At 31.4% G+C, this 72089-nt stretch overlaps 4 protein-coding genes and 1 non-coding gene across 6 annotated transcripts; 2 read left to right on the forward strand and 3 right to left on the reverse strand.

Annotated features, from left to right (window-relative positions):
- Window positions 1–19887: 19887 nt before the first annotated feature.
- LOC131173374 (proline-rich receptor-like protein kinase PERK10) lies at window positions 19888–20774 on the reverse strand. Its single transcript, XM_058135675.1, has 2 exons — window positions 20416–20774; window positions 19888–20125 (listed from the first exon to the last, which is right to left on the reverse strand). Exons 1-2 carry the CDS (start codon window positions 20772–20774, stop codon window positions 19888–19890), a joined length of 597 nt encoding a protein of 198 aa, XP_057991658.1.
- Window positions 20775–21978: 1204 nt separating this feature from the next.
- LOC131173375 (uncharacterized) lies at window positions 21979–23283 on the reverse strand. Its single transcript, XM_058135676.1, has one exon. It carries the CDS (start codon window positions 23281–23283, stop codon window positions 21979–21981), a length of 1305 nt encoding a protein of 434 aa, XP_057991659.1.
- A 739-nt stretch (window positions 23284–24022) lies between these two features.
- Window positions 24023–24129, forward strand: LOC131173728 (small nucleolar RNA R71). The gene has a single exon (XR_009144041.1). It is a non-coding gene; the product is annotated as a small nucleolar RNA R71 (small nucleolar RNA).
- Window positions 24130–43788: 19659 nt separating this feature from the next.
- On the forward strand, window positions 43789–46416 carry LOC131173302 (uncharacterized). Of its 2 annotated transcripts, none has more exons than XM_058135418.1 (3): window positions 43789–44306; window positions 45231–45504; window positions 45609–46416. In XM_058135418.1, the coding sequence occupies exons 1-3, from the start codon at window positions 44260–44262 to the stop codon at window positions 46227–46229; spliced, it is 942 nt and encodes a 313-aa protein (XP_057991401.1). In that variant the 5' UTR covers window positions 43789–44259; the 3' UTR covers window positions 46230–46416. The 2 variants fall into 2 exon arrangements, with proteins under 2 accessions (XP_057991401.1, XP_057991402.1); XM_058135419.1 differs by having other exon boundaries at window positions 43797–44306; window positions 45263–45504.
- Window positions 46417–66280: 19864 nt separating this feature from the next.
- LOC131173157 (peroxidase 16-like) lies at window positions 66281–69655 on the reverse strand. Its single transcript, XM_058135057.1, has 4 exons — window positions 69425–69655; window positions 69025–69222; window positions 67713–67878; window positions 66281–66866 (listed from the first exon to the last, which is right to left on the reverse strand). The coding sequence occupies exons 1-4, from the start codon at window positions 69635–69637 to the stop codon at window positions 66460–66462; spliced, it is 984 nt and encodes a 327-aa protein (XP_057991040.1). The 5' UTR covers window positions 69638–69655; the 3' UTR covers window positions 66281–66459.
- Between the last annotated feature and the right edge of the window lie 2434 nt (window positions 69656–72089).

Consider the following 72089-nt stretch of genomic DNA (forward strand, 5'->3'; position numbering starts at 1 on the left):
CCATCAAGCGATTTGCCCAATTTTTGTCCGGGAAGTTTTAGCCCATTTCGACTTTTGGACTAAATTTCTCACAAACCGTGAATCCCACGAGAAAACCTAGAGTACCGAAGTGCTCCACTCGTCGAGAGCTTCGCGGTAATACCAATTTCAAAATTTTTCGACACTGTTTTTCGATGGGTCCCGCGAAACTTCGTAGTATTTTTTCGAGCACTAAACGAGCTTAGAAAATTTTGTAAAAATTATATACTAACCCCCGTGCTATGGGTTTTGTGTAGGTACTTTCAACTCGCGAAAATTCAATGGTTTCCCAGGTCTGTAAATTTTGGGCCAGGTAGATAGGCTACCGAAAAAGTCTTGGAATTGGATCGAGATTTTAGCTACCCCACTGTTGTCAGATGTCCCAAGCACGTTCCCAGGGTTGGAATCGGCATAGGTAAACTTGAACCTTACTTTTTCTTAATTATCTATTGCTTGAATTAGATTAAAAATCCATAGAATATTCGTGGTAGCTTAGAAAATTATAATTCCTTTTGCATTAGCTTAGTAATATTGCTAAGGACCACGGGGCAAAGTTTTAGAATTTTTAGAGCTCATTTGGATAGTTTTTGCAAAAGGGTTAATTATAAGGACTAAACTGTAATTTTTCATATTATGATTGTTGACTGTTTGGATGGCCCAGGAGAGGCTATGTGATGTAATTGAGTTGTGGATGTGTGATTTGTGGATACAAAATGCATTTTGAGTTCTTTTGCAGGTTGGGTAGGTCCTAGGTATAGGGGAGACTCTGCCGGATTTTCGGTACGACTTAGGATATCTTTGGTCTTTTCTTAGTTTGTATTGAGTCAAATGTATTAAATAATTATAATAAAATTGTCAGGTGAGCCGGGATAGCCTTCCTCCCCCGCCCAGCCATCACAGTGACTTCGGTTAAGTCTGTGAGTAAAATATTAATTTTAATTATAATTTTGATATTATTATATGTTCAAGCATGCCCATGCATCACTTATAAATATGTATCAATGTAGTTAAACACTAGGCACGTTTTATATTGCATTCATAATTGTTGAAGTGTCATGGATATTGTTTGTGGTAATTTGGAGCAGTGTGTGTGCGTGGCGTGTGTGTGGTATGGTATTGGATATGGACAGAACGGGTAGACACGGCTTGAGAGACACTCGCTGGGACTCACTCCTTCGGGCTAGACACAGCTTGAGAGATTGGTTTATTAAGCGAAAGTCCGGCTTGAGAGACACTCGCTGGCAGAGGTTGGATTAAGAGGGCTGTATAGGGGATCAGCTCCCATATATGTATTGTTTGACATTGTTGGGTGTGTGAGTGCTCCAAATTGCCTTTTTACTGTTATGATATGAATTGTATGAAACTTATGAGGATGTTGCATATCACTCCACAAGATGCATTAGCTTTAGATAGCTATAGAGATTATGATTAAAATTGGTATTTTACTCTCTGAGTCGAACGCTCACTCTTGTTCATCTATTTTTCTAGGCTACAGGAGGATTATTTATTGTGGCTAACTTGCTCTTCTTCTTCGCAGGTCCATTAATAGTATTTAATATATTTTGTATAATTGAGTTAAATTTTAGACTCCGCATGTGTTAGAAGCACTTATTTTTATTTTGGCCTGTATTATAAAAGTTATGTTGGACCTGTAAAATTATTAACTATATGCATGATGGGATTGGATGAGGGAGTTGAGCTCTCATTTGAGTTATAACATTTTGATTATGAGGAGGGTGAGCTGAGCTCCCAAATTTATTATATATTGTGTTTACAGGTCGGGCGAGTCAAAAACTTCCCGTTGAATCTTCCATTTTATGGCCGGACTCTGTCTAGTTGAATTCTTGAAATTGAGCCCAAATGGGCCTTAGAGTTGGGCTGAGGAATAGTTAGGTTTACTACGGGCCTCGGGGGCTTTAGGCTGGCCCAAGTCCTAGTGCCGGTCTAGCTCATAGGTTGGGTGGTGACAATTTGAAGGGCTTAAGCTCAAGCATGGAGATTTGATGATTTGATGACACCCAAGAATTTGAGGTATGCAATGGTTGATGGATTTTGAATCAAGGTGGAGATTGTTAGAATTATGACTCAAAATCCTAATGGGATTTGGAGAGAGATCTTTTTCTAATTTGAGTGGGAGAAATATTCCTCAATAGGATAGAGGAATATTTCTTTTATAGAGTAGAACTCTTATTTTAGTGTTAATCCTAAATTGAGTAGGACTCCTAATCATATTAGGATTGAGGAAATTAACACTATAAATAGGAGAATGGTGGAAAAGATTATTTGGCTTTCAGCCCATAGAGTGAGGCTGCCACCCATTGTAGAGAGGGGCTTTACCAATTGATGAGGATTTGGCTCTGCCCATTGATGAGGGGCACTTGCCCATTGTAGTGTAGAGAAGCTTCTGCCTAAAGTGGAGTAAGGATGTAGAATTCAAGAGAAAGGGATTCTTGTCAATTGGTGAGAGGGCTCTTGCCCATATAGTTGAAAACACCCTTTTATGGTGTAGTGTTGTAATAGTAAATATATTGAGTTATGTCTAGAGGAGACTGAGAGGGACTAACTAATATATTTGCTATGAGCAGTTTGATGTTGTATGGGTTCTCTTGGGTGTAATTGTATTGATGGGTAGTATAGTTTGAGCTTGTAATTGATGATTTATTTATTGATGGTAGTGGAAGATGGCATGCCTGTGGATATAGCCCTATGTTGAGCGAGTGAACCACCTAAATATTTGTGTTTTGTGTGTTTACTTTATTTCTTTGCAGTTTACACGCTTCCGCGTTGCATAACAATATATATATATATATATATATATATATATATATATATATATATATATATATATATATATAAGAGAAGTAATGGAGAGTACTGTGATATAATTAAATGCAACAATATAGGTTAATTGGATAAAAAATGGCAAATGTTTATATCAATTCATAATTATATTTATAATTTTTAATTTTCACTGAAATAACCAAACTTTTGAGGTTTGTTTCGATTGTATCCAATTGAGTTAAGTTGAATTTAATGGTAAATTACAAAACAATACTTAAAATTTTGCTTGATTAATAAATAAAAGTTCTAGATATAATCGTGATTTAATATTAATGTTTGACATTTTTAGTTCATTGATTAAATTTTATATTTAAAAATAAATTTTGTTTTATATTTATTTTTAATTGAAATTTTATAAAAAAATATTTTTATTAATTTTAATTAACATAATTATTTTTTAATCAAGTTAAATAAATTTATGTATCCGAATATAAAATATAAAATTAAATTTATACAATTTTATAAAGCAATTTTGAAAAGAATATATAATTGAAAAGAATATATCCCATATGAATTGTAAGATCTATTAATAAAATGTGTGCTTTATATATAGTTTACTTTAATTAACATGTGTATTTTATATAATGGATGTTATAATTCATGATAAATTGATTTTAAATATAAATTTTTAACACTGATTTTTTTTCTTGTTCTTTCTTTTTCTTCATGAAGAGAAGAGTAGAATCATGAATATTATTGTAAAGAGTTTTTTTTTTTTCCTTGAATAAGAATTTAAACTCATTGGCGAGTTTTTCAAAAAATTAGTAAGTAATAATTAAAAAAAAATCACATGCAGACCTAATTTATCGTGTGAATTAAAATATATGATATATAATATTAATACATATATATCATATAATTTATATAAGTTTTTCACATTATAAATTTTGTGAAAATAAAAAAGTAAAATATATGAGTTTTTCAGAAATTTTCATAAAACTGTTTTTTCTTTTTTTGTGAAAAGAAGAATAAAATTGTAGAATTATATATATATTTTTGCATTGAGTTTTTTTTTTTTTATTTCTCTTCAATTAAAATTTAATATCATTAATGGGATTTTTAAAAATTTAGTAAAAAAATCAATGAAAAAAATTTATGTTTAAATCAGTTTATCATGAAATGTAGAATAAATTAAATAAAATATACATATTAATTATAGTAAATTATACATAAAATATACATTTTATTTAATGAATGCTACAATTCATGTAGGATATATTATTTTTAATTATATATTTTTTTCAAAATTATTTTGTAAAAATATTTAAATTTCTTTTTACATTTTATATTCGGCTACATAAATTTATTTACTTTGATTCAAAAGATAATTACATAAATTGAAATTAATAAAAATATTCTTTAGTGTAAAGTTTCAATTAAAAAAAAATGAAATAAAATTTATTTTTACATATAGAGTTTAATCAATAGAGTAAAAATACCAAACGTTTATATTAAATCACGATTATATTCAAATGTTTTATTTAGTGATCAAATAAAACTTTTGGTATTATATTGTAAGTTATCATTAACATTTTAAATTCAATTTCACTCCATTGAATATAATTGTAATAAATTTTAAAGATATAACTATTTTAACCAAAAGTAAAAGTTATGAATATAAACATGAATTGATATAAACTTTTGTTATTTTTTGTCCAGTTGGACCAACCATATAAGAGATCTCAGCTATAATTTCTGTAGAGAGTGCCACATAATACACACATTTTTTTTTATACAAATTGAAACATTACAATTTTAAATATAACCCTAGTACCACTAAGTAGTGGGATCATTTCCCTTGTCCTCGCCTCATAGGAGTTCGAAGGAGGGGGTGGAGACTTTCCAATTGGGAAGCGGAGCGAGATGGATTTCTCACGGGACTTTTTATTTTTTATTTTTTAATTTTAATTATTAATATATAATATAAATTTATTTATTAAAAAATAAATATAGATTAGAAATATAAATTTTAAATATAATTTTTAATAATATATTTATTTTTTTTTAAATTATAATATTTAAACTTATAAATATATATAAATAAAATATTTTTTAATAAAAATAATAATATATTATTGTGTGAAACGATTTATAGAATTCCAGGCAGGAGAAGGCCTCCCCATCTGTGCCCCACACAAAGATAGAGTCGAAAAAAAATTCATCAGATCCTACGGGCATATTGAGTTGAGAAACTTTTGCCATGTTTCTTCAATTCTCATGCCATCAACGGTGTTCCACTTGGAAAGTTGTGAATCATTGAATGAACAAATATCTTTTGGGATGCTGATCCAGAATGCATATTTCTTTCTTCCTTTCGCCTCGAAAATGCCTGCATTTTAGGAATATCAATAGCCTTAGAATCATTTCTTGAGCGTGGAAAACACTTCCAACATTGCTGGACACATAGAAGAGCTACTTGCATGGATGTCATCAGTTTACAAGGTGAAGATGAATCATCTCATCCAGTGATTGAATCAATAAATCCCATGCCTTATTCTTCTTTCCACAAGACATACGGTCACTGATCTTTGCATAACTGTTGATGTGTTGATCAAAGAAAATTTTTTATCAAAGAAAATTGACTTGCATATTCTACAAGATTCAGATTGTTATCTGAACGATAGTGCAATTTTGCAGAACTCGGAAGCTACAAACATCTTACTTCATGGAATATATGCCAATTCGTGCATATTCTGGAGGAATGGCCACTGAATAGAAGGCATCTCAGTGTCTAATAGAGCTTATACTTACTGGGTTCTGACAATTCTGCTGGTGTTTGACTCATTTATGTATGTATTTCCTGAAGGGTGTTCGCCATTCCAGAATCTGACATCTCAGGTTTCATCTCCTCTTCCATTAAAATGTTGCTGGGCCTGGGCTTTAGATCTCTGTGTATTACTGTAAAATTTGAGTAAATTTTGAAGGTAGGTCTAGGCGTGGTCCGGTTACGGAATTGGATCGGCAATCAGGGGTGAAACTAGAATTTCAATTTTGAGGGCCAAAAATATATTAAAAAAAATATTGATAAAAATATAAAATATTAAAATATCAAAATTAAATAATATAAAAAAATGAATTAATTTACCCAGATAAAAGTATTGGAGGGCAAATTATAGTTTTTTTTAAATATAGTAAATCTTACAGTAAAATTTTAATTTTAAAAATTTTAGGGGCAAACAGTAATTTTCAGAAAAAATATATTAAATTATGGGTCAAATTTTAATTTCAATCTTAATTTGAAGACTGAGGGATTTGAAACAGGACCGAAGAGTACTCTTGATTCAGTCTGTGATTTTGATTTTGGTTCAATTCATCGAGTTTAATCATATTTGATAGTCAAAATATTTTGAAACTTTTTTTAAAGAGAAAATTGAATTTTAATATAAAATTAAACAGAATCAGTCAAAATAGTCTTCAATGAATTTTAAGCAAAACCGGATCGGGCCATGTTTGCTTGAAGTTACAGAAGCCCTTGTGTAAAACCTTCAATGATGTGAACACTCTTACTCCAATCCAACAAATACCTTCTCACTGGATCTGCTAGAAATAGCATACCAGTGAAACATTTACAAAAGCTAGCAAGCACAGGAGGAAAATTGTATATATATGTGATCAGAAATTGGACAAATGGTTCTGTTTTTATGAATGTTCTCAGACTGATTTAAGATTGTGAATGACAAAACTACAAAACTACTAAACTAGAGATGTTAATCAAGTGTGAGCTCATTAGCCATAATTGCAAAAGGTATAGAAAACATTAATTGCAGACCAAAGATGTAGAGGTCTAGGCTTCTCTTTGGCATGTACTCGTATACAAGCGTCTTTTATTAAAAAAAGTTAGACCCGGTTCATTAAGAATTTAAGATACAAATGCGTAAGTTTTATCTATTTTATATATAAATTTCATCGTACATGTTATGTTTTAAATTTATGATAAATCAGGTTTAAACAAGAAATTTTCAATTTTTTTTTCACTCTCAGTGCAAAGTTCCAAGTCATTGAGTAGATGAATCTGAAAGCCACTTCACTACTTTTTCCTACTTCTGTAAGACAAACCCTCTTCTTTTTCACAATCTCAATGACAATCCTCTTTCTTTCCAAGAGTAACTCCAATGATAAAAAATCAATTATTTAACAATTAATTTAGTAATAATTTTTGGATAATTATTAAATTCAGGAGTTTAATAGTTACAACTTTTAAAAATTTTATTAACCAATTTGTTATTTAAAAATTAACTTATTCTCTTTAATGGATTGATTCTGGATAGCCCATTTCTTTAAGAATTTTTTAAAATTTATTTTTTAAACCTAACTGTCACTTTAAAAGTCACTTTGACACTCCCACCTTTAACTATAACTCATTTAATACCCAAACTTTATAAAAGTGCAATTATTTAATCCTGTAATCGGTACACATATAGACTTGACTTACACATTCTTTGACTTTTCACTACACTTTTATAAGTTAAGGGTTTAATAGCTATACTTTTATAAAATTTAGGTATTAAATATGATGTAATTAACACTAATTTTTGAGATAAGGTATCAAGACCTCTAATGAAGTTTTTGAATGTTTTGAAATTTCTAAAAGTCTTAACTTCTTTAATAAAAACCTTCCTCTCAAAACTATTTTAAAATCCTATACTATATCTCTAAGACCTCCATCCAAACAGACCGTAAGAATAAAGGTGTCAAATGATTTTTCGTACAAACATCAAATGCTAGGAAAATGCTTTCATCTTTTTAAAAAATATTTCTAATACATGCCAAAAGAAAATTTTGTGAGTGGGTAGCATGATGTAAGAAAATGGTGTGCGGTTGAAGAAGAAGACCTCCAAATATCCATCAGATTAACATGTGGGCTAACTAAGAGATCCACCTTATAGAGGGCAATGAGATCAAGGTCAAGATTCTTGTCTGCTGCCTTGTTTATTTCTTAATTCAGAGTTGTTCAAACTAATATCTCTTACATGTGATCCAAATTAGGTGAAGCATACACTTTCATTAAACAAACTAAAGGTGTACTCTTATTCTATCAACAGGATTAACTCTCATATACTATAGCGATTGACAGGTGGAATTGATCAGGGTTGGTTCAGAATTGAAATCATATCAAAATTGAATCAGTCTGTTCTAAAATTGAAATCAAATTGAAACTGATTAAAATTGATTTAAATACCCAAATCAAAATTATTTAGTTTGATTTGATTCAAAATTAAAATTTTTTATTTAAAAAGTAAAAATTTAAAAAAAAATTCAACTATTGAATTTAATCAAATTGGAATGAAATTTAAGTCAGAACTGAAGACATCATTCAATTCTAGTCCCCTGACCCTCTGGAAGGAAGTTTTTAAAGGTAGTGTATGAGTTTTTAGAGGGTGTTTGATTTGACTACTTATTTTAAATATTTGATTTAATATATATTTTTTAATTTATGAGTTAAATTAAAAAGTAAGTAATTAATTATTTAGTAAAATTATTTAAAAATAACTTTTAAATAGTTTAAATGTTTGATTAAAATGTGTTTGAAAGTAATTTAATTTATTAAAATTACAAAAAATGATATGTAATTAAGTGTTATAGTTATTAAAATGAAAATAATGTTGATATTTTTAAAAATTATTATAATAATATCATTTTTATATGATTAAAGAGTACTTTTAAAATAAGTAGATAAATCATAAGGATACTTTATTTATAACTTTTTACTTATTTTAAATATTTTTTTAATTTATAAATCAAATCGAACGGGAATCTACTTACAACTTCCTACTTATAAATATGTTTGACTAATTTATAAGTCAAACCTAATACTCTCTTAAAATATTGAGTTCATTTAAGAGGATTTTTTTTAAGCTAAAGAAGATTTTTAAAGATTTTAAAATCTTTATAGACTCACTTTTTCAACCCACTAAATTAGTAAGCTAGGCCAGTTTTAATATCTTATATTATATTACCTTACTTTAAAAAAAAAGCTCCCTTGATCCATCCAAACAAATGGTAAGTGAATTTATTTTTTTTTAATTTTATAAAATGAAATTATTAATATTTAAAATCCCAAGGATTTATAAAGTAAGATTGTCAAGCAAGAAATTGTTAATATTTAGTGTCTTAACTTCCTAAATTGTCACTCTATTTTTTAACTAATTTCCAAGTGAAATCATAATTCACCAACAATTTGCTTTATTCATTATAATAAAAAGAAAGATTAAACTGTAAAAAATTTATAATAAAGAGTAAAATAAACACTTATGTTATTGCTTTTTCAAAATACTCAATAGTTCTTGGCTTTGGGATTTTTTTTTTATATGTGTTTTAACCTCACCTCTTAATTAAATTAAGTATTTTTACTCTATCTTTCGAATGAAACAACTTTTCACCTTTTTTTTTTTTACTTTTTGTTTAAGACCAATAATTTTAATTTAATTCAATTTTAATTTCAATTTCAATCAATTAAAAGTGTGTTTAGTATTATTATTAGAATTACTATTAAAAAAAGTAACTTTTTGAATATATAAGTTACAAAATATTAAAAAATAATTTAAAATTAAATTTAATAAATTTTAGCTACAAGAACATAAAATAATAAAATAGTTTTTTACTAATATTTTTTTAATTATATCTAAAATAGTGTCATTTCTTAAAAAGCAGTTCTAACATTTCAACTATAAAGAGTCTGTTTGGTATTGCTGCTAAAACTGTTATTGAGAAAATTATTTTTTTAAATATATTAGTTAGAGAGTGTTAAAAAATAATTAAAAATTAAATTTAATCAATTTTAGTTATAAAAATACTAAAATAACAAAATAATTTTTTTTCAAATTATTTTTCTCAATAATATCTAAAATATTATTTTTATTCAGAAAAGTAATTTTAGACTATAAAACTCAATACTAAACAGAGTTAAAGTAAGATATATATTAAAATTTAACTAATTTTAGTTCCACATTAAATAGATTCGGCCAGTAACTTTAGCCATGAGCTTTGAAATTGAAAGGTTTGAAATTGAAGTCAAGGCCAATTTGTTGTTGATGCTCTTTGCTTTCCAACACGTACATCACTTTGTACTTGGAATCAAATGACAAAGGAATACTTTAAAAAATATATTTATTATTGTTATTGTAATAATTTTTGAAAACAATAATTGAAGGACCAAAAATTAAAAATAGAAAAATGGAAACGTGGGATGAGAAGATATTATTGAAAAATAAGAGGGAGGTCTTGGATCCAGAGAAGATAAAGCTCTCCTTCTAAAATAGTGAGATTCCTTTTAGGTCCTCTAAAACCATATCCCTTTCCTTATTTTAATTTTTTTTTTCTTTATTGACGAGTCACACCTCCGAGTCAGAATCAACAATTCTGCTTTTTAGCTAAAGTAAACAATTCTGCTAAGCCCACTATTTTGTTTGTTAGTGCCATTTACTTTTATCGGGACTTGAATTGAGATTTTATTCGTGATTTTATAATTTTAAAGACGGCTTTAATAAATTCAGTAATCCACTAACCCACTATATGGCAAATGAAGCTTTTGCTTTAATAGGTCAACAAGAAGTGTGAATGGAGGATGTTACTCCACACCTCTCTATTGTGTTTGTAAATGATGCTACGCATATTTCTTTTTGTGAGACTCGTCAGAGGCTGTTATCTCTGCTTATTAGACCGTACATGATGATTTAAGGGACCCAAAAATAGCATAAGTTTTGGCTTTCTGTGCTTTGTTAAGCTGAATGTGAAATGGACTCAACATGTGACATTTGAGGTGGATTTTCTTCTTCTAGTTCATGTAGTTCAGTCTAGCAAGGAGGACATTTCTTATTTTGGGGCCTTAGTGAATGAATGTAAATCATTGTTGAGAAACTTTATGCACGTTTATATTATGTTTGTCAAAAGGTTAGCAAATCGTGTGGCTCATTTGCGTGCTGTAGCTGTAAATTCTATGTCTGGCCTTAAGGAGTGGAACACCATTCCTCAATTCATTGGTAATGTTGTTGCTGATGATTTGTTTTAGTAATGACTAACTCCGTTTGATTTAAAATAATAATAAATTTTTTTGAAGATTCTAGAAAATATTCCCCACATTTGATCACGGTAAATTCCCTTCGTTGAATCCTGTTATGTTCATCCCCTCTCCCTTATTGTTTTCTTTCTCCAGCAACTATCCCTCATTATCGACTAGCTCATCTAGCTCCAGCGCTTCCAATGAGACAGGAACAGTGGCATGCGGTGGCTGTCAGATGGCGTGATACAAGGAGGAGAGGGAGAAAAATACAACAACTTTTGATCCATTTTCTTATGTTCTCAACATTGGATGGTTGCGAAACAAGTGGCGCGAGAAGTAAAATTTTTTGAGGCCCATTTTGCCCGAATAGTGACCGAAATGAACTATCAGACTTAGGGATCATGATCTACATCCCTTAAGCTTCGATTTGGCACCAACCTTGCCTAGATTGGATTGGATGAAGGATATGCCAATTAAAGGATCCAGATTAAATCAAACAATCATCAAAGTGGAGTTTCAATGAACTATCCTCAGATCCGTGACTAGTGGTCTTCGAGCATCCCAAAAGGTTTGATTGGATCAGTGGTATCTCATTAGAATTCGAGAATGAGTTTACGACCAGATCAGAGCGCTCAACGAATCGTCCTAGAACATAGTCAAGCTTACAATCATTCCTAGCATTTTGGGATGCTCCAAATGTGCTCCTGGTAGCAGAATTAGTATTGGTAAGCCCAAAATCAACTTGTGCACTTTGACTTAGAGCAAGGGCTACTAATTAAATTAATAAAATAATATTGGCTTAGTAAAAAATTGTAACACCCTTATTTGCATAACCTGATATATTTCACTATTCCGGTAACTGGTGTCAGTCTAGATAATTAATGGGATTAGAACCACATCTAAGACAACTAGATAAGCCATGAACACAAATACTTAGTAATTATCAATTAGTTAAGTATAAATAAGAAAAATAGGACACAAGAAGTTAATGAGCTGAAAGTCACAGCAATGGGTGACCTTCTCGGGAAGGACTGCGAGATCGATTTAAACTCAAATTTTGAACCGTAAAATATGACGCCGCGGTCCTTAGGACTATTGCGAACACAGTGAAAAAGAGAAAATCACGAAAAAGAGTTGTTAAGTAGGTCAAATAATTAGGTCAGGGATCCGAAAGAAATATTGAATTATTTGCAAACCGAGTCGAACTGGCGAGGGGCAATTTGGTCAATTGGCAATTTGTTCAATTGATCCCTAGAGCTGACTCCTAACCTAACTGTCAAATAAAATCGGAGAAAAGAAAATTTTGGAATCAAGAATTAAATTAAAAGAGCCAAAGAAAAATAAATAAAAAAGAAAAAAAAGGGGAAAAAGAAAAAGTTGAAAAAAGTGAAAATGTTTATTACATCATGCATGACATCATGCATGATGTAATAAATTTAATAACTAAAAATTTGAAATTTTCATTAGATAATTGTGGATGAAGTTAGATTAAAAATGCAAAAAAGAAAAGAAAAAAAAAACGAAAGTTAAAACAATTGATGACATCGTCATGATGATGCAACTATGACTTCATAATTAATTTTAATTTAATTAACTAATTGACTAAGTCAAATTAAAGAATAAAAACAAAATTAAAAAGCCAAATTTTTATCTTCTTCTTCTTCCATTTGCCGTGGCCTCTCATCTCTCTCCCTTCTCTCACTAAATCCTCCATAGCTACTTAATTTCAAGCTTTTAAAGCTTGAATCAACCTCATAAATCCCACAATTTTCCTAAACAAAACTTGTTCTTGGATCTTGGCAAGCCTATTGAGAAGGAAATTTGAAGAAAAATAAAGGGAAATTGAAGCTTTGGAAAACTTCACAAGAGGTTAGTGACAAATTTTCCACTTATCTATTTGAATTCTTGTTTAAGTAATTGATGTAAGTTAGAAATTGTTGTAAATGAAACAAAAACACTATGTTAGGGATATAGAGGAAATTTTGGCCAAGATGTGGGGACTAGGGTTTGATGAGTTCCATTAAATTAAATATGTTAGTAAGCTTGTATGAGTGGTGAAGTGATGTTGGTATGCTTTGAATTAGTTAAATATAACAAAAATGTGAATTAGGGTTTAGACCTAGGGTTTTGAAAGAAAAAAATTGGAGAATTAGTCAAATGGTGTGTTTGACCTTGTTTGAGTTGAAAAATGGTTATATGTGACCAATTGTGGTATGTTGAAAGTGTTAGAATTAGGTTTAAATTCGAATTGCTTAGGGCCATTGTGCAGGCAGCAGGACCAAGGTTCTTTTCAGGGACCAAAACTAAAAATTTACCAATCCAATTTGTGTAAGGCCAATTGGGAATGAAACTAGACACAAAATGACACATTTTTCATTTAGGAATCATGCCCAAAAAGTGACCATAACATAGTGAACAAATTGACCAAATCTAGACTTAGGTATTCTGCCCTGTACAAAAATGACAAAATGAACAGTGCTTATTCATTTGGCCATGTCTTGGGCTAGGCAGGTCCAAATGACCTAAAATTTTACCAGTAGAAATCTGAGATATAGACCTACAACTTTCATGGAGAACACAAGCTCAATTTATGCCCTTAACCAAGGCATTTGGCCACCCAAAGTTGGTAACCTAAAACTGCCAGAACCAGTTTTGGTGCCCAGAAATCTAGGTTAGGCCAATCTGGTCAGCCATGTTCAAATGGCTATAACTTGAACTACAAAACTCCAATTGGAGTGATTCATAAAGGAGAATAAAGTTAAGACAATAAGGAACAATTTCTATGAAGAAAACTTAGTCAAATTCTAACAGCAACATAACCAATGGAACAGTGCAAAATAGGTCACCAAAACTGAAAATTTGAAAGTTTGCCTAAAAGACTTAAGTTTTGAGAAAATGACCAAAACCAATAAGTTTGGTAACCAAAATGTAATATGTGAGTATAGTTGGAGTTCTCATACCTTTTAAGCATAAGAAAGTCCATATTTTGACTTGAATAGTACCATCAATAGTAACCTCAACATGAAAATTTTCAAGAATGAAGTTTAAGCATATTGGGATTAATTATTGAAATTATTGTGAGGCAAAAATACTGAGACACTATAAATTTCGTGTTTCAGCTGAAAAAGACCCGGAAGGTCTAAGAGACTGAGTCAAAGCCTAGAGGCGACTCACGTCAGGTTTGTGCACAATAAACCTTAATTTATCATTTTCTCATAGAAAATTTGTTTAGTTATACATTGTGAAATTATTGTGTTAATTATGGGCTTTGAGAACTATTGTGTTGCCACTTTGAGAATGGAAATTTGACTTTAGAAATTGATTGTGTTTTGTATAAAATATTTGAATAACTTGATTTAAATTATTTTTAATTCACACTTGGCATGGCAATATTAATATGTTCCTCCTCCACTTATGGGGTGAGTTTGATATTTGACTATATTCCTCCCTCTCTGGCTTCTCAGTCTGAGGGATGAGTTTGGATGAGTACTCATTAGCTAGCTAGCCACCTCCCTCATTGATTTCGATTAGTGAGGTGAGTTTGCCTTGTCGTGGTGTACAACACGGCATGTTTGGAAATTTTGTGTGATGGCTTAAGTTGTGTTATTGATTGGCAACACTATGATTGTTAAATTGTTTGATCAGATTTGTATTATATTAAGCTTTGAAAATCATGATTTGTTATAAATGTGATTTAAAACAATTATGAAATGCGATTATGAGATTTTTTAATTATAATTTGTTCATAAATGTTTTATGTTATGCATTTTATACTTTATTGTGCACCACTGAATATTTTTATACTCAGCGATAGCTTATTTTACTGTCGCAAATAAGAATAAGAAAAAAGCAGCTGGGTGAGCTGCTGAATTAGCAAGGCCTTCGTCGATATTTTATACGGGTATTTAATTATACTTTGTAGTTATTTGATGTAAAAATTATAATGTCTTATGTATCAATGTAAAGTTGAGTAGTTATATAATAAATTGTAATAATGATATTTTAAATTTTCTTTTGTAAATTAAGATCTGTATTTGTAAATTTAGTACTATTTATAAAATTGAAATGAATTTGTAAAGTATTTTGAGATGACAAATTTTTAGTTGAGTTATGAAATTAAAATTGAATTGTATTGACTTGAGTTGATTTGGGTAGGGAGTTGTGAAAAAAAAAATATTGGAAGTACTTTTTTTTTAGGTATTTGAAGAACTGTTTTTTCAAAATACAGAAGGTATTCTGTCGAAATTTTTATAAAATTTGTGGAAAAATAAAATGGGACAAAAATCTTAACTAGTTTTCAAACTTCAATTAAATATTTTTATTTCCTACCAAAATGCTCACCACTTCCAAAATGTAAGAAAATGATTTTAAAATCCCTTATAGTATATTTAATGGGTTACTGATGTGACTTATCCGCAAGTATACGGGTCGTCTCAAGTAATAAAGTGATGAATCAAGTATCGTTCCCACGAGGATTTGCTGTTTGATTACTAAACTATGAATGAAGCGATTATTTGGGCTAATGATTAATGAATAAATGGTAAATGTAAATGAGCAAGGTAAATTGATTAATCCAATTGAAATGGGTAAAGAGCAAACAAATAAATTCTAATTCTAGTTCGCAATTAAACTAAAATTAACAATGGGTAATTTAAGCAAAAGTCTAATTATGGTAAAAGTGATTCCAGAGTTGGGGGTTTATGCATAAATTAGTTGGGATTTGTCTTGGGCATTCCAATTTTTAGGGAAAAATAGAGTTTGAAGGAAATTGATTCTAAATCCCTTTGATATCTTTTTCAAGCAAATCAAAGTGTATTCTAAAATAACCAAACCTACTTTCGTATGTATTTGATTACTTTAAAACCCATTAAGTTTTGTAACCAATAATTAATTCCTCTTAAAGTCCTAGTTTATTTCTAAATCTAGGTGATTTTAAGTTCCAATCCATGATTACCCATCAATGACTTTCACCTTTCGGTCCTTCAATCAAAGATTAACACAATACCCAATGGGTACCAACATTAGGCAAGTAAATCAAGCACACAAGGAAGGAATCAAAACTCATATTCATATAAAATAAGGAAATACCCAGTCCAAATCCACAAATTAATCTAAGACATATTTTCCAACTCTGAAATCTAAAGAAATTACTCACTCATGATGGTATTTACAAGAAATATTGATGGAAGAATATAGAAAAACATGATAAAAGGACTGAAATGGGAAAACCCAGGTGGAAGAACCAAGGTCTCTGGTTTCTGGAGCTCCAAACTCGTGCAGCAGCTCCTCTTCCTAGAGAGAATGGCGTCTTCTCTCCCTCTTTCTATATAATTTTCTTTCCTTTTTGTTTTTCCTCCCCTTCCTCTTGTGGCAAAAATAAGGAAATGATGAATTTATATGGTCCCTAAAAGTTGCCTTAAAAGTAAATAAAAGACAAGGAGTGGATAGGAAATGAGGTGTAAAATTATCCAAGTCAGCAGCACTATTCACGCGATGCCGCTTAGGGTTAGCTTAACCTAAGCGACTTTTAGCAGATTTCACAGTCGCATGCTCGCTTAAGGTTAAGCAGACCTTCAACAAATCTCGGCAGACTTAGAGTAAAATGGACTTTTCTGCTCATGCTTGACTTGTGCTGCACCTTAAGCACTGCCGCTTTACCCTAAGCATAATCTTAAACAAAGCCTCAAGCAAATTTCGGCTGGTTTGCTTTTTCAAGGTTTGATTTCTTTAACTTTCCTCCATGCTTAAAGAACTCCAAATTTCTTCAAATCACTTCCTATTGCACTCATTGATCTTCGATTTGCCACAAAATCCTATCAAAAACAACAAAATTACAAAAATCACATATAAAGTATTTAAATTTAACAAATAAGCTAAAATAAAGCTAAAAACATAAAATATACTAAAATATAAGGGCAAAATGGATGCAAAACTACCCTAAAATGCCTATATGAAATGAGTGTAACAAATTCCCCCAAACTCAAATCTTTGCTTGTCCTCAAGCAAATTAAAACAATTAATACAATTCGGGGTACCTTGCCTTAAATTTATGAAAATTACTTATCCAAACTCTCAAGCTTACTTTTAGCCACCAACAAACCATATACCCACTTTCAAGGTACAAAGAATTCAATCCTTACTAAAGTTATCACCGCTTAGCCTTGGGTCAATTATCCATATCATCAAGCCCAAACCAATCAATCACAAAGAATAATCATGCCTAAATAGACTATAGGGTAATCCATAAACTAAAGTGTCTCAAATAATGATGGAAGTAAATGGATGGATTTAATGATATCCCAATCCCATAGGCAATTCTCCTATTCCAATCTCTACTAATGTAGCAAAACACCATCAAAAGATCAAAAGGACTTTCAAGGGTCGTAATGGGGCTAAGGGGGGTGATAATGTGGCTAACAAGAAAGGGATAAGGGTAACAAAATATGAGAATAATCAAATTATTAAAAGATCAAGACACACAAATTTTTTTTTTTAGGAAGGATTTGGGAGAAGGAACTTTACAACTATTCACCAATGCTAGCATATAATTTTGAAGCTTTTAGAGGGACTATATAAATAATATTGACTTTGAATTACAATTGTCCCTTTCAATTCACCCCCAAACTCATTTCTTTGTGTACTTGGGTGGTGAATTACTTTACATATCATAATTGAATTTGCTAGCCCTTTTTTTTTTTAGTCACTTCTCTCAACTAATTATTATTATTATTATTTTTTTAATTGTATCTATCACTCAAAGGATTATCTCATAGAGGGTAGGTAAGTGTTTGGGTTTATGGCTAGGTATTAATGTGGGTTCCAAAGGAATAAGAGAGATAAATGTAGGCTCAAATTGGTTTCAAAGGAAATTTTGAAGTGAGGTTGGCTAAGGCTAAAATATGGGTTTAAAATTCAAAGAATGCCTAGATCATTTCTTTTTCAAGTGCATGCTATGATTTCGCCTTGAAAGGTTTAGAAAGATTGTTCTAGGATTGGTGAGACATCAATTAGCTACTTCTCACCCTAGAGTTTTCTCTAAGCACTCAAAGTCAATGCAATTGATTGGGTGGCCCTTGGCTAAGAAGATATAAACTAAAGCAAGAATCTAATAACTTTGCACCTATCTAGAACTTTCAATCCATCAAACCCTTCTAAAAGTAAGCTCAATTACTCTTCAAAGCAATTCTCAATCCTCCAAGGACAAGGTAAAAAAAAAAAAAATTATTTTATATGATATGCATGATCCTAAAATGAATGCACAAATCAAATTAAAACTAAGTGTAATCTATATGAAAACTATATGCAAATGTATGTGTATGAGTATAGACATGTGTGTGGTTTATGTATAAGTGTATGAATTATCTATATATGGATGAATGAAATGCAATAAATGAATGAATGAATGAAAATTTTAAAGAAAATTTTAAAAATTTTGCAAAAATTTTGCCCTCACCCCCAAACTCAAATGAAACATTGTCCTCAATGTTTAAAATGAATGCAAAGATGGGCAAAATTGTGTGAATTACTCAATTATTGAAATTTATACAATTGGGGATTAAATCAATATAAGCTCAAGAATTCCAAAATTAGCTCAAAATGATATTAACAATGAAGCTTTAGAGAGAAAAATGTGAAAAAGTATCCAAAATGTATGAATTTACACTGCTTAAGATGTTGCTTAACCTGTTGCGTAGGGTAAAGCGAAAGCATAAGTATTGGCAAAATACCATAGGCATAAATAGTAAAAGGGTAAGCTGTTACCTCCAAATGATGTGAAACAGATGCGGCTCAAAGAAAAGTGTGCAACTCATCAATGTCAACAAAATTAGGATTGAAGAAAAAGATAAAGTGCAAAAATAATGTACAAGAAGATGGAAAAGTGTAAAGAAATAAAATCTAATAGTTAAATCAAAAATTAAACTAAAAAGCATTCACAGAGTATCTATGTCCATAGCAGAAAATAAAATAGAGTAAACGAAAAGAAGGAAGTGCAGGTATAATCATAAAAACTAATTACCAAAGTATTACAACCATGACCAAAGTTTGAAAATTAAAATAAACAGATTACAAAATAAACCTAAAACAGAAATTAGAACTATTGCTACTGATCAAGCTTTGCTGTCAAGGCTTTGCTGCTGCACCAGGGTGTGCTTCATGTTCTGCAGTAGGTTCATTGTGATCCGAAGCTTCAGAAGCAGTTTCCAAGTTTTCTGTTAAGTCTTTCATTTCTTGAAACATGGCTTGGCCCCAATGATATAAATTGTTGTAGGATTGGGCCAGTTTGTTGTAAAGCTCTAGCATTTGAAGTTGATGTTGCTTCTGTTTCTTTTTAAGAGATAAAAGTCTCTTTTTAAGTTTCTTTTCTAGCTTCTTCTTTTGGTTAACCTGCTCCTGACCCATGGTTTCAATTTTGATTTCTAAGCTCTTCAAGGTAGCAAGAATTTCTGTGGTGTCAGGTGAGGGAACAGATGGTTGGACAGTGAAACTTGCTATTCTGGATTCCAAGGATCTTAAGAGGGATAAAATGTCTGCTGAAAACTGTGGGGTAGAGGTTGGTTGTGGTTCTGCTGGTGCAAAAGTGGTGGGGTCTGCAGTACCAGTGGTATCAGGATGCTGCTGTAACAGAGTATAGGTATGGCCTACTTTCTCACAAACATCCATATGCAGCAACATTGTGCTGTCTATATATGATTCCCAGTAAACGGCAATTTATATAGACTAGCATCAAAGCTAAATGAGTTTGCTATAGCAGTTATATACCCCCCAAAAACAATACTACCTTTAGTATGCTTTGTGACAATTTGGTGCCAATGAGTAGCTATGAAATGGGCTATGCTTACTTGTTTTCTCTCCTTCATGCACCACAAGAGAAACAAATCCCAGACCCACAATCAAGTATCGTGTCCCCTTCCTAAAACAGTGTAAGTAATGAACCTATGGAGGTATTTCAATACATGGTCAACTATCCTAGAGGCTTTTGCAGTCCTCTGTGTATAATAACCCCCAAAAGGTGCAATATCTTTCTAGAATTAAACAGGGTCATAAACAGTTTGCTGCCACTCAATGTTTTTATATCCTGAATCCTGAAAACCAAAAATTGCATTCATAGCAGCCATGTCTAATTCCCTATCAATTCCAGCACATCGAAAATATATCATATCTTTATGTTCAGGCACTGTTGGTTTGAAACTCAACCTTAGGGAACTCAAAAATTCGAGGGTTAGATCCTTGTACACTGGTTCCCTAATTTTAGCAAAGTCAGTCCAGCTAACAGCATTCAAATAGGCAAATACAGAGTCATAAATGCCTAATTCTTTCAAAATCTGCTCATCCATATACTTGTTTGCCAAAATAGTTTTAGAAACTAATTTCTCATAGGCCTTTTTCATATCCATATCCCTAAAAGCCCAAGGTAATGGAGAAATTACCTCCTCTATAGTATCTGCAGATGACGCAGGTGCTGGAGTTTGCAAGGAAAACTGAGATCTCGTGTTTGGGTCACCGTGCTTGGAGTTTGTGAGGAAGACCTGGTCCTTTTGCTAATCGTTCAGAGGAACCGAGGTGGAGAATTCAGGTCGAAAGGAACAGAGGGTACTCGTTTCCGTTTTCCGACAGGAGTTTTCTTAAGTTTACTTGCAGCTTTTTTTGTTTTGCCTTGGGTTCTCATTTGAGTAGGCACAGGTTCAGGCGCTGGTTCTGGGGAATGGGCGTCGGGAATTGGTGTTTCATTTTGTGGCTCGGATTGGGGCGAGAGGGGAGTCGGCTGAATGAAAGGTGGTATTTGGCTTGGGGGTGGTGGCGGTGACTGAGGTGGTGGCGATTGAGGTAATGGCGGCGTTTGTGGTGGCAGTGACTGAGGGAGCGGCGGACTGGGGCTGGGGTTAGGGTTTGTGGGTAATGAGGATGGAATACCCATTTTTGATTTGACAGAATGTCGAAGTCCACTGAGTTTGGGTTTGTGGGAAGACCACATTTTAGTTCTTACCATTTTAATGAAAAGGAAGAAACCTTTCGGCTTCCTGTAAAAATTGCCGGAAGAAATGGCGTGAGAAAGGAGTCGATGAGGTTATGGGGAGTGTAGGTGAAGCTTTTGGAAAATTGGCGGAAGTGCTGGGCCTTTTAAAATGTGGGGTAGACATGTGGTATTCTGGGCCATGCTTAGGGTTAGGCATAAGGTTCAGCAGAATTTGCTTAAGACTCTGCTTGACAAGCAATGTCATCAGCAAGTTTCGGCAGGTTTTGGGAAAAATCGTGGTTTTGCTTACCAAAATCAGTCCAAGAGCTATGGAATGCTATTGTGACCCTCAGCAATTACCAAATACACACAAACACCATAAAATTGAGGGATTTAAGTTCATAATCTCTTAAAACTCATCAAACACCATATATTTTCATTTACCTCATGCAAGCATTTTTTTCAATTTAGGCATCTATTTTAACTACCTTTGTACACATTTAATGAAATGGTCTCCTTTCTTTACTTATACCAAAAGCACATTTTCAGCAGCATTTTGGACAAGTTCCAATCAATCAAGAATTGCAGAAAAGATGTAGAAATTGACCTTTTAACAAAGATGAGCAAGAGCGTATACAAGAACCAAAATCACAGACCAAAAATTAGCAGCAATTCCAAACAAAAGCATGCAAATTCCTATCAGACTACAAAATTATATATACACTAAAAGGTGAAACTTAACAAACATTATTTTTGCACTTCAATAAAGCTCTCATCAGTCCTAAATATCAAAATTGATCCTCATTCAAGTTGCATTTCACAGAATTTACACAAAACACAAAATCAAACATGTGCTATCAAGTATATTGCAATATCAGCAATTTAGCACAAGTTTAAAGGTGTTACTGTTCACAGGCACTGCATAAAGTGCAGAATTTTGCTTATACTTGCTTCCCTTCAATTCTTTGTTTTTGCCACAAGTGTAAACTTGGCCCATCTTCATGAATGACCTACAAAAGATAAACAAATGTCACTTTTGAGATTAATGGGGGTGAAAACTGAAATGAAATTAAATGGAAAATTAATGAACTATAAAAGGATACGCTTGGGTTGCCTCCCAAGAAGCGCTTATTTAAGGTCATTAGCTTGACCTTCTTTTCAAAGCTCATGGTGGTTGGAATTGGAAAATATTACCTCCCTTCACAACAGGTGCTGAAATGAATTTATACTTCAACTTTTTCCCATTATATGTGAAAATACCTGTTGCTTTGTTCAGAATCCCAACTATGTCTTGAAGAATATTCTTACAAACTTTAGATGAATCTCCTCTTTTGAGTGATTTTGATGGAGGCTTGAGCTTAACTTTTGAAGCTTTATTGTTAACCAAATGAGATGGTGAAGCTGACTTTTTCTTTCGCACTTTATGCTGATTGCATTGCATTGGAATAGCTTGATTTTCCTCTAGTTTAGTAACTTCAGTTTCAGCATCATGCTCTATAACATCTACCCTATAACAAGAATTCATCACAGCTGGTTCCTTGGAATGTTGGAATAAATTAAACTCTATTTCCTCCTCCCCCACTGTCAACTTCAATTTCCCATTCTTTACATCTATATTAGCTCCTGCAGTGGCTAAAAATGGCCTTCCAAGTATGATGGGCGTTCTTACATCCTCCTCCATCTCTAGTACAATAAAATCCACTGGAATGAAAAACTTCCCAACTTTTAATGGTACATTCTCTAAAATCCCAACTGGATACTTTATAGATCTGTCAGCTAACTGCAAAGAAATAGTTGTGGGCTTTAGATCTCCAATCTTTAACTTCTCACATATGGAAAGTGGCATCAAGCTAACACTAGCCCCCAAGTCACATAATGCTCTCTCAATACTTGTTTCTCCAATGTGACATGGTATGGAAAAACTTCCAGGATCTTTCAGCTTAGGTGGGAGCTTGTTCTGTAATAAAGCACTGCACTTCTCAGTAAGTGCAACAGTTTCATAATCTTCCAACCTTCTTTTATTTGATAAAATCTCCCTAAAAAACTTAGCATAAGAAGGCATTTGAGAAATGACATCGGTGAATGGAATGTTGATATACAACTTCTTCAAAACTTCAAGGAATTTCCCAAACTGCTTATCTAATTGTGCTTTATGAAACCTCTGAGGAAAGGGCAATGGTGGCTTGTACGGTGCAGGAGGCACATATTTCTCTTCTATTTTCTTTTTATCTTCTTTCTCTTCATTTGCTTCCTTACTAGCTTTAGCTTTAGTTGAAGTGGATTCACTCTCACACTCATCTTTCTTTTCTTTCAACTTTACTTCAATTTCGTGTTCTTCCCCCATTACCTTTCCACTTCTTAAAGTAACAGCATTGCACTGCTCCCTTGGATTCTCAGGTTGGCTAGGAAGCTTCCCAAAAGCTTTGCTATTTGAAGAGCTAGCCTGTTGAGCTATTTGATTCTCTAACATCTTGTTGTGTGTTGCCATTTGATCTACTTTAGATGCTAATTGAGAAATCATTTCTTGTTGACTTTGGTGGCTCACAAGTAGAGTTTCAATCATAGCTTCCAACCTAGCTGTCTTGTCTGGTTGTGCTTGTTGTGGTAGAGGTGGAGCAGGTGCATTTTGAGGTTTAGAAATTCCAGGAGGGGGGCCTCTATTCTGCTGAAAATTCTGATTTTGTTGATATCCAGAAGGTTGCTGAAAATTCTGATTTTGCCCTTGTCTACCTCCCCAAGAGAAATTTGGGTGGTTTCTCCATGCTGGATCATAAGTTGCAGAAAATGGGTTACCACCTGGTCTTTGATTGTAGTTCCCCACATAATCCACTTGCTCACTTGAAAAATCTTGATTTAGTGCAGAAAAATCTGCTGCACAATTGACATTTGCAGCTCCAACTTCTACTGAATTACTAGAACCTCCGGCTGAAGAATCTACTTTCATGCTTAGCTTGTCCATTTTCCTTGTCAAAGCATCAAACTTAGCATTAATCATATTCATGGCATCAAGCTCAAACATACCAGCTGGTTTCTTGATCTCATTCCTCTCACAACTCCATTGGTAGTTGTTATAAGCAATTTTATCAAGAGCGGAAAAAGCTTCATCTTCAGATTTCTCCATAAGGTCACCTCCAGAAGATGCATCAATTGTACTTCTAATAGCTGGTGAAACTCCATTGTAAAAGTGTTGAACAAGCATCCACTTAGGAATCCCATGATGTGGACATCTCCTTTGCAAATCCTTGTACCTCTCCCATGCTTCATACAAGCTCTCATCATCTCTAGGTTTAAAAGAAGTCAGCTCATTTCTCAGCTTAGCTGTCTTGCTTGGTGGAAAATATTGAGCCAAAAATGCTTGAGAAAGTTCATCCCATGTTGTGATAGAACCCGGTGGCAAAGAATGTAACCACTCTCTAGCTCGGTCATTCAGGAAATAATCTGAGTCGAATTGCATCATCAGAAACTCCATTTATCTTCAACATATCACTGATCTCAAGAAAGTGTGCTAGATGCACATGTGGACTTTCACTTGGATTTCCTCCAAATTGTGCTTGTTGTACCATTTGACAGAGTGCAGGCTTCAGTTCAAAATTATTGGCTTCTACTCTTGGTCTTGTGATACTTGGCATGAAATCTCCAATGTTAGGATAGGCATAATCCTTCACAGAGCGGTTATTATTGTTATTGTTGTTGTTGTTAGCCATTTCTTCTTGTAATTCCTCTTGCTCTTGTGCTCTTTCTTGTTGTTGTTGAGCCTTAATTTCAGCTTTTCTCCTCTTAGATTCTGCTCTTAAAGCTTTTGCTGTCTTCTCTATTTCTGGGTCAAAGAATAAATTGATTTCTTCACTTTTTGTCCTTCTCATAAAATAAAGCACCTGAAAAACAAAAATAAACAAATTCTCAAAGTAAAATGGTAAAAAGAAATAAAATAAAATGCCCAAATTAACTAAACAAACAATTGTTTAATATCAAACAAAAATCAAATCCTAACGGCGCCAAAAACTTGATGTGACTTATCCGCAAGTATACGGGTCGTCTCAAGTAATAAAGTGATGAATCAAGTATCGTTCCCACAAGGATTTACTGTTTGATTACTAAACTATGAATGAAGCGATTATTTGGGCTAATGATTAATGAATAAATGGTAAATGTAAATGAGCAAGGTAAATTGATTAATCCAATTGAAATGGGTAAAGTGCAAACAAATAAATACTAATTCTAGTTCAATTAAACTAAAATTAACAATGGGTAATTTAAGCAAAAGTCTAATTATGGTAAAAGTGATTCCAGAGTTGGGGGTTTATGCATAAATTAGTTGGGATTTGTCTTGGGCATTCCAATTTTTAGGGAAAAATAGAGTTTGAAGGAAATTGATTCTAAATCCCTTTGATATCTTTTTCAAGCAAATCAAAGTGTATTCTAAAATAACCAAACCTACTTTCGTATGTATTTGATTACTTTAAAACCCATTAAGTTTTGTAACCAATAATTAATTCCTCTTAAAGTCCTAGTTTATTTCTAAATCTAGGTGATTTTAAGTTCCAATCCATGATTACCCATCAATGACTTTCACCTTTCGGTCCTTCAATCAAAGATTAACACAATACCCAATGGGTACCAACATTAGGCAAGTAAATCAAGCACACAAAGAAGGAATCAAAACTCATATTCATATAAAATAAGGAAATACCCAGTCCAAATCCACAAATTAATCTAAGACATATTTCCCAACTCTGAAATCTAAAGAAATTACTCACTCATGATGGTATTTACAAGAAATATTGATGGAAGAATATAGAAAAACATGATAAAAGGACTGAAATGGGAAAACCCAGGTGGAAGAACCAAGGTCTCTGGTTTCTGGAGCTCCAAACTCGTGCAGCAGCTCCTCTTCCTAGAGAGAATGGCATCTTCTCTCCCTCTTTCTATATAATTTTCTTTCCTTTTTGTTTTTCCTCCCCTTCCTCTTGTGGCAAAAATAAGGAAATGATGAATTTATATGGTCCCTAAAAGTTGCCCTAAAAGTAAATAAAAGACAAGGAGTGGATAGGAAATGAGGTGTAAAATTATCCAAGTCAGCAGCACTATTCACGTTAGGCGATCGCTTAGGGTTCGCTTAACCCTAAGCGACTTTTAGCAGATTTCACTTAGTCGACGCTCGCTAAGGTTGCGGACCTTCAGCAAATCTCGGCAGACTTAGAGTAAAATGGACTTTTCTGCTCATGCTTGACTTGTGCTGCACCTTAAGCACTGCCGCTTTACCCTAAGCATGATCTTAAGCAAAGCCTCAAGCAAATTTCGGCTGGTTTGCTTTTTCAAGGTTTGATTTCTTTAACTTTCCTCCATGCTTAAAGAACTCCAAATTTCTTCAAATCACTTCCTATTGCACTCATTGATCTTCGATTTGCCACAAAATCCTATCAAAAACAATAAAATTACAAAAATCACATATAAAGTATTTAAATTTAACAAATAAGCTAAAATAAAGCTAAAAACATAAAATATACTAAAATATAAGGGCAAAATGGATGCAAAACTACCCTAAAATGCCTATATGAAATGAGTGTAACAGTTACCAATAGGCGAAGTACGGTAAATCATTAGATGTGCTACGGGATCATGTTACATCTTACTAAGGGGTAGGGTGTGACATGTTTAGTGGTATCAGAGCATGGTTTTGCAATAAATTTTGACTATGTATCTGAATATTTTCTTTACAAGTACAACTACTCAAGTGTCTTTAATTGATACATATGACATATTTACATCATGAATATGCACTAACGAAGGTCAACCTTCTTGTGTTTGATCTCAGGAAGTAGAAATTTTTGGGAAATAGAATGGAAGAAAGAGATCATTCCGTGGAGCAATCTGTCAAGGCTGAGGTCCAAGGGGAAGCCCCAACACTCCAGAACGTGAGTGAGTCAGCCACTCCAGCTCTTACTCCAGCACCGCAATTTCCTGCTTAGTTTGCACAGCAGATGGTTGTGTTTTTCCAACAAATGGCGGGAAATGTGCTACCTCAAGCTTAGATGCAAGCACCTACAGCACAACCACAGCCCTCGGCTCAGTAATATGAAAAATTAATGAAATTTGGGGCCACCGAGTTTAAGGGCACTGTGGATCACTGGAGGCAGAACAACGGTTAGAAAGAATGGAACGGGTTTTCAGAAAGCTTCAGTGTGTAGAGGAGTTGAAGTTTGAATATTCAGTATCACTTCTGCAAGGGGATGCATAGGAGTGGTGGAAGATCATCCCCCACAGCCTGGTAGAGCCACCAGTCCTCACATGGGCAGACTTTTTGAGGGAATTTTTGTAAAAGTGAGTCCCCGATACTTATGTAGACATGAAGTTGCAAGAGTTTTTAAGTCTGAAGCAAGGGGACAAAACTGTAGCAGAGTATGAGCGGGATTTCTCTCGACTAAGCCACTATGCCGGAAGTTTGGTCACCACCCCCAGAGATAGATGTAAGAGGTTTGAGGTTGGGTTGAGGCCTAGCTTGAGAATGCAAGTGGTGGGGTTCCGACACCAGAATTTTTCTAAATTGATTTCACAAGCCCTGGAACTGGAAAGGATAGAATCAGAAGAGGCAGTGAAAAAGAGTACAGAAGAGAAAGAGAAAATAGAAAAAGCTATTGGTCAAACTACAGAAATTAGTTCAGGGAAGAGAAAATATTTTGGAGGATCTAGCTCACGCGAATCGGATAGAGGTAGATCTTTTGGGCAGAAACCATCCCAATCCGATTAGCAAACTCAACAGACATGCAGAAATACGCTGTCGGACCGAATTTGTGAAACTTGTGATAAACCACATAGTGGAGTATGTTATAGAGCTATAGGAGCATGTTTTAATTGTGGAGGGACTGGTCATTTTGTTAACGATTGCGTAAGTCCATGCCGTTATGGATCATTTTGTAACACCCTAGGCAAATCCCACATCGACAAAACACGGGAGAGTTCAAATGTAATGGCCCGGCCCACTAGTGATATTGTCCGCTCTGGACCGAAGCCCTCACGGTTTTAAAACGCGTCAATAGGGGTTACGAACTGTCAACTTATGAACCCAGCATCTCTCCCGTGTTTTGTCGATGTGGGATTTGCCTAGGGTGTTACAATCCACCCCCCTTATGGGACTCAGCGTCCTCGCTGAGGTTTGCCCCACCATCATTCAAGGTTGCACGCGGAGCGGCTCTGATACCACAAATGTAATGGCCCGGCCCACTAGTGATATTGTCCGCTCTGGGCCGAAGCCCTCACGATTTTAAAACGCGTCACTAGGAGTTACGAACCATCAACTTATAAACCCAGCATCTCTCCCGTGTTTTATCGATGTGGGATTTGCCTAAGGTGTTACAATACAAATGTAACGGCCCGACCCACTAGTGATATTGTCCGCTCTGGGCCGAAGCCCTCACGGTTTTAAAACACGTCACTAGGGGTTACAAACCATCAACTTATAAACCCAGCATCTCTCCCGTGTTTTGTCGATGTAGGATTTGCCTAGGGTGTTACAATCCACCCCCCTTATGGGACTCAGCGTCCTCGCTGAGGTTTGCCCCACCATCGTTCAAGGTTGCACGCGGAGCGGCTCTGATACCAAATTGTAACGATCGATCCTTCTCTAGTTAGTATTGTCCGCTTTGGCCCATGGGCCTCACGGATTTGTCCCTTGGGAGGTTTCATTCCCAAAAGCGCGCTGACCAGGTGAGGAAGGCTCCCACATATATGGCCCAAATCTTTTCTTCCCGTTTCCGATGTGGGACACGAAGTTTCCACCCCAGTGCGTAGCTGGCTGAACAAGCACGTCCCAACCCCATCCCTAGGTCGTGACAAGCCCACCAGCTTCCGCCTGGTGCGTCCTCGCACCACACACCGTACTAGAGGGAGTCCAGCTCTGATACCACAAATGTAACGGCCCGACCCACTAGTGATATTGTCCGCTCTGGGCCGAAGCCCTCACGGTTTTAAAACGCGTCACTAGGGGTTACAAACCATCAACTTATAAACCCAGCATCTCTCCCGTGTTTTGTCGATGTAGGATTTGCCTAGGGTGTTACACATTTACCACGTCAGAAGGATCAGCCCAAGTTTCTACCCTAAAGAGTTCACCAGCAGTTGGTAGAGGCAGAGGTAGAGGTAGGGGTAGTACACCTAGAAGTCAGAGTACTGTGAATCAACCAGGACAAGGTGATGCTCCAGTGAGAGTATACACTATGCAACAGAGGGACGAGGATGCGACTTCTAACAGGGTTGCTGGTATTTTTTCGATTTTTAACTAAGATATGTATATGTGTAAAAAAAAAAATTATGGAAGTAAAAATTAGAACAGTTAGTGCAAATGTAATAAAGAAACGTTATGAATATTAGTTAAAGTGTTGACTAGAATGGTCAGAGGACTAAATCAAAGTAATATTGAAGTATAGTGGATTTATTAGGGACGATAAGAGGTGCTAAATTATGACTCGACAGTCAAGGTAAGGAAGAAGATAAGATTGAGGAACAAAATAATTAAAGTTAAGTTGTGGAATGAAAAAAAAGAAAAAAAAAGAAAAAAAAAAGAAACAAATAGAACAGTAAGAAATGAGAGAAACAGTAGATGAGGAATTGCCACCAGGGCAAACAACTTACTTAAAACGCGTAACGATATCTCGAACTATTTTATCAAGAAGGAAATAAGTTAAACAAAAGCAAACAAGATAGTGCAAAATAGCACATAGGCCTTGGTCATAAATAGAGATGGTAAGATAATGGTTATGGACCTATGGCCAAGAAAGAGATAAGCAGTTCATATATGATCAATAGGGTCATTTAAAAAAAAAAAAGAGACTACAAAGGAAAATAATTGCTAAAACAACAACAAGAAAAGACTAAAATATTCTAAACTAAACTAAAGGTTGCATCAAATGATCAAGAAATTTGATAAGAAAAGAGTAAAATTGAGTTCTCACCTATAGGATCGTAAGAGATCCTAGAAAGAGTGGATCCACTAGCACACAGATTTGCTTACCTCTAAAATTGAAATAAATTTGAATCTAACGTATGACAGAAGCTCATAAGAAACTTGGCACACGAGATAAGCAATCGATGAGTAAATAGTATTGGTTAAAGTGCTACAGACCATTATTTTGATTATGAAACTACACAGAAATGTGAGAAAAATATGAGAAAACAACATGTATGACTATTTGAGGACAGATAGTGGACACAATTTTGAGTACGAAATTATTTTAAGGGGGAGAGAATTATAACACCCCTATTTGCATAGCCTGGTATATTTCACTATTCTGGTAACTGGTGTCGATTCGGATAATTAAGGAGATTAGAACCACATCTAAGACAACTAGATAAGTCCTGAACACAAATAATTAATAATTGTCAATTAGTTAAGTATAAATAAGAAAAATAGAACACAAGAAGTTAAATGAGCTGATAGTCACAGCGATGGGTGACCTTCTCGGGAAGGACTGCGAGGTTGATTTAAACTCAAATTTCGAACCGTAAAATGTGACGCTGTAGTCCTTAGGACTATTGCGAACACAGTGGAAAGAGAAAATCACGAAAAAGAGTTGTTAAGCAGGTCAAATAATTAGGTCAGGGATCCGAAAGAAATATTAAATTATTTACAAACCGGGTCAAACAGGCAAAGGGCAATTTGGTCAATTGACCCCTAAAGTTGACTCTGACCTAACTGTCAAATAAAATCGGAGAAAAGAAAATTTTGGGATTAAGAATTAAATTAAAAAACCAAAGAAAAATAAATGAAAAAGAAAAAAAGAGGGGGAAAAGAAAAAGTTGAAAAAAGTGAAAAGGTTTATTACATCATGCATGACATTATGCATAATGCAATAAATTTAATAACTAAAAATTTGAAATTTTCATTGGATAATTGTGGATTAAGTTAGATTAAAAATGCATAAAAGAAAAGAAAAAAAAAATGAAAGTTAAAACAATTGATGACATCATCATGATGATGCAACTATGACTTCATAATTAATTTTAATTTAATTAATTAATTGACTAAGTCAAATTAAAGAATAAAAACAAAATTAAAAAGCTAAATTTTTATCTTTTTCTTCTTCCATTTGCCGTGGCCTCTCATCTCTCTCCCTTCTCTCACTAAATCCTCCATAGCTACTCAATTTCAAGCTTTTAAAGCTTGAATCAACCCCATAAATCCCACAATTTTCCTAAATAAAACTTGTTCTTGGATCTTGGCAAGCCTATTGAGAAGGAAATTTGAAGGAAAATAAAGGGAAATTGAAGCTTTGGGAAACTTCACAAGAGGTTAGTGATAAATTCTTCAATTATCTATTTGAATTCTTGTTTAAGTAATTGATGTAAGTTAGAAATTGTTGTAAATGAAACAAAAACACTATGTTAGGGATATAGAGGAAATTTTGGCCAAGATGTGGAGACTAGGGTTTGATGAGTTCCATTAAATTAAATATGCTAGTAAGCTTGTATGAGTGGTGAAGTGATGTTGGTATGCTTTGAATTAGTTAAATGTAACAAAAATGTGAATTAGGGTTTGGACCTAGGGTTTTGGAAGAAAAAAATTGGAGAATTGGTCAAATAGTGTGTTTGACCTTGTTTGAGCTGAAAAATGATGATATGTGACCAATTTTGGTATGTTGAAAGTGTTAGAATTAGGTTTAAATTCGGATTGCTTAGGGCCATTGTGCAGGCAGCAGGACCAAGGTCCTTTTCAGGGACCAAAACTGAAAATTTACCAATCCAATTTGTGTGAGGCCAATTGGTAATGAAACTAGACACAAAATGACACAGTTTTCATTTAGGAATCATGCCCAAAAAGTGATCATAACATAGTGAACAAATTAACCAAATCCGAACTTAGGTATTCTGTCCTGTACAAAAATGACCAAATGAACAGTGTTTGTTCATTTGGCCATATCTTGGGCTAGGAAGGTTTAAATGATCAGAAATCTTACCAGTAGAAAGCTGAGATATAGACAAACCCAAATTATGCCTTTAACCAAGTCATTTGGCCACCCAAAGTTGGTAACCTAAAACTACCAGAACCAGTTTTGGTGCCCAGAAATCTAGGTTAGGCCAATCCGGCCAGCCATGTTCAAATGGCTATAACTTGAGTTACAAAACTCTAATTGGAGTGATTCAAAAAGGAGAATAAATTTAAGACAATAAAAAACAATTTCTATGAAGAAAACTTGACCAAATTCTAACAGCAACATGACCAATAGAACAGTGCAAAATAAGTCACCAAAACTGAAAATTTGAAAGTTTGCCTAAAAGACTTAAGTTTTGAGAAAATGACCAAAACCAATAAGTTTGATAACCAAAATGTGGTATGTGAGTATAGTTGGAGTTCTCATACCTTTTTGACATCTTTGGCTGTAGAAATCACTCCTCAATGGCAAATTTTCTTTTTAGTCCCTCAAAAACACAATTTTTCCTACAAAACAAAGTAAAAATTAAAAATTAATCCAAAATTGGCAATTTATGAAAAACTATCTAAATAACTAATGAAAATAGCTAAAATTGACTAATAATCAAATAAAATGGCTATGAAATTAAACCTAAATGACTATGCAAAATGTATGTATCACTTTTAAGCATAAGAAAGTCAATATTTTGACTTGAATAGTACCATCAATAGTAACCTCAACATGAAAATTTTCAAGAATGAAGTTTAAGCATATTGGGATTAATTATTGAAATTATTGTGAGACAAAGATACTGAGACACTATAAATTTCGTATTTCAGCTGAAAAAGACCTGGAAGGTCTAAGAGACTGAGTTAAGGCTTAGAGGCAACTCCTGTCAGTTTGAGAACTACTGTGTTGCCACTTTGGGAATGGAAATTTAACTTTGGAAATTGATTGTGTTTTGCATAAAATATTTGAATAACCTGATTTAAATTGTTTTTAATTCACACTTAGCATGGCAATATTAATATGTTGCTCCTACACTTGTGGGATGAGTTTGATATTTGACTATATTCCTCCCTCTCTGGCTTCTCAGTCTAAGGGGTGAGTTTGGATGAGTACTCATTAGCTAGCTAGCTACCTCTCTTATTGATTTCGATTAGTGGAGTGAGTTTGCCTTGTCGTGGTGTACAACACAGTATGTTTGGAAATTTTGTGTCATGGCCTAAGTTGTGTTATTGATTGACAACACTATGATTGTTAAATTGTTTGATCCAAGTTGTGTTATATTAAGCTTTGAAAATCATGATTTGTTATAAATGTGATTTAAAAAAATTGTGAAATGCGATTATGAGATTTTTGAATTATAATTTGTTCATAAATATTTTATGTTATGCATTTTATACTTTATTGTGCACCACTGAGTATTTTTATACTCAGCGATAGCTTATTTTACTGTCGCAAATAAGAGCAAGGAAAAAGCAGCAGGGTGAGCTGCTGAATTGGCAAGGCCTTCGCTGATCTTTTGTACGGGTATTTAATTATACTTTGTAGTTATTTGATGTAAAAATTATAATGTCTTATGTATCAATGTAAAGTTGAGCAGTTGTATAATAAATTGTAATAATGATATTTTAAATTTTCTTTTTGTAAATTAAGATCTGTATTTGTAAATTTAGTACTATTTGTAAAATTGAAATGAATTGTGAAGTATTTTGAGATGACAAATTCTTAGTTGAGTTGTGGAATTAAAATTGAATTGTATTGACTTGAGTTGATTGGGGTTGGGAGTTGTAAAAAAAAAATTATTGGAAGTGTTTTTTTTTTTCAGGTATTTGAAGAACTGTTTTCTCAAAATATAGATGGCACTTTGCCAAAATTTTTATAAAATTTGTGGAAAAATAAAATGGGACAAAAATCTTAACTAGTTTCTAAACTTCAATTAAATGTTTTTATTTCCTACCAAAATGCTTACCACTTCTAAAATGTAAGAAAATAGTTTTAAAATCCCTTATAGTATATTTAATGGGTTACCGGTAGGCGAAGTATGGTAAATCATTAGATGTATTACGGGATCATGTTACATCTTACTAAGGGGTAGGATGTGACATGTTGTAAAAATAATTAAATGCACTATAAGGATATATGGATGATGAAATATACCTTAAGAAATATTTTATAATTTTTGGGGCTATGGAAACAATTTATTGGACTATATTGAAGTTTAGGTACTTGAGCTAATATTGGAGAATGGGACTTAGATTAGGGTTCTGTAGGTGCCGAATGGGTAATGTTATATTTTTGTGGACCCAAGGCTAAATTTGTTGCGTTTGATTTGCAGGGGGTTAGGTCTTGTAGAAGAGATTGCCAAAATTTTGGCAAAAAACCTAGGATTGTATTCTTGCTTATATAGTCATTACTTATTTTTTTATCAGTGTCTAATAAGCATTCATATGTCTATATAGGTATCCTAAGCTGACCGTCTTCTTCTTCCAATCAGACTTGTTGCAATAAGGTAGTTAACTCTTAGATAGTAAATACTATTTATAATTTCAATATTGTTTATATATTTTGTCTAACATGCCCATGCATTATCTATAAATATATCTAGTTAATATTATAAGAGCATTACCTATCCATCACTTATACATTGCTGGTTGTGGTGTGCCGCCCTAGGGATAAGTTGGAGTCACCAAACGTATATCTTGCGTCATTTGGATGGTAGTTGTGCCACCATCACAAGATATGCATATCGACACCTATATTTAAGTGCATTTGGATGGTAATTGTGCTCTTCACCTAGTATTACATACGCATGACTGTGTGTAATTATATAAATAGACTACTTGCATGAGAAATTGTGGGTGCTTGAGTATAAGTGTGATTATGTGTGGAAGGGTAGAGCTCATATTTTTTTTTGTACTTACATTTTTCAACATTTTTTTGAAATATTATATATTTTCAATATAATTATTTATATTGTTATATTTATGACCCAAAATTCTAGCTGATTCAGAAGACCCTTTCCTAATTTGAGTGGGAAAGTATTCCTCAATAGGATGGAGAAATATTTTCTATATAGAGTAAAACTCTTATTTTAGTATTATTCCTAAATTAAGTGAGACTTCTAATTAAATTAGGATTGAAGGAATTAACACTATAAATAGGTTATAGTAGAAATGTTATTTGTATTAGTCCATAGAGAGTGACTTTGTCAATGAAGAGTGGCTTTAGTCATGGAAAATGGCTTTGCCTATTGCAGTCCTATGAAAGAAAAAAAGCTTCGGCTTAAGGTGGAAAAAGAGCATAAAATTTAAAAGGCATAAATTCTTATTCATTAATGAGAGCGCATTGCCCATATAGTTGAAGACACCCTTTATGGTGTAGTAGTTAAAGTAATAAATATATTGGGTTATGTCTAAAAGAGTTTGAGAGGACTAACTAAAATATTTACTATGAGCAGTGTGAGTTCTCTTGGGTGTAATTGGATTAATGGATAGTATACCTTGAGCTTGTAATGGATGATTTACTATTTAATGATAGTGGAAGATGGCATGCCCGTGGATGTAGTCCTATGTTGAGAGGGTAAATTACATAAATATTATTGTTTTGTATGTTTGCTTTATTTCTTTATAGTTTACATGCTTTCGCAATGCACAATAATTATCATCAAAGCATAGGGATGATCTTGGTGAGTTTGATTGAAGATGGAGCTATTGTGACATGTAGAAAGTTGCACATGCAATAATGGTAATGGTGGAGAGTTCAAATTAAGGTGGAGTTCTTAATGCGAAATCAAGATAGTTGATGACACAAAGATTTTTGGAAAAAAGAAGCAAGTTACACCCAAGATGAAGATTGAAGAATGGAAGATTTGAAGGGTTCAATTTCAAGCATAGAGATTTGATGATTTGATGACACTAAAAAATTTGAGGTATGCAATAGTTGATGGATTTTGTGCCAAGGTGGAGGTTGTTAGATTTATGACCCAAAATCCTGGTTGATTTGGAAAACTCTTTTCTAATTTGAGTGGGAGAAATATTCCTCTATAGGATGGAGGAATATTTCCTATGTAGAGTAAAACTCTTATTTTAGTGTTATTCTTAAATTGAGTGATACTCCTAATCATATTAGGATTGAAAAAATTAACACTATAAATAGGAGAATAGTAGAAAGGTTATTTGACTTTGCCCATTGAGAGTGACTTTGCCCATTATAGTCCCATGGAGGGAAAGAGACTTCGGCCTAAGGTGGACAAAGGGCATAGAATTGAAGATATCTTTTGTGGTGTAGCAGTTAAAGTAGTAAATATATTATATTATATCTAGAGGAGACTGAGAATACTAACTAATATATTTACTATGAACCGTTATATAGTGTGGGTTCTCTTGGATATAATTAGATTAATGGATAATATAACTTGAACTTGTAATAGATGATTTATTATTTAATGATAGTGGAAGATGATATACCCGTGGATGTAGCCCTATATTGAGAGGGTGAACCACGTAAATATTTCTGTTTTGTATATTTGCTTTATTTATTTGAAATTTATACGCTTCTGCAGTGCATAACATATATTTATATAAAATTGAAATTGTAGTATCTATTATTACTATAATTATTAATATACCATAAGGACTCTATACAATTTAATATTATTTTTTATTCATCTACCTTTTCTTAATAATTTTAGTTATAAGTACATTGAATTACTTTATAATTTTTAATTATAAGTGTATTAGTATATTATATAATATGCTTAATTCTTAATTATATATCTACCTTATAATTAATAATTATATATTTAAGAAATAGCTAAAAAATATATTATATAAGATATTGTGTATTAGCTTAATGGCAATTTAGGTATGACTTTACATTACAACAATTGTACAAAATTATTTTAATATCAAAGCTCAAATTAAATTGAAATAGAAGTGCCAAGAATCAACTTGGAATAGAAACATTGAAGAATTGAACTGGTAGCAAAGCCAATAATAATAATATTAAGTATGCTTCTCCAAATTCTTTGCAGGTAACTAAAAATTGGCCGATTAATTCTTGATCATTTATAGGCTATCTCAGTTATCTAGTATTTCTTTAAATGTGTAAGATCGATGCTAAATGGAAGCTAGAGATTAAAGGATCACAATGATAGTCTCAAATCATATGTCCAATTAGCCAATTTGCCAAAAAAAAATGCCTTGGAAGGTAGCGAAGGTATTGGTGGCAATTTGAAGTTCGCATATACCTCAAGCCATGCCACTAATCAAAAAGGACCTGTCTAGTGATAAGGAGTCCAATGTCATCAACCTCATCATCACCCAATGCTCAAATCACCTAGAATTGTAACTCTATTGCTTATTCTCTCCTCAATTTCGTCATCATTTTAAATTAAAAATAAAAAATATTTATAATTTTATTTAAGTTGCAGAGGTTAAATTAAAACTGACAGAATGTATCACTTATGACATATCTCAATTCTTATAAAGTAGAATTAAGATATCCTTAAGACCCTTAAACTAAAGAGCATTAACTCTAATTATACTAACATGACGATATACTGACTAAAATATAAAGGATATCTTAATTTTATTTTTACAAAAATTGAGATGTGTATGAAACATTTATAGAAATTAAAGTCTATAATAAAAAGTTTTAAAAATTTTAAAAGTCATGAATTTTTTAATAAAATTCATAGATGAACTTATATATTCGGCCATTATAACTTAACCTAAGCCACACATGATAAGCCTATCTTAAACAAAGGCATTGGAATCTTACTTGTGTATCATTTGCTTTATCCTGAGTTCCAGGCGTTTACTAGCGATGCCCAGATACAAAATAAAAGCAAGCCCTGCCTCCTCTCCCCCGGAGCGCTTGATAGGGTATTTATCTTTTAATAATGCCAACAGGATATGATTCTCAAATGCTTATGACCTAATTGATTGTTGATTGTACTTCAATAACTTTGTTATGGGCCCACTATATGTCAAACCCACTAATTTCATTGGTTGAATTCAACCAATAGCCGCCACATGAAGTGTTGTCATCTACGAAATGCATCAGAACGGCCTCACTTGTGCCTTGATGAGATGTGAATTTTTGGTGAGTGTCATGTGGAGGGCACAAATTCCTTCCATTGAAACGTGTCAAAAACCCAAATGGAGAACTCGTTTTGAGTTTTTTTTTTAATATATAATTTATCCAAGTGGAGGTGATCTAATGGTCACTTTGTGATTTGACTTAATGAGTGGAATGGTTAATTAATTAGTTATTTTGGATACATTGAAAAGTCAAGTTAGTCAAAAAGTTGATGTAACATAAGTTATATGTACATGAGAATGAATTTAATGTTTATTAAATTAAATATTTATAATTAAATTTATGTATTTATATAAATTTAATTATAAATATTTAATTTAATATATAAATTTAATTATAAATATTTAATTTAATAATTATTAAATTAATTAAACTCTAAATTAATTAATTGAGAATCTTAAAAGGTTTGAGGTAGGCTTTAGGCTTTTTAGCTCTTAAATTGCTAGTTAAAGAAGCAATTGACTGTAATTTGTTCTTTACAAGCGTGCCATTTTTAAGGCAATTATTTTTTTTGTGGAAAGGCAACTCCACTTCCTGATTACGATATTCACCAAGTAAGGAACATATTCATTCAGCAATGCATTACATTAGTTTAACTAATATTTTTTCTTTAATTCTAATAGGAAAAAAAATTATTATTTAGTTTTGTTATTTTAATAAAATTAATTATTTAATTTTTTTATTTTAAAAAATATATTAATTAATTCTTATATTTTTATTTTATCTATCCTTTAGTTCATTCATTCAGTTTAAATTAAGCTTTATATTAGTCATTTTATTTAAAAAAGAAAGAAATTATCGTCATGTAGACTAAATAGTTCAAGGGTTAAAAAATTAAGCAACTATATAATTTTTTTTTTAAATTACAAAGATTGAAAGTAATTCAAATTAATATTGAAAATGACTAGATTAAAGAGTAAATAAAATAAATATAGTGACTAACTAATTTATTTTTTTAAAATATAAATATTAAATAATTAGTTTCGTTCAGGGTCCAAGCCAAAAAATTAAACATGGGTCAAAATATTTCTTTTTTTCAATTTAGAAAAAAATTATATATAATAAACTATATTTCTTTTTTCAATTTAAAAAAATTATATATAATAATAAGCTATCTACTAAGAAAAAATTATCATAATACATGTAATTTTTCAATATATAATAACAATTGAGTTAAAAAAGAAAATACTTTCATAAATTAACAAATTTTGAGTATAATCTTAAATTTATAATCTGCCATTCAATCTCACAATCTAGTCATCACAATTTGCATTACAGAAAATATCCTTCCAACACCTACAGTTGCAACAAGTGAGATCAATATCAATTTCACAAACAAACAAGTGACATCAATATCAATTTCACAAACAAACAAATTAATGAATACACTAAATTTTATATATTATATGTCAATTGTCAAAACATTAAGTGTAATAATTATTAATCTAAATACCAATTACTGTATAATAATTGTCAAAACAATAAGTTTGAATTTATAAAATATAATAAAATTTTAAAGTTTTAATGTGTAAAAAAATATTTTAGTGGGTCATATAGGTAATTCAATACATATGCATTATATGTAAGAAAATTAAAAAAAAATTGAATGGGTTAATTGACCCACTATAGGCAATTAAAAAAAAAAAAAACCAAATTGCTTTTGGTATAAAATTCTCAAATCTTCACAACATACCATTGTTGCTATATGTTGTCACTATTCGATAATATTAATTATTTTAATAACTGTTATCTATTTTATTAGCTATCAATTGTTTTACAAGCTATTAGCTGTTAGTGATTAACTGTTTATATGGTGATTTAAAGCAGAAGTGTTTGATAGAAATAATTATTAAATTAATTGTTAAGTATAAAAATAATAGTATTATTTTATTGACCTTAGTTAAAATACTCTAGTAACCTTTAAATATTAAGAGAAATAATTTTTCATGAACTACTTTCTCAATCTCTAAATATTAATATAAATATTATATCACCGAACAATACAAATAAGAGAGTTAACATTTTAACTTTAATTAAAATATTAAATGCTACTTTAAAAACTATTATTAAATAAGACCGTTATACTTTCTTGAAAAAAAATTAAATGAATAGATTGGATTAATATTTTAAAAATTAAATCGATGTCCCACAAGATACACGACTCTTTTTAATACATCAAAGATTTAAACTTCTAATTTTTGTGAAGAATGGGAATTGAAGGATCAATATGCTGTGATGTAAACAAAAATTTTTCTGAACGGAGTTGAGCCAGCTCTTGTAAATTGGAGGAACTGTTGATTCCACTATTGAACCATGTCCACACATATGATATGACCTAAGAGTGTCATAGCACTGCAATAATATGCACCAATGAAGTCACAACTCCTGAAATTTTGTACTATGATGAAATTTCAACCAGAATAGTGGAGTAGATAGAGCTATTTAATACAGAGGAAAAAAAAAACTATTAAATAAATTCACGTTCTTTTAGTAGAAGATTAAATAAATTTAAAATCAAATTTTAAATTAAATAAATTTATATATTTATTAATAAAGTTAAATAAATTTATACTTAATAAAATATTATTTTTATTAATTTTAAATAACAAAAATTATTTATTAATTTTAATTAAAATAAAATTAAAAAAAAAGAAATTGAAAAACATGATCAATAAAAATAGTTTAATATTAAAATTATTATTTTATTTATTTAAAAAACTGAAAAGTTAATATTTTATTTCTAAAAAATAATATTTTATTATGTGTAAACTTATTTAGCTTTAATTAGAAAGTATTAGGGGTGGTCACGGTTCAGGAACCGTGGTTACAGTTCTTGAACCGTCGGTTTAGATTTATTAAAATCATGAACCTGAACCAAACCGTTAGAGGACGGTTTGGAAGACGGTTCCTGAACCGCCGGTTCCGGTTTAAGCCCCAGTTTAAAACGGTTTGAAAGACGGTTCGAAAAAAAATGGTTCAAGATAGTTTGAAGGACGGTTTGGAAGCGGTTTAGGGATGGTTTAAAGGTAGCTTAGAAAAAAAAATTAGAGAAAAATTTTATTAATTCGAAATTTAAGTTATATTTGTAAAAATATTTTAATTTTTCTTAGAAATCTTTCAATCAAAATAAAATATATATAAAAAAAGAAAATAATTTATCTTTAAGAAAAATTTAATAAGTAAATACTTGAACCTAATTAAAAAACTAGAAATGAAATTAATTTTTTTAAAGAAATTAACAAAAAGTATATGAACTTAATTTTGCCTATGTATCCATTTAAGATTTAGAGGAATAAAAATTTCTAGTTCTGTTACTTGCCTTTTTTTAAAAATTATATAATAATTAATAATTAAAAAGTATAAAAGAGAAAAAAAATTAAAATAGAGGGTATTAGAAATTTTATTAAGGATTTAAAGTAATAACAAAATAATTGAGATAGTATTGAAAATTTCAACAAGTATATAAAATAATAAAGTAGGAAAATTGAGAGAGTATTGAAAATTAAAATGAGTATAGAAAATAATTATTTAGAGAATTTGAGAAAAATTGAAAAAATATTAAGAATTGAAGAAAATGTAGAGAATAATTATGTAGAGAATTAATGATATATATAAATGAATTAGGAGTGAGGTAAAATATTTATTGAATTTTTTTATATTTAAATTGCCGGTTTAATCCGGTTCGAAATCGTCCGTTCAATCCGGTTCGGAACCGCTGGTTCACAGTTTTTAAAAAATATAAATCTAAACCAAATCGCAAAAAGACGGTTTCTGTCCGATTTGAAGTCGGTTCTGATTTTGACCGATTTTGACCGAATCGATTCTAGTTTGGTTCCAGTTCAAAATCAGACCGTGGCTACCCGTAAAAAGTATGCAAACTTACCATTAACTAAAAGTATATAGACTTATTTGATCTTTTTTCCCTATAATTTTTCTAAATAGAGTTGAGCTTGTTTTTGTAAATGAAAAAAAATCAAATAAATCTCTATATTTTCGGTCAAGAGTTAAATAAATTTAAAATGAAATTTTGAATTAAATAAGGTAAAATAAATTTTTATCTAATAAAATATTACTTTTATAATAATAAAATACTATTATTCTATTTTTAATAATAAAATATTAAAAATAATATTTTTAATATTAAATAATTTTTATTTATCGTGTTTTAAATTTCTCTTTTTTTAATTTTATTTTAATTAAAAATTATGAATAATTTTTAATATTTAAAAGTTATAAATAATTTTTAATATTTAAAAGTTAAGAAAAAATATTATTTTAAAAACAATATTTTATTAAATAAAAACTTATTTAAATAAAAATTAATTTTAAGCTTATTTAATATTAAATAAAAATATATGGACTTACTTAGTCTTCATCCCTGTTGTAGATTGGAGGAACTGTTTGTCCACTATTGCACCATGTGGATATGCATGAGCTAAAAGTGTCATACTACTGCAATAATACGTACCAATTAAGTCACAACTCCTGAAATTTTGTACTGTGGCAAAATTTCAACCACCAACAATGGACTAGACATAGCTGTTTAGTACTCTGAGAATAATAGTTAAATGGGATTGCCTTAATATTTTAATTTTCTTTGGTTATTTTTTGTCCACAAAATTGTTAACAGCTTTATTTATACATATTTAATTTAAAACAAAATCCTTAAAACTTAAATCCAGGAGAAATTAAGAGACAATATTTCATTTTAATTTAAGAATATGTAATAATAAAATATATAAATTTTAATTTGTAATGCAATACTTCTTATCTTCAATATAATGGTTAATTTTTAAATTATTTATATTAATATGATATTTATTAAATTAAAAAAATTATATTTTCATGAATTAATAACTTAGAGTAAATAGATTATGAGTTAATATATAGATTATGGGTTGCAAAAGTGTGGATTTGTGATTTAGATTGTCAGGGTCGTGGGTAGGGAAAGAATAGGGAAGAGAAAAATTAATTATAAAATATTATTTTTAATTAATTAAATTTTTTTGATATGTATCAAATTAATAGAGAAAAAATATAATTTTTTTAATTTAATAAGTGCTAAGATAGAAAAAATAACATAGAAATTAATTACTGAAAATCATATAAAGTTTTATATATTTAAATTAAAAATTAGAGAGTTTTGTGTTACAAATTGAAATTTTAGTATATTATTATTGTATTCTCAAATTGAGGTTTGTGTATGTAATTTACCCTTAAAATTTTTATATTTTTCAATATAAATTATAACCAGCCAAGTAGTAGATTAAATAATTAATGAATTGAATAGTGAGAGGTAGTTATACCCATTTATTATAAAGGTTATAAATTTTAGAATAAATAAATAAATATATTACTTTTTAAATTTTTTTAGAGGTTGAGAAGTTATGTTATAAGAAATTATTTATTAATATTAAATTTCACACTTTGCATTGATAATAATATAAGGATTAAAATTGCTTAATCTTAAAATAGTAATATTAGCAATTCTTATTGGATAGTTTGGTAGGTAATTCTCCTCTTCTCATGAACCCCTCACCTACTAAAATCATGGGATTTGAACTAAAGATCTCTGTTAATCTCTATCAAGAGATCTCAAACTTTTACTGCTACAATAACTCCATAGAGAAAGATTTCATGGAGTTTTTAATAATTTACTAAATGAGAATAGATTTGAAATTCCCAAAAATAAGAGAATCAAAGGGAATGCATTGCTGATGTAGTAAAGAAGAACCAGCTTTTCATCATTCATGCATATATCTTGATTTGCTTCAGCTACTTTGTCTGGAATATCTTGTTCATTGACCTACATATTGGCTTATGTTTTAGGAGTCTCATTTGTTATTTTTATCTATTTGTTTTGTGACTTCTGTGGTCCCTCAACTCTCTTGATCTCTTCCTCTCCCTTTGTACATCTTCCAACTCAAATACATTAAAGCATATATGCTATAAACATCTCTCTCTCTCTCTCTCTCTCTCTCTCTCTCTCTCTCTCATTGTGTATATATAATATAGTCCAATCTTTTTCCTTGCCTGCTTCCTTCACAGCCTGTCAAGCTTGAATTATTAAGACCATGATTATAATTTTTTAGAAACAGGTTAGCTTTGTTGTTTCTTTAAGTAAAGAGAGAGAGAGAGAGAGAGAGAGAGAAAGAGAGAGAAGGGAGAAAGAGACTAATTCCGGGCTGTCACAGAAAGAGAGATTCTTTGCTGGAGTGTTGTTGTTTACTCGTCAATCCATTCGTCTATCTCTATCTCTCCAAGTTCACCACAAATAATTTGTACTACTATATACTGCTTGGATTGCTTCGTCCATATTTGCTGTAAAAAACATGAGTTATGGAACCTCATAACGAAGTTGGCTTTTTGTTTTTTCTTCAGCTTCGGTTGTTAATTGCACAGGATTTTGGCATGAATAGAGAGAAAGATGTTCAATGAGCCTCGTTGGAGAGATTGCCGATCCGGCCACCTTTTTTTTCAGGTAATAATGATGAGAGAATTATATAGCTAGCTTTTGTTTCTTGAGTTTTTGTGCAGAATTTTTGCATTGAATCTTGAAAGCATTTGCTTCCAAACTAATAGGTCTAGCTACCTATGTACCAATTCATCATTATGATCTTGTTTCTTTCTATGTTTATGCATATAATTACCATTTTTCAGTGAATGATTTTGTTTTTATTGATTAATTTTGTTGAGGCTATAAGATAATGAACTGCATCAAAAGAATAGTTTAAAATTTTTAACTGTTATGTGATTGCATCATGTGGACAAGAAAAAAGACTTGCCTTTGAAAGGAACTGAAAAGAGGTGGGTATTTTCTAGAACAATTTCCAGAATTTTAAGACTACTGTTCTTGGCTAGTGATTGTTCCACCACATAAAGATAGATAGATAGATAGATAGATAGATAGATAGAGAGAGAGAGAGAGAGAGAGACCCACAATCCATTTGTTGTCTCTCTAGTGCCCACATACCATTTTCACTTTACATCCTTCTTCATTGACTAGGTACTGTTTTGTGACCCTTTCAGGCTCCCAATGCAATTCTGAGCAGTTCCTTTTGTCCCCCCCACCTCTCTCTTTCTCCCTCTCTCTCCCTCTCTCTCTTTCTCTCTCTCTCTCCCTTCAATTTTTACAGAAATCAATTACTCAACTAATTATTGTTTGTTATTAAACAATCTGCAATTTGCCTATATAGATAAAAATTAAAAAATAAAAATGAAAAATAACCCATAAAAGTTTGGGATGGATAAATTTAATATGCATAACTAAATATCAGAAAAATTCAAGAAAGAGATCTCAATTAGATGTTTTAGGATAGGTTTCTTGCTTCTGAAATTTACAATTTTGGGTTTATATGCATCCCCTGCTCATCTTCCTTGTCTACTTTATCTTCTCTCTTTCTAGTTCCTCACTGGATTGTTGGGACCCCATTTCAGGGATGGGAACTAAACTTGAATATGCCTTCAATCTTCTAGCACCTTCACCAAATAGCACTAGCTTTAATGTTCATTGTGTGGATGAACTTGACTATTTGCAAACTAGAGAGCTGAACATTAGCTTCCTAATTACTGGACTTGACAAGCATCACAGCTTGGCTTATGACAAAATGCCTGAAAAACAGAACTTAGATTTCATCAGAAAGACTATGCAGATGCATGAAGAAACCTTCAAACATCAGGTAATTAATCAAAATTTCTAATCTAATTTTGACATCTAGAAAAATTCAGGTAATTATATATCAATAAAATCATTTTGAAGAACTTGAAACTGTAACCATTGCAGGTAAGGGAACTCCACAGGCTATACAGTGTACAGAAGATGTTAATGGATGAACAGGACAAGGAAATTAAACAGAATAAAAAGTACTGGAATCCAAGGGATACCAATTACCTGTATAGTTTGAACTTTCAAGGCTTCAGAGATGATCATCCAAGCCCAAAGGAAAGAAGCGGCAGCTGCTCCGGTGAGACCATGAGAATGACTACATTGGGAATTGATCTTGAGAGGCCTGCTGCAGAGGAAGATATATCTACTGCTATTAGTACTGCCATTGATGATACTCGAGCTGCAGGGACTAGCTCTTTCATCCCCTTGAAAGGGAACGATAAAATGAGCATCGATGGCTCGGACGAAGAAAGTGAAGTGGAGCTAACATTAAGCATCGGAAGGAGCAGCACCAGCAGCAAGAAGATGATCATGTCGACAAATCAAGAAATGGGATTCTCTGAACAAATGCATAAGCGTATGAAGGAGCTTGATTCTCCAGCATCAGTCAAGTCCGAAAGAAGAGGAGAGGATTGCAGCACTCCAACAACCCCAATGAGCAGCTCTAGTGCAACATTTGATCATGAAAGAAAACAGCCAAATTGGCTTTTCCAAGGTTTAAGCATAAACAGGACTTGAACTTTAATTTCTGACTTGCATCAGACTATCAGTATGTTAAACTATTTTTACATTGAGGACTTATCAGATGAAATATTCACAATTTAGTTGCCAAATTAGATAAATGCATCATTGAGGTGTACATGGTTGTGAATAGGACATGTACAAAACTTTATGTTGAATTACATTTCCAGTCACCATTTGTTTCTGTCTAGCAAATTGCAAATAGAAAGCATTGCTTTAGTTTTCATGCATCCAAAAAGTGAAGGGTTTTACCCGTCATCTTTAACTTAGTGGTATTAGAGTTGTTTGTAAGATTATGCGGTTACGAATTTGAATCCCAATTATTACACAATTAAGAAAAAGAAGAACTGTAGGGTTGTGATTAACTCTGTAGTGCCTATTAAGGACAATTATTTTAGTTGGAATTGGTGGATGTATAATTTTCTGCACAAATATTTAATCACTAGATTATTGGTGTGCCGAAATATATCAAGAAGAATTTTGCTATTAGGAATTTAAGAAAATTATTTGAAATTTAAAGGATGCTTGACAGCAAACAGAAGAGCAAAAATAAAAAAATTATCAATATCACTTATAGTTGGAGAATGCTACTATATTTCAATTTAAATTTGGGTAAATTTTACTTGTTATTTCTGAACTTAGGATTTCTAAACTTCAATTCTTGAATTTTAATGTAAATAATATAAAACTCTTTTTGACCTGCTATAACTGATTTCCAGGTTATAAAACCATAAAATTACTTAAAACTCTAAAATTTTAAATATCCTTAAATAACTAAGTTTCTTCTCCGCCCCTTTTCTTTCACTGTATCCTCACATACTCTCTATCTCTCTCACACACAGAGTCTCTCCCTCAATCACTCACTATCTCTCTGTGTCTCTTTTTTTCTAACACAGACACAGTTTCAAACTCTTTGTCTATCTCACAAACACTGCGACTGTCTCTCTCTTGATCTCTCTATGCATCACTCCCTCTACATCCTAAAATTTCTATTATTCCCTCTTGTTTTTCACTCTAGTCAATAAACAAGCCGACAGAACATATCAAAAATCAAATCCAAATCTAGTCCAAATCAATTATCAAGACAACAAACGATCCATGAAAATAAAATTCACATAATTCCACAACCAAATTCAAGTACTTAGACCTGATTTATCATGAACTCAAGACACAAGACACAATTATATAAGTCCCATCTATTTTACATGTGAGACCTATCATATATGTTGTGTCTTGAGTTTATAATAAATTAGATTTTTATTTTGATGAGCAAAATTTTATTAAAAAATCAGGAAAAACTTAGCATAATCAGATCCAGTTAAACGTCAATCATCAAATTGCCCTTTTACACTCAACTTAGGAAAAGGTATACTAAGTAAAAAAACTTGATACTCAAATACATCTGCCAAACAAAAAGAGCCAAGCCAGAAAACAAAGTAAAAAACAAAAGCAGAAAAGACTTAAGGCTCACTCCAAAAACAGAACATAGAAACAAACAGATGACCCAGTAAGACCAAGGACCAAAAGCGTAGTAGTCAAGGAGCTAGAGCTTTGAACAACACAACATCCACTAAGAAACCCAAGACACTTGTAGCAGCGTAGTATTTCCAATCCAAGCCACAGAACTAAAGAAAAACAAAGCAAAAGTTGTACCAATCAATAATACTAAGTAACAAGACCTGCAACTCAGGAAAAAGAACCAACACTAACAACCCTAAATTCACAAAAATAGTTTGCATCAAAGGAAGGCAATAAAATCATCCGTGTGGAGAACACCATCTTTTGCCAGAAAGTCCAAAGTTGAATTTGCTTCACATGGAATGTGGGAAAAAGTTAGTAGGGGCAAGCACCTCAGACCTTCAAAGACAAAATTAATAACAGATGCTAGCCTCCAAGGTAACTTACCTGGATTATTTACCATGAGACAGTGATCATTGAGTTCGATTCTATGAAGAGCAACATAGACATGAAGAAGAGGTCCTGGTTACCAATGCAAAGTTCTATAGCCTTAGAGATGGCTTTAAGCTTTACTTCATTCGAATAACCAATGCCAGCAAAGTATGAAAAGAGAAATAAAATTACCATCCAAATCCCTTAGCACACCTCCGATACTCGACCTGCCAAGTTTCCCTACGGATGAACCATCAACATTCCTCTCATAACATCGAGCAGGTGGAAGAGATCAATCAACTGCAAGATGCACTTTAGGCTGGTTGGACCATGATTTAATAGAGTTGACAATAATTAAAAGGTTTGATCCCGAAAAGGGAAAAGTGGCATCAATTGCTTTCATCCAAATAGCAAGACAGAAGAGGATTATGGCGTAAAGGGAGGCAATAGGAGATTCCTTATTCTTAAAAATTTTTTCATTTTGCGTAAGCAAGAATTTCCCTCCATCAGACCACATTTGTTCATTATGTGTATTGTTTTTGTCTTGCAAATTGCAATTGAAAAATGTTAGATTTATGACTCAAAATCCTAGTTGATTTGAAAGACCCTTTCCTAATTTACGTACGAGAAATATTTCTCAATAGAATGGAGGAATATTTCATGAATAGAATAGAACTCTCATTTTAATATTATTCATAAATTTAGTGGGACTCATAATTAAATTAGGATTGAGTGAATTAACACTATAAATAGGAGAATGGTGAAAATGTTATTTGGCTTCACCCATAAGAAGTGGCTTTGCTTATGGAGAATGATTGTTGCCCATTGTAGAGAGGGGCTTTGCTAATTACTGAGGATTTGGCTCCACCCATAGATGTTGTAGTGGAAAGAAGCTTTGGCCTAAGGTGAAGAAAGGGCATAGAATTCCAGAGGAAGGAATTCTTATCCATTAATGAAAGGGCTATTGCTTAATTAGTTGAAGACACCTTTTGTGGTGTAATAATTATAGTAGTAAATATATTTAATTATGTCTAGAGGAGACTGAGAGGACTAGCTAATGTATTTCTATGAGTAGTTATATAGTGTGGGTTCTCTTGGGTGTAATTAGATTAATGGATAGTATAATTTTGAGTTTGTAATGATTGACTATTTATTGATAATAGTAGAAAATGGCATGCCCATAGATGTAGCCTATGTTGAGAGGGTAAACCACGTGAATATTGATGTTTTGTATATTTACTTTGTTTATTTGTGGTTTACACAATTCTGTAATGCACAATAATTGGTATCAGTGCAAGAGGATGATTTTGGTGAGTTTGCTTGAAGGTGAAGCTGCTACGACATATAGAAAGTCATACATGCTGGTGATGGTGGAGAGTTGAAATTAAGGTGGGACTCTTGATGCAAAATCAAAAAAGTTGATCACATGAAGATTTTCTAAAGAAAGAAGCAAGTTACACCCAAGATGAAGATTGAGTAATGGAGATTTAAAGGGTTCAAGCTCAAGCATGGAGATTTGGTAATTTGATGACACTCAAGAATTTAAGTTATGCAATAGTTGATAGATTTTGTGTCATGGTGGAGATTGTTAGATTTATGACTCAAAATCCTAGTTGATTTGAAAGACCCTTTACTAATTTAAGTGGGAGGAATATTCCTTAATAGGATGGAGGAATATTTCCTATATAGAGTAGAACTCTTATTTTAGTGTTATTCCTAAATTGAATGGGACTTCTAATCAGGTTAGGATTGAGAGAATTAACACTATAAATAGGAAAATAGTGAAAAGGTTATTTTGCTTCACCTGTAGGGAGTGGCTTTGCCCATGGAGAGGGGTTGTCGCCCATTATAGACAGAAGCTTTGCCAATTGCTGAGAATTTGGTTCTGCCCATTGATGTTGCAGTGAAGAGAGGCTTCGGCCTAAGGCAGAGAAAGGGCATAGAATTCAAGAGGAATGAATTTTTGTCCTTTGATGAGAGGGCTATTGCCCATGTAATTAAAGACACCCTTTATAGTATAATAGTTGTAATAGTAAATATTATGTCTAGAAGAGATTGAGAGAACTAACTAATGTATTTATTATGAGCAGTTATGTAGTGTAGATTCTCTTAGGTGTAATTGGATTGATGGTGTTAGTAGTATGCCCTAGAGCATATCATTTTGTATGTATCTTGTACATATCTTATTAATAAAAGGCAATTTCACTTTTCCGTTTACATAATATATTTATGTGTAATAGAAAAGGTCCATTGATATTTTATTAGAAATTCTATTCTTAAGTTGTTAAGAATATGAGTGATAGTATTTCTAGCACAAAGTGTCATAAATTGGTTCACAATCGAGGATACTTCGCAAAGGACATGACTTATCCAGAAAGATTGTAATCATGTTCGTTCCCAAGGTATTTACATGAGATATAAATAAGATGGAGTGATGAGTCTCATGCCATATAACAAACATGATAGGCACTTATACATGATAAGTAGGCCGAACCAATGACGCTTATGACAAGCACATGGAGTTTACTCTTGTCAATGCATTGTCATATATCATATCAGTGCATATAGTCTTTAGATCTGAGACAACATAGTTATCTTGTATATAGGTGGTTTGAGTTTGTTATTGCTCTCATACTTATACTGTGTATGGATATATGGGAATGTGTTGGCTTCTACTAGTTATATATGGAGATAGGTGTTGATCAAGATAGAATCCGTTACCCTAAGTAAATAGGGATAAAATCCTATATTCATTTAATAGTTCTTGATGTTTCAAGTTTCTAGCCAGGACAGACAGATTTAGTCAGAAAAGAGTTTCTGATAAGAAAATCTAATTAATCAAGAAGTGGAATTAAAAGAGAACATAATGTTCATAACAAATGGGGTTTGACATTAACCATGACTCCAACTCGAATTGGGATTTTGTAACGGAGAGATTCTAGTGCATGGTAACATATGATTAAAGGTTCATTTAAGGTATTCCTTATTACTGATTGGATGGCCATGGCATACTATGCTAGGTGTCAACCATGGTCTATGAGATGCCTGAAATGATTTAGAGAAATCATTTATGGTAAGAAAGAGTTCTAATGATATTAAGAGTTAATATCATTTCTCATTGTCAATAAGTAATGAGCCTAGTAACTCACACATCAACACAAGCTAATCACCATTTAAAATGTAATTTAATTGATTAATTAAAGAGTTTAATTAATTAATTAAAGAGGTTTGATTTGCAATGAGATTATAAAGTCCCTAGCATGACTTAAAATCAAATCTAGGTTATTGGATGTATAGTATAAATTAAATTTGTATTTAATTTGATTAAATATGAATTTAATTATGAGAAATTAATTAATGGAGATTAATTAATTAATTTATTTATATTTGATATAAATTAATTTAAAGAGGAGAAATTATAATCTTGGGTTGAGAACTCAAATTAAAAAGTAAGGGCAAATTAGTCTTTTCAGATGGTGACACATGGCACTAAGAGATGGTAACACATGGCACCATATGATTTTGCCACTTGTCTTCCTATGATGGAAGACCACATATCATGATTTAAATGGAGCTTGACACTTGGCTTTATAGGATTAAATCAAATAATAACAAGATGGGATCCTGCGATGACATGTGGCAAGGGAGTTAGGGTTTGACCTAAGTATATAAAGAGAGGTTATAAAAAAAAAATTAGCCACTCACTTCTTCCTTTTTTCATGTTGGACGGCAATATGGAGTTCTCTTCTCCTCTTCAATTTCTCAATTGATTCAAAGGGAAAAACTTAGATTTCCTCTTGAATTAAATTATTAGAAAGTGTTTTTAACACCCAATACATTCATATAACCTTCGTAAAGCATAAACCTCATCTCAAAATTCGTTAACAAGGCTTAAGAAGCCAATCTAGGGGCTGCCATTGCTACTTTGGTGTGTGCTTGTGGTGGACAAACTAGAGGGATAACATTTGGGGTCCTAAAAACATCCTAAGATTACATCAATTGTGCATCAAAAGGTTAGTATCTAAAAATCCCTCTTTTAGTTAGGGTTTAATTGAATTAAATGTTAATTCATAATCTTTAATGGCAAATGAAATTTTAATGCATTCTAAAATGTGTTTTGGTATGCAATTGGGCATTGGAAATTGATTAGGTTCATAAGAAACTTGGTATGGTGCATGTAACCTTAGAAATAAATTTTGAAATTCAAGGTTCTAATGCCCAATTCTCACGCTTCCACTCCTTCAATTGGTATCAGAGCCACTATATTTGCCATTAAGATTATTTATGAGATTTAATTGTGTGATTGGATCAAATTTGGATTGATCTAAAGCTGTTTGGATCTCACCATGGTGGTAGCATGAATGTGAAGAACACCCCTAGGGAGTGTTTGAATTATGCGCTTGGTTTATGGGCCAATCATGCAATTGTTGTATATCTTAAGGCTCATAATTAGGCCCATACCTAATTAAATTGTTTAATTAGGAATTTTAATCACACAATTAATTTTTGAAAATTATTTTTAAGGTATTAAATTAGAAAAGGTTTCTAAATTTAAATTTATTTGAATGAGATTCAAATATGAATTTTGGTTGAACATGTGATATTCAATTTAATTTTAGTATGTATATTTTATTTAATTGTTAAATTTTAATATGCATGATGGATGATCATGGACAATAAAAGACCAATGTGATTAGATTTATTTCTTTTATTCTTCTTTGGGATGTAAAATAATTAATTTTATTTTAGTGACACATATTATAAATATTGTAATAATTTGGGTTGTAATTTCATTTATTTGAGGACTTTAAAGTCCATATTCTTGTAAATTCGCCTTGGTATGCCAAGGATTACAATATAATTGGATTGCAAGAAGATCAAGAGCATTGGTGGGACCAGTGGGAGGAAATCAAGATCAAGTGTTGATTATGTACTCTTTCAGCAACTCTTGTAAAATGAATGAATGAAATACACCTAGGAATGCCCTGATTCAATTCTTGGTGACTCAGAATTGAATCCCTTAGAAAGTTCATGATCATACCATATTATTTGTTTATCCATGTATGCATGAGATGTATGTAAATATATACAAGTATATGATATATGCATGCCAATTGGATAATGTGCAAAGTGAGATCATAATAGTAATTAAGTCGACCACAAAATCTTCCAAACAAATGATTAAGTTGGAAATGGTATAATTAAAGTAATTATATCATGGCCCTCCATTTAGGCAATTATTTTAAGAAATTTTAAATACTTGCATGTGATGCATTTATTTAAGAGATTTTCTTAAGAATAATTGTTAAGCATAAGATGTTGTAAATATGTAAATAGTTTATGGCCAATAATGGATGTGCCTGAGGACATTAAAAATTATTTGCATATTTACTGGCTCAATGGGATCAACTTAACTAATGCAAGATAAATCAATAATGGATGTGCCTGAGATTTTGAGCATTAGGAGCTAGATAAATGATTGAACCTCACATTAGATGTGATGGGCAAGGAGTTGCTCACTTATAGTTTATTGTAATTCCAATAATGGATGTGCCTGAGGATCATCAATAAGACTATAAAAATTCAATCACCCACTTGAAATCCATCCAACTGGGATTTTCGTTTCCTACTTTGGAAGTGTAGGATTCGCCAGGTTAGTGGGAGGACCAATTTGATTAAAAGACCATAATCATTTTGGTTATTTACATGATACATTTACTAATTAATCTAGTTATTTTCTGTAGTTAATTTTCTATTAATAATGAGAACACAACAACCACCACCATCTAATATCCTTGCGAGCATACTTGATCACAATAAGTTGACAGCACCTAATCTTTATGATTGGCTCAGAAATTTAAAACTTGTCCTGAATCTAGAACGTATTAGATATGTTTTAGACTCAAAAGTTCCTGATCCCTTACCTCCAGAGACCACTCAAGAGGAACTAGATACTTTGGACAAGTGGAAGGAGCATGATATAAGAGCCAAATGTTACATGCTTGCTTCTATGAGTAATGAGTTACAGAAGCAGCATGAAAATATGCAAAGTGCAAGTGAGATCCTCCTTCACCTGTAAGAGTTGTGTGGTGAGCATAACAGGAATGCTAGGTATGAGATATCTAGATAGCTATTCTGCATGAGGATGTCTGAGGGACAGAATTTAGGAGATCATGTCCACAAGATGATTTAGCTTATTGAACAGTTGGAACATCTTGATTTTCATATGGATTTCCAACTGTAGACGAATCTGATCCTTCTTTCCTTGCCTGAGTCATTTGGAAATTTTGTGACAAATTTCCGTATGACAAAGCAAGAGTGTACTTTGGCTGGGTTGCTTAACATGCTGGTTATTGCTCAAAAGAATATGCCAGGCAATAAAGGAAAAGAGGTGGCTTTGATTATATCTTCTTCTTTTGCTGGAAAGTCTAAAAAGAAGAAGGGCAATAAGAATAAGAAATCTCAAATTCCTGAACCTTCCAAGAAGATAGCCAAACAAAAGGGCAAGATCGAAGATGACAAAGGCAAGGGAAAGTGTTTCCACTGCCAGAAGGATAGGCATTGGAAAAGGAACTGCCTAGAGTATCTTGCTTCTCTGAAGGACAAGAAGGATAGACCTTCAGAAGGTATGTCTATGTCTTATTATTTAGATTCTGATGATACTCATAGTTCATTTATAGCTTCAATTTTAGATGCTGGTGCTAGTTCTCACATTACTTTTGATATACAGGAACTAGCAAATAGTAGCAGCTTGCAGTCACGAGATATTAGACTCCGAGTTGGCAATGGTTCAACTGTTAAAGCTTTAGCCATAAGATCTAAATCTTTATATATGTATGGACATATTTTGTATTTAAATAATGTTTTTCATGTACCTGACGTTTTTAAGAACATCATTTCTATATCTAGTTTGACTAGAAATGGCTGAGTTTCAATACACAAATAATATTTGCAATATTTATTTTGGAAATAAATATGTTGGCTCGGGTTATATGCATGATGGACTTTATTATTTAGATAATAATGTTAAATATAAATCTAATGCAAGCAATCTAAATGAATATAATGCCATGATGAAAATCAACTCAAGTTCAAAATATATTTGGCACTTAAGATTAGGTCATGTTACAGAAGATAGGATTGCAAAGCTGGAGAAAATGGAGATTTTATCCTCATTGGGTTCTGAACCTACTCCAACTTGTGAATCCTGCCTTCAAGGCAAAATAACTAGATCACCTTTTGTTGGACAGGGGTTAAGAGCCGAAAATATTCTGGAACTTATACATAGTGATGTATGTGGTCCATTTAAGGAAATGGCTAGAGGCGATTTTCATTACTTTATTACTTTTATTGATGATAAATCAAGGTTTGAGTATTTGTATTTGATGAAATACAAACATGAATCCTTTGAAAAGTTTAAAGAATTTAAAGATAAAGTAGAAAATCAAACAGGAAAAAGTATTAAAACTCTTCGATCAGATCGTGGAGGTGAATACTCAAGTACTGAATTTGATGAATACTTGAAAGAGCATAACATTGTCTCCTAACTGACTCCTCCAGGAATGCCACAACTGAATGGTGTATCTGAAAGGAGAAATCGTACCCTATTAGATATGATACGCAGTATGATGAGCTATACTGATATGCCAATCTCTTTTTGGGGATTTGCATTAGAATCAGCTTTGCATATTTTGAATAGGATTCTATCAAAATAAGTCTCTTCCACACCTTATGAGATATGGCATGAAAGAAAATTGAGTCTTAAGCATGTTAAGATTTGGGGTTGTCCAGCTTATATTAAAAAGCTGAACACTGATAAATTGGAAACCATATCAGAAAAATGTCATTTTGTTGGATATCCAAAAGAAAGTTTTGGATATTATTTTTATTTGCCTACATCACAAAAGGTTGTGGTAAGCAGAGATGCCATATTTTTTGAACAACAGTTTATTCAAAAAGGTGGAAAAGGAAGGTAAATAGAGTTAGAATTGGAGAATTCTTACGAACTAACAGATCAAATGGATATAGATCCATTAGTCAACCTACACCTATTGATGAAACATCTGTAGTAATTCCTCGCAAATCGACCAGGATATCTCACCCACCAGTGAGATATGGTTTTCTTCATGAAGATGAATAAGAGTTGTTTACTCATGAAGAAATAAATCATGGAGATGATCCTCTTACCTATGAAGAAGCTATATCAGATATAGATTCTTCAAAATGAATTGAAGCTATGAAATTCGAAATTGATTCCATGCATAAGAATAAAGTTTGGGACCTTGTTTACCCACCTGAAGGTATTGTACCTATAGGGAATAAATGGATTTTCAAGAAGAAAATTGGTTCTGATGGAAATGTAGAGACCTATAAAGCAAGGCTAGTAGCGAAAGAGTTTCGCCAAAGGCAAGGAATCGACTATGAGGAGACTTTCTTGCCTGTTGCCATGCTTAAATCAATTAGGATTCTATTAGCAATAGCTGCATACTATGATTATGAGATTTGGCAGATGGATGTCAAAATAGTTTTTCTCAATGGATACATTGATGAAAACATTATCATGGAACAACCTAGGGGTTTTGAATCCCAAGATAGTTCCAAGGTGTGCAAGCTAAAACGATCTATTTATGAGTTAAAACAAGCTTCGAGCAGTTGGAACATCCGTTTTGACGAAGCCATTAAGTCATTTGGTTTTATAAAAAATGTGGATGAACCATGTGTATATAAGAAGGTTAGTGATAGTGCTGTCACTTACCTTGTCTTATATGTGGATGACATTCTGTTGATAGGTAATGACATAGGTATATTGACAACTGTCAAGGTATGGTTGTCAAATACATTCTCCATGAAAGACTTAGGGGAGGCAACTTATATTCTTGGAATTCGCATCTATAGAGATAAAACGAAAAGAATAATTGGTTTATCCCAAAGTCTACACTTGAAAAAGGTGTTAAAGAGGTTTAACATGCTTGATTCCAAGAGAGGATTATTACCAGTAAGACATGGTATCCACCTTTCTAAAGAGATGTCTCCAAAGACACTAGAAGAAAGAGATAAAATGGCCAGGATTCCATATGCTTCGACTATTGGAAGTTTAATGCATGCAATGTTGTGTACTAGGCCAGATATCGCATATGCTGTTAGTTTAACTAGCAGGTTTCAATCCAATCCAGGTTTGGAACACTGGATAGCTGTCAAGAATATCCTTAAGTACTTGAGAAGAACTAAAGATTTATTCTTGATAATTGGAGATGGTGACTTGCAATTGGATGGTTATATTGATTTTGATTTTCAATCAGATATCGATGATAGAAAGTCTACCTCTAGGTTTGTGTTCATTTGTAATAGAGGTACAGTCAGTTGGAAGAGTTCCAAATATAGTATAACTGCTGATTCCACTACAGAGGCCGAGTACATTACTGTATTAGATGCTGCAAAAGATGCTGTTTGGATAAAGAAGTTCGTGACAGAACTTGCAGTAGTTTCTTCCATTGAGTCAACAGTTCCTCTCTACTGTGACAACAATGGAGCAGTCATACAGGCTAAAGAACCCCAGTCTCACTAGAAATCCAAACACATAAAAAGGCGCTACCACATTATCAGAAAGATAGTTAGGCGAGGCGATATAGCCATGCAGAAAATAGCATCAGCCGAAAATCCAGCTGATCCATTCATAAAGCCTATGTCACAAATTCAGTTAAACCGACATCTTGAGAAGATGGGTCTAAGATATTGTAATGAATGACTCTAGTGCTAGTGAAAGATTATTAGTAGTATGCCCTAAAGCATATCATTTTGTATGTATCTTATATATATCTTATTAATAAAAGGCAATTTCACTTTTTCATTTACATAATATATTTATGTGTAATAGAAAATGTCCATTGATATTTTGTTAGAAATTCTATTCTTAAATTGTTAAGAATATGAGTGACAGTATTTCTAGCATAAAGTATTATAAATTGGTTCACAATCGAGGATACTTCACAAAGGACATGACTTATCCAGAAAGATTGTAATCATGTTTGTTCCCAAGGTATTTCTATGAGATATAAATAAGATGGAGTGGTGAGTCTCATGCCACATAACAAACATGATAGGCACTTATACATGATAAGTAGGCCGAACCGGTGACGCTTATGACAAGCACATGGAGTTTACCCTTATCAATGCATTGTCATATCAGTGCATATAATCTTTAGACCTGAGATAACACAATTATCTTGTATATAGGTGGTTTGAGTTTGATACTGCTTTCATACTTGTACTGTGTATGGGTATATGGGCATGTGTTGGTTCCTACTAGTTATATATGGAGATAGGTGTTGATCAAGATGGAATCCATTACCCTAATTAAATAGGGATAAAATCCTATGTTCATTTAATTATTCTTGATGTTTCAAGTTCCTCATCAGAACAGACAGATTTAGTCAGAAAAGAGTTTCTGATAAGAAAATCTAATTAATCAATAACTAGAATTAAAAGAGAACATAATGTTCATAGCAAATGAGGTTTGACATTAACCATGACTCAAGCTCGAATTGGGATTTTGTAACAGAGAGATTCTAATGCATGGTAACATATGATTAAAGGTTCATTTAAGTTATTCCTTATTACTGATTGGGTGGCAATGACATACTATGCTAGGTGTCAACCATGGTCTATGAGATGCCTGAAATGATTTAGAGAAATCATTTACCATAAAAAAGAGTTCTAATGATATTAAGAGTTAATATCATTTCTCATTGCCAATAAGTAATGAGCCTAGTAAGTCACACATCTACACAAGCTAATCACCATTTAAAATGTGATTTAATTGATTAATTAAAGAGTTTAATTAATTAATTAAAGAGGTTTGGTTTGCAATAAGATTACAAAGTCCCTAGCATGACTTGAAATCAAATCTAGGTTATTAGATGTATAGTATAAATTAAATTTGTATTTAATTTGATTAAATATGAATTTAATTATGAGAAATTAATTAATGGAGATTAATTAATTAATTAATTAATGGAGATTAATTAATTAATTAATTTATATTTGATATAAATTAATTTAAAGAGGAGAAATTATAATTTTGGGTTGAGAACTCAAATTAAAAAGTAAGGGCAAATTGGTCTTTTCACATGGTAACATGTGGCACCATGAGATAGTGAAATATGGCACCATATGATCTTGCCACTTGTCTTCCTATGATGGAAGACCACATATCATGATTTAAATGGAGCTTGACACTTGGCTTCATAGAATTAAATCAAATAATAACAAGACGGGATCTTGTGATGACATGTGGCAAGGGAGTTAGGGTTTGACCTAAGTATATAAAGAGAGATTATAAAGAAAAAATTAGCCACTCACTTCTTCCTCTCTTCATGTTGGACGGCAACAGAATGGCTAAAAGGCCATAATAGCACATCGGGCATGAAGCCATACGCATCATAGTGCAACAGGATGGCTGGAAGCCATAATCACAAAATGGCAATAAAAGCCATGACAATAGAATGACACGAAAGCCATAATCACAGAATGGCATAAAAGCCATAGGCAGTACTGTAGAACACAACCCTTCTTAGCATGCCAATCTATCCAACCCATACGTGAAGTCTAGGCATACATGGACACATTAGTGTTATCAATTATCCATAAGTCACATTATTCATCATACATTGTATTTATACTTCATAACATTTTTGTTCAATCATGTTGGAAACATAAGGCCCAACCACATTTCACATGTTTGTTATGTTCATCACGTCATTAGTGTTAATTGCAAATCACATTTCCAGTCATTTTATGAATATCACATAAGTTCCAGCATTTGCATTTTAACTTTACTCTTATATTAGGCCAAGCTACAGTGACAATTTGGTAACACATTCTTCATGAAAATTATTCCTTTATATCTTGGCTTTAATTTCCTTCTTGAATCATTCAATTTGAAGATTTGTAGCAAGATTTGTAGCTCAAATTATAGTCAATTTTTCAAGTAATGGTCCATAACCAATACTGTTTCCAGAACATGGTAGATTATGGAATCCTATCTTTGTCAAGTCATTTGATCAAGTTATAGCCATAATTTGGCTTGGTGTTCTTCATATGAGTTGTTCCCTTGTGTCTCATGATTACACAGGTTCAAGATTCACTAAATTTGAAGTTGTGTAAGGTCAGTTATGGCCAATTAACTAACCTGGACTCATGAACCCTGTACATTCAGGATTTCAGGTTCAGGTCAGCTTTTGCAATTAACATTTAGGGTTCTTACACTCAGAATTTGGATAAAGTCTCTAAACCAAAGTTGTAGTCCTCATTGTTTTTAGATCATTTTGATTCATCTCAATTGAAGTTTCCTAGTGGATGTTATGGTCAAATTACTATCTTGGGGTCAAATGGCAAAATGGTTCAGATGCAGGAATTTCCAAGTTGGGAATTCCTGATTTCTCCTAACAATTTCCCCAAGATGCCTTATGATATGGGTTCTAGATAAAACACAAAAATTGTAATTCTATGTGTTATGAGCATTTTGGCTTTGGAATAACTGTATTTGCAATTTTGTAGCTCAAGTTATGAAATTTTTGCCACAACTGGTTGGATACCCTAAGTTTAGGATTTTCTAAGTTTAGGTTTTGTCTAGGTAGATTTGATGGACTAATTTTGCCTAGCAATTTGGTTGAGTTAGAGTCAAAACTAGATTCTCTGAGCTTCAAGAGAAATGTTCTTCTATGTCTCAGAATTCCATAGGTTGAAGAATCAGGTCATTTGGAGTTTCTTAGAGTGAGTTATGCTCAAATCACTAAACACTATTTATATGGTCATTTCTGGCCAAGTCCAGATCATCAATTCCGAATTCAAGCCTAACTTAGGGCAACTTGTGGTCATTTTCTGGGCAACCTTCCTTCATAAAATTTCTATCATTATGTCTTAGGTTTCATCTCTAATTGGCCTCACACCAATTGGAGCTATGTAGCTCTACTTATAGCCACATAAACCCACTGGACTCAGAGGTCCAGAATTCCTGCACAAAAGTCACACTTTCAATTCATCAATTCAACTCAACAACCAACTTCAATTCTTAACCAACACACATCAATTGGTCAATATTTGACCTCAACAACATCAATTGTACATCATAACATCCAATCCCCAATCTTCCTTCAAAACCCTAACCTCTACAATTTACATCTCATGCAAATACCATAATCCAATTATACAAAGCATGTAAACAATTCAATACACACTAGTAGGCATGTGTAATCAACTCAATTCAACAAAACCACCAAGCTCTCATTGCTGGCCGAAATTTCGGTCATTCATTTAAGCATAATTTCATTCATTTTCCATGAAATTCCATCTCATTTTAACTTAATTCTAACAATTAAAGAAGGAAGAGATCTAGAAATTGTACTAACCTTAACTTGACAATTTTCTTTCTTGACCAACTTCAATTTCTTCAACTTTCTTAGCTCCCAATCACTCTAGCAAGGTCCAAGAATAAGTTTTAGTATTGGGGCTTATGGGAAATATGGTAAGAATCTATGGAAGATGAAGCTTTTCATGAAGAAAAATGGTGGAAGAAACCATGGGCAATGGTTCGGCCAAAGGGAAGAAAGGAGGAAGAAGAAAGCTTTTTTTGGCATTAATTAATCTTGTCTTATGTCTTATAATTATCTTCATGTAATTAAATTAATTTTTTTAATTGGGTTATGCTTATGTCATAATTTTGCCATAATTAAAATTTAATTTTCCATTTCTTTTCTTTTCTTCTTTCAATTACACACTTCTATTTGAATTTTCATCAAAATTTCTTCATATTTTATTACATTAATTTCACTTAATTTAATTGACATTTTAGTCAAAAATCATCTCTCCATGTAAAATGACCAAAATGCTATTCATCGAGTTATAGTCTATCTTTTTCGATACTGACAGTTTAGTCAATAACCTGATGATCACTTTGATTTTTATATTGCTTATTTCAATTTATTTTCATTTCATTTTTGGTCCTCAAACTGGCTTTGAATAGTATTATTCATGGACTGAAAATAGTACTGAAGCTCAAAAGTTCAGGACGTTACAATAGTGCCTAGCTGCCCATTAAGGATAATTATTTTAGTTAGAATTGATGAATGTATCATATTCTGCACAAATATTTAATCATTAGATTATTGGTGTTCCAAAATATATGAAGAAGAACTTTGCTATTAGGAATTTAAGAAAACTATTTGAAATCAAAAGGATGCATGAAAGCAACAGAGAAGCAAAAATGAAGAAGATTTATCAATATCAGTAAGAGAGATATCAATTTAAATTATCAAAAACACTTCATATTTAAGTGTTTTGAGTAAATATAAAGTGGAAAAGTAACAAAATATTGTGCATTTTTCTAGAGACTTAACCTTTAATTGCACAAGCTCGACATAATCAAGCATTTCTTTTAATATAAATCAATTAAAGGGAGGCGTTGTAAATAAAAAATAAAAAAGTATTTCAAAAGAATTTCTCTTTTATTTTAGGCATAGTTATTAAATTCAGCTCGAAACTTGAGCCAATTAAAGGATTTAGTCAATGAGCTACTAGTTTAACGAGTGGGTCAATAGTTTAATAAGAAAAGTATTAAAAAATTAATTAAATATACATATATATATATATATATATATATATATTAATTATTTAAATATTATGCTTATTAATATAAATAAATAAGTTTAATGAACTAATTTTTATTTTTAGAATCAAGTTTTCAACTTTTATTAGGTTATATTTAAATATATCTTAATAATATTTTTAAATTTTTCTATGAAAATATTAAAGATATTCAAATTTTATATATTATTATTAAATTATTTTTATTTTCAACATTTATAAATAATACATGAAAAGAAAATATTTCATAAACGCGGAACTATCTTCTTAATATTTATGAAGAATTAATTATAAATAAAAAATAAAAAATAAACATATCATTTAATAAATTTTATTGTATTACTATAAATAAAAAATATCTAAATAATAATTTATTGCAAATTATCTTTAAGGATATTCTTTGACACGCCTCATGTTTGAGATTAATTTAGCAATTTCCACATTTCCCCAAACTTCTACAACAATCTCAAGAATATTTCACTAGAACCGGCTAAAATTCATGCCGCCACTGCTGCAAATAGAAACAACAGTGTTGGAATTGTTGTACATGCTACAAGAAGTGCAAATGTTGTTTATGCCTTTGCAATAGAGCATTTAGCTCTATCCCACAAGCAATCCTTGTTCATTCAGCCATGACATATGCAAAATCTTTTCCATATATATCTAAAATTGGGATATGTGATGGAAAAACTTTTAAGAAGTGGTAAGAAAGAATTTTCACCATCTTGGATATGCATGAAGTAGCAAGCATTTGATCTATGTTCTAAAGGGAGAAACACAAATCAACCAAGGGCCATTTCTTTTGCTAGCTAATCGACCCAAGAGCCCTTCCATGTCTCAACAATCAACTGGGGATAATTTTAAGGGCTTTGAAGCTTGAAATTTTCTCGTATCAGTCTTTGCTGACCCCAAACTTCAAAGGAAATAGCACAAACCGACCAAGGAATACTTGCCATGTGAAAATTGCCAAGGAATGTGGCAAAGGGGTCCTTTTCCCCTTTAAGAATCGCTCTAGGGGCCTTCATATGCCTTGTCAATTTTTCTAGGATACCTCTTGGCATTCGAGACTCAAAACTTCACAAAACCAAACTTGTTTAGTCACAAATCCTAAGCTTGTATCAAGTTATCATCCAAAAGAATCCTTTCCCATAGGTATCAAACAAGGGCACTACAAGGTACTGTAGTTAGCACCCAAGGCTCCATGCATTTTCTCATAGTCCTCTCTATAACCATATTGCAAATCCTTATAATTGATTGTGGTTTATATTGATTCTAAGATTACATTCATTCTAGGCATCAATATATGCCCCCTACAAAACCATGCTAAATGAACTTTAGGGTGTAAGTTCTCGCAGTTAGCCTAAATCACTTTAGGAACTCAAGGTAAGCCTGTGATCAATCTCTTCTATAACACCCCCTCATCTGGGTTAGTTGAAATCGGTACTCAGAAATGGAATATTTCCTGAAGTCTCAGATGATGGAAAGCCCTAGAGAGTTGGGTCTTGAGAGAGAGGAAATGTTTAAAAGAGAGAGTTAACTTTTAATTACCTAAAAAGAGACTTTTAGTTGCCAAAGTTTAAACTTCGACTGTTAAACTTTCCCAAATCTGGGTATAATCCCCCATTTCTCTTGATTCCCTTCCCCTTTTCTTCCATCTCCGTTTGTTTTCTCATCCCTTCACCCCAAATCCCCTACGCTAGCTCCCAAATAAAGGAGAATCATCGAAAGTCTCAAAAAAGGGGAAAGGACACTGTTTTCTCTCCCCTTTCAAATGATTTGGAGAAAAAATGAGAGAGAGATCCTAGTCAAGTGATGCAAGCCTCATTCTCCTTTTCTTTGTTTATTTAAGGATTTTAGGGTTAGTGTTGAGTTATTAGAATAGTTTTAGAGTCTAGTGTAGTTTTATGGAATTTAAGTTTAATATAAAAATTTAAGTTATTTAAGAATGATTTTAATTATTTAAAGCATGTAATAGTAAAATGGAACTAGAATGAGAACTCCAAGACTTAAATTTGAGTATAACGATCCAAATCTGGACCGTTACCAGTGTTGAAGCATTAGGAGCCATAAGACCACAAATACCCGTAATAAGCTTAAACCTTGACCTTTCTCCTTTCTTTTATAATATATTTATAATCATATGATGAAGACCCTTTGACATATTAGCCATAAAACATCATTTTATTTATGCTTTCCCAATTTACTTCTAAATTACACTTCCTTTTCTATGGAGCTCATTTTATTTGGCCAAGGCAATCCCTTCATCATAAACATTGACATTATTTCATTTGAAGATTAAATCAGTGTAAATAGGACTTTTTGTTCACTTATACTTTCAAAGTCACTTTGTAAAATATATATTGTCTCATAAATAGATGAAACCTTTTTAATATATTGTTATTACAAAAGCTTTTCACCAAGAAGCACAATGCCAAAATAACAAAATTTGTACATATTTCAAAATAGCTCTACAAAATAGTATAAGAAAATATACAAATTTAATTACATTGAACCTTAGAACTTACCGACTACATCCCTTACTCTTGTCTCTAAAGGGGATAGATAGAAAATTGGGAGTGAATATATAAACTAAGTACATGTGGCACTTTATACAAGGATATCTAGGGTCTGTTTATCTGTAGAAAATTGTTTTCTGTTTTTCATTTTCTTTTTTTAAGAAAACTTTAATTTTCATTTTCTATATGAAAAATAAGGAAAAACGTAATTTAAAATTGTTTTTCATATCTTACTTAAATTTTGGAATTTCCATTTAGAAAACTAACACATATGAACACAAAATTCTATTTTAATTTTTTTTAGAGAACTTTTCTGAAAAAACTAACTCAATTTTCTATAAGAAAAACACAGTATGTTCACAAGTAAACCCAATCAATTTCTTTCTAAAAAAAAAAAAACAATAAATTTCTCCAACCCAACCGGGAATTTAAGATTAATGAATCTACAACCCTCATTTAAGTTTACTATACATCCATTAGCAGTCTGGTACATATATTTACACGGCTCAGTAAATGGCACCCTTAAATAAGTAATCACGGGACAAAGACGTAATAATAATAATAATAATAATAATAATAATAATAATAATAATAATAATAATAATAATAATAATAATAATAATAATTTTGATTTTGTTCATTGAGATTATTGTTTCTAGATTTTAATAAAATTTAAGCGAGACTTTGACATAATAATAACTCAGCAATTTTTTTCTCTAATATAATCTACAAATATAAATAGAAAAATTGCTTAAATAAAAATAATAAGTTTACAAAAGAAATAAAAATCGAGTATAATTTTACTTTTAAAAACTTTAGTTTGAATGCTAAATTAAAAATTTATATGTAATCAAATTAGTTTAAATTAGGTGTGGAAACACACTATTAATATAGATCACGTTGGATCATTAGGGCTTTTATTATTTTATCTTTCACAAAAAAAAAACTAATTAATAATTTAAAAATGAGCATTAGATTCATTTCCTGCCATTAACAACACTGTTTATACTAAGCATAATAATTTTATTAAAAGAAAAATAAAGGTCAAACATTATTGGTTCCGCTTACAATTTAGCAATGGTACTTTCAAAACATTTTTTTCAATTTAAGAAAACACACAAAAAAAGGGAAAATCTACCCTAAAAATAAGAAGAAATAATAATTAAAGCAGTTCTAATCTTCTAATTGATGCGGGTACAATCTCTCCTGATTTCACCTTGATTTCCTGTCAAGACTCCAACTCTACCAAGCTTGGTCATTGAAGCCACAAAAGCATTCTGAAAAGTTGCACTATTTGATGCAAAAAGATTGACGGTGGGTCTTGATCTTGGATCAGAAAACAGGATCTGGTCTGAGATGAACAATCCTTTTCCGTGCCTTAGGTTTCCATAGTAGGCATTGTCAAATTTCTGAGGTGTGGTTGGATCCATGTTAATCGCAATTCTTGGGTCTACTTTTATAGGACACATTTGCCTCAGCTGAAGTGCATATTGAAGATTGAGTGTTGGGTCAATCTTGTTTCTGGGACTGAAGTTGTAGATTCTTTTGGAGAATCGGCTACAATGAGAAAACCCAAGTGTGTGTGCACCTATATAATTGTACATTCACATGTTATTGTTAGAATTTGAAGGTATCCTTTCACCTAGCAGAATCAAGGTATCAATTTATCAATTAAGTTTTTTAAAGTGTCCTATTGAGAAATTAAAATTTCATGAATACAAAATCATTTGGGGATAATTTTAAGAGACATGAGTGAAATCAATGCTTGAAATGATGGTTTGTCATACTTAACGCATAGAATTAAATGCTTATATACAAAAATGTGATACATATTAGTGATAGGAGAGAAGAAAAAGGAAAGACTTAAAATGATGACATGGGAGTAATATTAAAATATTTATAATTTTTAAATATTAATATGGAATTAATCTCTAACATATCTGAACCATGAAAAATGATATATATAAATCGATTAGTTTGAAATTAAGATTTAATTATTGTTATATAAAATTACCCTAAATTGTGTAGATTTAGATCAAAATGACGGGTTGGATAAAAAATTGTATCAGTGAGGATTAATAATGCAAAGTAATTTGGCTTTCAAGATGGTAATAAAATTTGAGTTAGACAGTAAATCAGGGTCAATTATTGGGTTTAATTTTATTTACCATCTCTTAACTTATATAGTTATTTCAATATCATCCCTCAATTTTAATTTGTATCTTAAAAATTACCAAATTTTATTTTGATATTATTCAATGTCTTAATCAGATTCTGTTAAGAACTTTAGCCAAAAATCAGGTTGAAAAATATCGCGTTGTTATTTTAACAACACTATAAATTGAGGGATGTCAAATGAAATTAAATCCCAATTCTTGAGTCTGTGAGATGGACTTGTAATGAAACAAATAAGACATTAGAATAGTTCAGATACCTGATAAAGCAATCATGTCAGTTTGGGTAAGACCATGCGAAGCAAACAAGGAATTAAGCTGGTCTAAGTTGAAGTTAGGACTTGGCAGCTTGTGTTGAACACTAGCCTTGGTAGAAATCCTGCCATCCCGCCTACCCAATTCCACTGCATAAAATGGTCCTCCTGCCTGAAATTCCACATTTAATATTTAATTAATCATGCACATGGAGCAGTTAAACATGATAATATTTATAATTAGGTGTTGTAAGTACATTGTTATTTGATAAGATAGGCAGCACACACTAGCCTACAAAAGAAAACTTCAATTGCTAAAGGGACAACCAAGTGTCACAAGTTGAGGGGCTTCATGGGTTAACACCAAATTTTAATATTTTTTTATATGTTTAAAATATGAGAGGCTATGGTAGGGTATCCCATGCTTTTTGAGAGAGAGGATATCCCGTGCTTGATACCCTTGTTAACCTGCAATATTATATTCATTGCACTCATATGTGTGGGTTAGCAAAATTCGATTTAAATAGGATAAATTGATCAAATTGATTTAATTTAAAATTTTAATTTAATTATTTTAATAATTCGATTTAATTTAATTTTTATTTTATAAATTTAATTTATTTAGTTTAGTTATCCCTTTTAAGAAAAAAAATTTAATAAAATTAAACTGAACTTAATATTTTATTTTTTTAATTAATTATTTCTGATTTCTAAATAGGAATATAATTGAAATCACTTATGAAATAAGTTCAGGATGAATCTCAAATTAATAAATTAAATCAAATTAATTAAAATTGATTCGATTTGATTTTTTCATTAATTCAGATTGACTCAATTTAATTTACTAAAAAAATTAATTTATTTAATTCAATTTAACTTAATTTTTTTAAAATTGAATTAAATTGAACCAATTGATGCCTACTCCTACTTATATGTATCTTCATTAAGGTCATTGGAATTCCTAACCTTCAATTTATAAGAGTAAAATCAATCCATTATAACTTTTTAATTATTTCAATAAAATAATGATTAATTATTTTAAAGTTTTTATTTAAAAAAAAATCCTAACTTTGCTAACTATATAAGGATATCATATTTGAAAATTCAATGAAAATTAAATATAGCTTAATTATTGAAATAAAATTAAAAACTTTGTGATTTTATGGTATAAATTGAAGTTCATTTTGCCATTATGCTAAAATTAGTAATAGTTAGATTTTTTGCTAAGATATTTCATATTTAAATTTTAATAAATTGGGTTGAAAATATTTATGAAAAAGAAAAGGATTCTCTTAAAATCAATAGAAAACTAGCATACCAAGGCTACAACATCTCTAGTAGCAAGAGCTAGTATATCAGCACATGAAACTTTGTTCCTGCATTGAGGAACACTATCAACAGCAGCCTTTGCTTTCATAACCGTGTCGAAACCATCTCCGGCAAGCGAAAGATTATCCGGGTGATCCTTCTCCGCATTGTTATTTGGCGATGATAGCAGCACCGAAGCATCACATCCCTAACAAGAAGAAATAAATGAAAATTAATAGAAAATACCATATATATACCAGAAGTTTAACTCTGGTATTTGAGTTTTTAACACCATGAGAAATCTCGAGTTTTGAATCCCAATTGAAATCAATTATTAAAAAAAAAAAGAACCCATATATATGATGACCATTATTGTCTAACACAGAAAATTAAAAATGAAAAACACTAACCCTAACAAAGCAATCATGGAAGAAGAGCCGAAGGGTTGCAGGAACAGTCACAAAAGTTTGCTGGAACTTCTGCTGGACTGCAGAACGGACTATAGATTCCACATTAGGACATGTTCTGCTATAGAAGTTCCTGCTTAGTTGAGTAGAAGTAGGAATGAGAGAGAAGAGAAGAAGAAGAAAAGATGGCACAAGGAAGCTCATTTTGCTTTCCATGACTTAATTAATTTTGGCTATAGCTCTCTTTTGAAGTATTCTGTGCATACATAGTGTGGGTATATGTAGACATCAAAGAGGACAACGCAGTTTGAAATAAAAAATTTAAAAAATAATAATAATTATAATGATAAAAAGAGAACAACGCAGGGATTGAAAGAAGCAACAATGATTGGAATATTATAGGATTAAAATTTAAAGACAAAATGAAGAGAGTATTTTTAATATAATTGAATCTACTGAAACTTGAGTTTAAGATCTCATGATTTTTAGATGATTTTAATATTATATTATTTATATATTGAAAAATTAACTTAGAAAAATTATTTTATTATTTTAAATTTTATTATTAAAATATCTTAATTTTAATTTAATTTTTAATATTTTATAATTAACAAATTTTAAAAATTAATATTAATTTCAACACCAATATCAAATAAATTAGACCAATCAAGATAATTTGATTGATCTTCCTTTAATTTTGTATTTGGATGAAATGTATGAAAATTTTTTAAACTAGGATAAAGAAGTTGACGAAAATTAAAGTATCAAAATTTCTTCAACCTATTAATTTTGTGAGTTAAATATTAAAAAATTTAGAGATTTTGAAATCTGAAAAACCCTTCTATCCTTTAAAAAATCTTTCTCGCAAATAAGTATCATACTTTAAATATCCATACTTTACCTCTAAAAATTTCTCCCCAAACAAGCAGTTAAGATATAAAAAATGAAAAGAAGATATCGATTTTAAATTTATTTATTTATTTATTTTAATATTATTTATCTTTATTACGATAAAAAAAAATGATTACCTTTTATTATAATAATTGATCAATTATTGTCTAGTTGATCAATTATTATCTAGCTTGTGTTGTGTCTTCATTAAAAAAATTATCAAATAAATTCGGATTTTAAAATTACACTCTAGCCAATGCTGATTCTTGGAGTTGAGGACGAAATCAATGAAGAGGTGACACTTGTTCTGCATATTCATATAAATTAATGCGATGATTTTGCATATTTAATTGCGTAATTTATAGAACATGTACGTTATGAGTGAGAGCGACTTAGACAAATTAATTAATTTTCTAATTAAGCCTTGGGATAAGAGTGCGCGTATGCTCCTTTCTTTTAAAGTGGAATTGCATGTGAGGACACACACATATATATATATATAATATTAATTTTATTAAAATTTAAATTTAAAATTTTATAATTTTAAAAACGATTCTAATATGTTATAGTATCTTAAATGTTGAAAATTTAATTAAGAAAAAAAATTCAAGTTTTTAAAATAGACCCTGGCCAAGTTTTTAAAATTAATATATATATATATATATATATATATATATATATATATATCATAATTAAATAATTAAGTTTTTATATTTAAAAAAATAAATAAAAAATTTTAATTTTAATTCCTTAATACACTTTCGTCAACAGTTAATTAAGGGATTAATATAATCAATGAGAAATAAAAATATTAATAATGAAAAAAAATTTAAGAACGAAAGCATTTATAGTAAAAATTCATGATAAAATAATAATTTATTTTAAGATTATTAATATATTTTTATTCACTATTAACAACAAAAGTTTTAAAAATAATAAATGTAGAGACAAAAGTGTATGATAAAATTAAAATTTGAGGATATTTTCATTTATTTTTTAAAATATAAAAATTTAAATATTAATTGTGACATAATAATAATAATAATAATAATAATAATAATAATAATAATAATAATAATAATAATAATAATTTTCCCATATATTAATGATGAAAATAAGATCACTACTCTATCTCTCTCTCTATGTATAATTTTTGTCATTATAATCACGTAGAATTTTTCTAATATTCTTTAAGCTATGAAAGTATATATTATATTTAATCATCACATAAAAATTTTATATTCATTTCTTAAAAAAATGGTAAAAAAGTATTATTCTTGAAATAAAATTAAAATAAAGCAATTTTGTTAATACAAATGAAATTCAATATTATCATAAGTGAAATTAATTATAATTATAAAATACTTATAAAATATATAGATATATTTGTAATTTTACCCTTAAGTTAAGAAATGAAAACTTACAAAATATATGAATATATTTATAATTTTTCATATTTTCCTCTCACTTCCTCTTATTTTAAAGAAGAAAAAGTAAAAGTGGATAAAAATATTTTATTTTCCTCTCAAATTTTTGAGGATGCTTAGTACATCCAAAATAATTAAATAATTCTAAAATTCGGAGTCTAATTCTAATTAATAAAAAATAGAATTTCTATCCTTATCAATTGAGGTAATCTTATTGGGTTATATTATTTAGTTTTTAGTGATAATTTAGTTTACTTCTTAATCAATTATGTTTTGAATTTAATTTTTATAATTAAAATATTTATAAAATAATTAAGTCACACTTGTCGAAAATTAATATATTACACATG

Source organism: Hevea brasiliensis, chromosome 14 (assembly GCF_030052815.1).
Source record: "Hevea brasiliensis isolate MT/VB/25A 57/8 chromosome 14, ASM3005281v1, whole genome shotgun sequence".
Classification (NCBI taxonomy): Eukaryota; Viridiplantae; Streptophyta; class Magnoliopsida; order Malpighiales; family Euphorbiaceae; genus Hevea; species Hevea brasiliensis.

Excerpts from the sequence above, each read along its gene's own strand:
- LOC131173302 (XM_058135418.1), top strand. The coding sequence starts at position 44,260 with ATGAGCCTCGTTGGAGAGATTGCCGATCCGGCCACCTTTTTTTTCAG. Across the intron at positions 44,307-45,230 it reads CCGGCCACCTTTTTTTTCAG|TTCCTCACTGGATTGTTGGG; the intron begins GTAATAATGATG and ends CTCTCTTTCTAG. Across the intron at positions 45,505-45,608 it reads AAGAAACCTTCAAACATCAG|GTAAGGGAACTCCACAGGCT; the intron begins GTAATTAATCAA and ends TAACCATTGCAG.
- LOC131173375 (XM_058135676.1), bottom strand. The coding sequence starts at position 23,283 with ATGTTAGAGAATCAAATAGCTCAACAGGCTAGCTCTTCAAATAGCAAA.
- LOC131173157 (XM_058135057.1), bottom strand. The coding sequence starts at position 69,637 with ATGGAAAGCAAAATGAGCTTCCTTGTGCCATCTTTTCTTCTTCTTCTC. Across the intron at positions 67,879-69,024 it reads CTAGAGATGTTGTAGCCTTG|GCAGGAGGACCATTTTATGC; the intron begins GTATGCTAGTTT and ends GTGGAATTTCAG. Across the intron at positions 66,867-67,712 it reads TGACATGATTGCTTTATCAG|GTGCACACACACTTGGGTTT; the intron begins GTATCTGAACTA and ends ACAATTATATAG.
- LOC131173374 (XM_058135675.1), bottom strand. The coding sequence starts at position 20,774 with ATGGGTATTCCATCCTCATTACCCACAAACCCTAACCCCAGCCCCAGT. Across the intron at positions 20,126-20,415 it reads GACCTGAATTCTCCACCTCG|CTGGACTGACTTTGCTAAAA; the intron begins GTTCCTCTGAAC and ends GAATGCTGTTAG.